Raw genomic sequence first — 66,752 nt, 5'->3', positions numbered from 1 at the left:
ATGGGGACCGGGAGCCATGGCAAATGGGCAGGAGGGGATTTTTGTGGGTGAGAATGGTCTAGAACTGGATTGTGCTGACGGTCGCAGAACTCTGTGAACTGGTTAAATCACTGAATGTGCTCGGGTGAATTTTATGGAATGTAAATTATACCTCAATAAACTGTAAAAAAGAGAGTGAGAGGGGACAGAAGGAAGAGGGAGAGAGAGAGGGAACAAGAAAGGTATCAGTCCTCGCTGAACCCCAGCCTGCCCCAACAACGCCCCCAGCCTTGGCCAGGCCCACAGGAAGTGCGGTCCCCCATCCCCCATCTTCCTCCCGCTCCTCACCTCTGCCGCCTCTCTCTCAGGCATAGCCAGCTCCTCACCCCGTGTGTTCCCCACAACCGACCCCCTTTTCCAGACCTTGGCCTCTACCCCAGGCACCCCCACCCTACCCACGCTGAGCTCAGTGGCCAGCCCTGCTGGCCCCACATCCCACTCACCTCCCACACCAGCAGGGGGCATTGCTGCCTGCTCCCCCCCACCTTCAGTCCCCTCCGGGGTCCACCTTCAGCTCTGGCTGGGACAAGGAGAGGGCTCCAGTCTGGCCCTGCCTTCTGTCTCCACAGCCCGAAGGCCTTTGTAGCCACCCTGTTAACTCCCTCATAGTGCCCTGCAGCTGCCACAGTCCATAGCTCCCCCACCCCCCACCCCCCGCAGCCGGCGGTGGTTCTGGAACCCAGTGAGCCCATTCCCTCTCTGGCCCTTCGCACCTGCTAGGCCTTTGGTCTGGGTCCTCTTCTTCCCACCTGAGGCCTAGCTGATCCGCTTCCTGCAGGTGTCAGCTCTCTAAGCTGCCCCCACCTGGACCAGAGCTACTCGGTCGGGAGGGGCCCGCAGCTCAGGGCAGATTTCCCTGTGCACCCACTCCCCACTCTGTGCCCGCTCTGGCCACAAGGCATTGCTGAGTCTCAAAGCCCCCAGTCCCCCGGCCCCCAAAGGACACCTCCACTCCAGCCCCCAGCCCCTCACTGTCCAGAGAAACCCGGCCTCACCTCAGCATCCTCTGTGGCCCCCCTCCCCGCTCCCATCCCATCTGTCACCAGAAGCACTCCAGCGCCCACCTCTTGGAATTCCATGAATCACGAAGTCACACACACACACATACCCGACCCTACACGATGCCCTTGAGCCCCCACAGCCTGTCCAGCTCAGGCCTGCCATACCCCCAGCAGAGCCCCAGGGCATTGCTGAGGCCACATGCCGGGTTGAGATGCCCCCTCTAAGCACTTAGGTCAGCAGAGTCCTGGGAAGGGGGGCCATCTGCCAGGGCCGGAGTGCGAGTGGCCAGCAAGGGGATTGGGGAGGGCTCTGAGGGTGGCCGGGTCTGCAGCTGCTGCCTGAACTGACACAGGAGTTTCCAGAAAGCCCCCAACCATCACTGCACAGCCAGTCCTCAAATTCCCCCTTCAGGCAGCTGGCCACTTGGTAGTCCCGGGGCACAGGCGAGGGACAGATGAGGGGCAGCATCGGGTAGGGGTGGGCGGGGAATGGGGACAGGGGTGGGGCAGCAGCAAGTTGGGAGGGTAGGCGAGGACTCCCGACCACAGCTCCCCCAAAGCTGCTCAAAAACGGAACCAGCGTGAGCTCAAGCTGATTCGCCCTGTGCTAAGGAGGGCTGGGGCATCTTCGGGTCTGAAGCTGGAGAGCTGAGCCTCCCTGGGGCCGGGGCTGGGCATGGGGTGTGGACAGCAAGACAGCAAGAAGAGCAAGAGCCCCCGCAGGGCCTGGCATCAGGACCCCGGCCGCAGCTCCCTGCCACCAGCCCCAACCCCGCCCCGTGACACACACACACACAGGTAGGTCTTCCAAGTGTTCAGGTTTATTGAGGGCCGGACGGTCTACAGGGGAGCCCCAGGAGCCTGGGGGTAAGGCCAGGGGCAGCGGCCCGGCAGGCAGCCAGGGATGGGGTCTCCACAGCCTGCACAGAGAGAGACAGGGACACAGGTGAGTGCAGGCCCGACGAGTGGTCAGACCTCACTCAGGAGTTAGGGACCCCATCCTGAGGGCCCGCTGGGCTGGGCAGGATGAGGGTGTACCTGGTTTACTTGAAAGTGTGACTCTCAGCTCCACCCCGCCCAAAGCCTGTAGAGAAAATGGGGGGCAGTGAGGGGCGGCCAGGGGCTGGGGGGGCTGGGTTGGGGCTATGGGGGACTGGGTAGGAGGTGTGGGGGGCTGGGTCGGGGCTATGGGGGGCTGGGTAGGGGGTGTGGGAGCTAGGTCGGGGCTGTGGGGGGCTGGGTCGGGGCTGTGGGGTGCGTACCTTTGGGCCCGAACATGGCCGCATAGCAGGGGTGGTTGCAATAGGGCTTGCCTTCATGCTGCAGAAAGAAGGGCCATGAGGAGCTGTCACAGCCTCACCCAGGGGGTGTCCCTGCGGCCCTCCAGACCCCACCTACCTCGGCGTGGCTCCCTGAGGTCAGCGTCTTTCCACATTTCTCACACTTCAGGCAAGGCCGGTGCCAGTCCTTCCCCAGGGAGGTCACCCGCTCAGCTGCAGAGAAGGAGACAGGCCCCTGTGAGACACTATTCTGGGGACATAGGGCACACCCACCCCCTCACACACCCGCCTTCTCCAGCCACCTCTCCCCAAGGCGTGGCCCACCCATGCCTGGTGGTCCACCCAAGGTCTCAGCCAGCCCCTGTGCCCCATGGGTGGGGAGGGGGACCTGGAGTCCCCTCCACCAACCTGGCCAGACAAACGGGAGGGGGCGCCGGCCCTTGAGGAAGAGGAGGGAGGGGGCCTCAGGGCCAGGAGGCTGCCGGGTTAAGCCCTCGGCCTCTGCAAGAGTGACGGGGTGGGGGGTCCTTCTCCTTGGCGGGAGCGAGGGGACTTCTCCCTTCCGCCTGCCCCTCCTGTGGATGGGCCCTGGGGCGCGGGGCAGGAAGGCGGCGCCCAGGATCTGAGGGCGCCTGGGATTGCGCCCAGGGCGCCAGTTTCCGCGTCTGTTTCTACTTAGCGCTGGGAGGGGCGGCCGGAGCCCGCGTTCCTTCCTGTCCCGCGGGGTCCCCGCCCAGGGCGCGCCTAAGAAAGGACGGGAGAACAGGACCCTGAGACGGGGAGACCCAGAGTCGGAGAGCCCCAGAAACGGAGAGATCAGAGAAGGGGGAGACCGAGAGACAGGAGATCCAGCGGGACCGAGGGCACAGAGACACCGAATCCGCGGAGCCCAAGGGCCATGCGACGCAGGGGTCCCGACCGCACACCCAGGCGGCCGCGGGCAGGGCTGAGGTGTCCACTCCCGGGGCGGAGCCCCAGGGTCGGCGCCCCCTGCCCACCTGAGCGGCCTGGCCAGGTCGCCCGTGGGCCGCGCTTCCACGTGGGGCCGCGCGGTGCGCCGCGGTTCGGGCCGGAGGGGCCCGGGGTAGGCGGGGGCGCGCTCACCGAAGTACACCTCCTTGGCGCACTTGGGGCACTTGGGCATGGCGGCGGCGGGTCCGGGGCGGGCGGCTGGGCGGGAGCAGACAGGAACGCCGGACTGGGTGGGTCCCGCCGGGTCCGAGCCTTTCAGGGACCCCGGGACCCCGCCCCTTTGAGACCCGCCCCTCGCGCCCCGCCTCCTGAGTCCAGAACTTGGACCCGGGGAGCTCGGTGCCAGGTCAATCGGCCCAGAAAGGTCATCTGGTCCACCCCCGCCTCTGGGCAGGACCCAGGCCTAGCCAACTGCCGAGCGGGGGCTCAGGGGGCGCAGGGGATCCGGGGACTCACGAAGGGGCGAGGCTCCTCCCGGGGCTCCAGCCCCGCCCCTCGCCCGGGGCTCTGGAGTCGCGGGGTCCGGGATCCGGTGCAGGGGGCTCCCCAGGAGCAGAAAAGCACGCCCCCAGCCCCATCCCACCGGCACCTGCTCAGGCCCCCAGATATGCTAGAGCCAGGGAGGGGACGGTCACCTCCAGATGCAAATAGATGCAACTAGCGTGCGAGAACCTCCCACACACACTCCGGATAGAGAGCCGGGGACACTTGCCAGGAGAGTCAGCCTGGTACCCCCCAAGGACTCTCATCCAGCCTTCATCACTCGCAGGACCAGGAGGCCCGCGCCACCCGCACCCCCGCGGGACGTCCCGGCCTCTGCGACCCCCCCACCCCCGCCGCTTCCCGGGAAGTCCATCAGGCCGCAGCGGGAACGTCCCCGGGGAATTCGGAAGGGGGGGACTCCGAGACGGGGCTCCCCCTCCTTCAGCGGGGCACGGCGGCTGCGGGGTCCGGGGACTGTGCGGGGGAAGGGGGTGCGGCCACCCCTAGCCGTCTCGGAGCTGCCGGGACGGCGGGGGAGGGGCCTTATCTCTGCGGGAAGGGCCCGAGCACGGCAGGGGCGGGGGCAGTCCAAGTCCGCGGCCCAGGAAAGCCCGGGCCCGCGCCTCTCCGTGCCGGGCGGAGACGGTCCCACCCGCTCATGGGGAGGGTCTGGGCGCTGGCGCTCATGGGCTGCGGGGTCCTGGCCATCGTATGCCCGCCGGGCGGGAGGCCTGCAGCCTCACGGGGAGGGGGTGGCGGGGCCTCCCATCCGCCCCTTAACCCAGGCCTAGGCCTCCGCCTTGGCCTGGGTGGGGGCCGGGCCTCCATGCCCCCTTGAGAAATCCCTGCCCTGCAGGGCGCTGCCTGGCCTAAGCCACCTCCCTCCTGGTCACTGTCAGCCAGGCCTCTCTCTGCTGAGGGGAGAGGCTGCCCCTCACTCTGTGGACCCTTCCAGGGCTGCTCCCTTGGCCACCCTGTGCCACACCCAGTTTCTTGGCTTCACCAGTGCCTAAGCTCCTGGCCTTCTCTTGGTCCACCACATCGGCCCTCCTGCCCTTCCTCCCCTCCATCCTGGTCCCTCCCTTCAACCACCCCTCTTACCAGCATCCTCATCTCCCCTGGACACACCCATTTTGCAAAACAAAACATCATCTCAGGCCCCATCCCCACGAAGGGTGCTGGAGACCATCCTCCAACAGCCCAGGAGCTGCTGGCCTACACAGGCACTCAGCCGGGACAGCACCCAGTGACCCTGACCTCATCCTCCCTGAAGCCCACCTGCCCACCATCAGACCCCCGTGAGGGCCGGGCACTGGGAGAGGAAAGAGAAACCATGGGTGCCTCCACCTCAACCCCCACACCAGACCTGCCCTCTGCCTCCACCACCAGGCCCAGCTTGTGGTGAGGGTGGGAGCTCCCAGGGTTCAAGGGCGACAGAGGCCACCTCCAGAGTCTCCTCTGGATAAAGACAGCACACGCGACCCCACACCCCCACACCTGCTCCCCATGCATCTCTCCAGTCTCTCCCTCCTCCCTGGGACCCCCTCTCTGAGGCCACAGTTCTGCCCCCTGCTGGGGTTCTGCAAGCCCTGGGGTCTGCAAGGCTCGCACCCCGTCCTGGAACTCCTCAGTGGTTGGCTGCCCACTGCCCTCGGGAGTGAGGGTGTGCGCCCCGTACTGGTGGAACCCCAGGTGTCCCTGCTCTGGCCCTGGAGCTTGGACACCCTCTCTGCCCAGCACAGGGCACCTTGCACCTCGGTGTAGTTTCTGGAGCTGAGGCACCAGCCCAACCTCCCCCACCGCCCCCACCCATCCCTTGGTGTCTCCTTGGCCTGAGCCTGATGCAGCTTCGGCCAGGCCAAGAACAGGAGGGCGGGTCCTGACTTCCCTCATCTCCTGGCTCCATGACCCAGAGAGGCGGGGGTGAGAGGGTGAGAGCGGGGAGACAGAGACACAGCCAGGGACAGAAATGCAGACAGGCAGAGAGAGGCAGAGGCAGGAGAGGGGCCAAGACCACTGGCGATGGAGAAGAGCCGGGGGCAGGGCCCAGCATCGTCTTGGGGAGGAGGGGGTCTGTCACGGCGGGTCTGGGGGCTCAGGGCACACACACTGCAAGCACCATTTTGCATTCGCTGAGAAGGCTGCCCTCGTGGGTGTGCTGGGCAGAGGCCACAGGTGCCAGGGTGGGGCTTCCTCCACCTCCCCGAGGATGATATGCTCCAGGGGTACAGGGTACAGGGACACGCACACGTGTGTCTGGTGCCTGCAGGTGTGGCCGTGAGGGGTGTGCCTGCAGGCATGCCTGTGTGTGGGTGCGTCCAGCTGGGTATCTCTGGAGGGATGTGCACAGCCCCTCTCAGATCAGCTGCCTTCCTCCCCATGTATCTGTCCAGCCCACACCCCCAGCCCACGAGGGGCTCCTGGGCAGGTGGGGCAGTGAGCTTGTCCTCTCCTCCACCCACCCCACCCCAGGGATGGCCCTGGCCCCACACTGTGAGTCCAACCCCGCCCTGCCCAGGGGAGCCCCCCCGAAAGCCACAGGGGTGATGAGTCCTTTCCTGGCCTTCCCTGCTGTTATTGCCCGTTGCCATGGTCACAGGGGGGGATGGGGCAAGAGCCATGGGCTGTGCCCTCTGGTTGGTATACAGCACAGTTTTTCCAGACACTCGACTCAGAAACACACACACTCTCCCTGGAGTCCTCCCAAAGCCTCAGCCACAGAAGCCCCCCAACTCCCCTCAGCTCCCCACCCATCCTGCCCGCCAGTGGGGATGGAGCCCCTCATGGGGTGCAGCCCCCCAGCTCCCAGGGGCTGTGGTGGGTGGACAGCTTCTGGCTCCCCTAGCTCTATGTCCAGGCACATCTCCATCTGAGGCTGGGCCCCAGTCAGGCCCCGGACAGTGTCCCTGAGACCCCGGCCCCAACCAGGAGCAAGGCCTCGAGCCTCCATCAGCTCACCTGGCCCAGGGTCAGCCTGACTCAGGACCACGGGGCCAGTTCAAGACCCAAATCTGCCCTGCCCGGCCCTTCACTCCTCACCCCCACTCTTTTGGGGCACTGTTGGCATTTGTTGCAGGAACAAATGGAGGACACAGTGAACCCCCTTTCACACCCCAAGGTGCACCCCCAACCTTACCCCCCAGTGCTGCCAGCACGAGGCCCTGTGCTCTTCTCCCTCCCAGCACTGACCGGCAGGCACAGGGGACGCGTCTGGAGGGTGAGGGACAGAGTGTTCAGGACAGGGACGCAAAGCAACCCCGCTGCTTGCCCCAGGCTGCTTCTGTGCCCAGAACATCCTGCCCTACCCCAGGACAGTGTGAGGGCACCCCAGGGCCCTGAGATCTCGGAGAGGCTGCTGCAGGGTTCTGGGGTCACCGGCCAGGGCCACCTCCATCTGCTCATCCTTCCCTCTGACACCTCCCACCCTCACCTGCTCACGCTCTGCCCAGGCTCGGCTGGGGACCCAGACAAGAACCAGGCAGGACCCTGCCCTGCAGAATTCCCGAGAGGGCCACCAGGCAGCCCATGTAGGGCTTGGGCTCCAGGCTTGGGGAGAACGGGTGAAGGCAGCGCTGGGCCCCAGTGACCGCTAAGGAATCCACCCCCAGGGGCTGGCCACCCGCCCCCACTGGGAAAGTTCTGTTCTCAGGGCTGGACAGCCCCCCCTGCACCCCCTCCCTCCACAGACTGTAACACTTGCCTCTGGCTCATCCCCACCATCCTTGAAGCCCCCACCCAGAGCCCAGGCCTCCAGGCCCCCTCCTCAGTGCGGTCGAGCCGAGGGGTGTGGACTGGTGTAAAATGTCCCCTCCTAAGGTTGGAGGCCAGCCGGGCTGTCCGTGTTCCTGCATGCACCCAGGTGCCCTGCTTGGCCTACACGTGCCCCAGGACGACTGACTGCTGAGCCCAGATCAGAGCTGCTCCCTCTGCAATGTCCACCCCCCGTCCCTCCCCAGGCTGCTGCGTCATGGACACTCAGACATTCCCAGGGACTATTTTCAGCAGCTTGTCTCCCGGGACCCCCTGTCTGCCCTGAGGTCGGGCCCCAGGGTGGGCCTCCCAGGCCCAATGGCCCCTAGGGGCCCTGAGGTAGGGGGAAGGGACCAGATGCCCAGACGGTGCTGTGGTTTCCCAGAGGGGCTCTGCTCCTGTCCACAGGCCTCACCCCCACCAGGTGGGAGGGCAGGGCGGCTCCTTCCCCTCCCCAATGCTGAGGGAGTGGGGTGGAGGGATGGGAGCACATACAACCTTCAGCTCCCTCAGCCAGACACAGTCTGGCCAGCTAGGGTGCCCCTATCCCCCCCTCCCCCCGACCGAGCCTGGTTCCAGGAATCTCTGTCCTGGAGCCAAAGCCCATGCAGAAGCCCGTCCAAGTCCAGCCTCACCAGTCCAGCTGCTGGGCCTGTTCATGGGCCCCGAGCCCACCAGCCACAGCCAGCCAGGCCCTGGGAAAATGTGCTGCCTGCACCTGGCCGCCCTGGTCCCCCACCAGTCCTCGCCTGGCCCAGCCCCCAGCAGCCCAGAGCCAGGGTCACTGGCACTTAAGTGGTTTCATGACACTCAGCCCTCGGGTCACAGCCAGTGGCCAGTGAACTGGGTGCATGGACCCAGGGACAGGAGGGAGTCATGCCCCTCCTAGTCCTAAAGAAGTTCAGGGAGGCTGGCCTGAGCTGGGGGAGGGGTCCACAAGGAGCCTCTGGTGGGTGTGGTGGGTGTGTGTGTCGGGGGAGTGCTGCCCAGGGCTGATGCTGGGCGTCACTGGCCCAGGGGAAGCTGGGCAGGACCTGGAGGGAGAGGTGCTGGGGGTCTGGGTCTTGGGCCAGAGGATCTGGGCCTCAGGGAAATGGGGGCAGAGGGAGCACAAACAGACAGGCCCCTCAGAGATGCCTGGCTGCGGGCACCAGCCAAGGCCCTACTGGCCCAGGTCAGAGGTGGGGGGCAGAGGAGGCTTGGGGGTTTGGAGGGGCCTGGCCAGGAAGCGTAGGAAGACTGGACCCGTGGGAGGTGGGGTGCGGCTGGGGAGCAGGATGGTGAAGGAGGCCGGGGCGTTGTGCTCAGCTCTGGGGTTCTGGAGGGGGAGCGAGATGGTCAGATGGCATTTCAGGGCCGTTTCACCGGCTGAGCATGGGTTGGAGGGGTGGGGGTGGCGGCCAGGGGGAGGGCAGAGAAGGCGACACACCCTGGGACACAGGCGCCCATTCCCCCTCCCCTGAATCTTGCGGGGCGTCCCGGGCTGCGGGCGCCCGAGGAAGCACCTGGCTTGGGGGGGGGGTGCTTCCTGGAACTGGTGCCACCGAGGGAGCCAGGCAACTCAGGGACGCCCTCGGCCCCACCCACGCGCCCGGCGACGCAGCGCTGAGACTGGCAGTAGCGGCACCGCCCGGTTTCCATGACAACCCCTTGGAAACAAACGCGGCGGCGGGTCGTCCTCCGCCTGCAGGAAATGGGACGCGCCCGCCCCACCACTCTGCGGGTGGGAGTGCTGCGGCCGGGCGGCCGGGCGATCATCGCTCGGAGCGACCCCCGCCGGGCCCGGCGGCCCCCACCCTCCAGTAGGCCCCGCCCCCCGGGTCCGGGCCAGGGCGCGCTGCCCACCGCGCCTCCTCCTCACATAGTTTCCACTGGAGGCTCCCGAGGGAGGGGCCCGGCTGTGCCCTCAGCAGCACCCCCCCACACCAGGGGGCAGGACTTTCCCTTCCGACACCGCGAGCCCGCAGCCAGGGCAGGCATGGGGGTGCTCAAAGAAATCTGAGTTCTCCCCCAAACGACCCTCCGACCGGGGAGCCTCATCCTGGCGGGAGGTGGAGACGAGGAGGGAAGTCGTCCGGCCCCTCCTCTGAGCGCGCGCCGGGGCCGGTACCTGCTCGAACCTTCCCTCTGCCTGGGGTGGGGGTCTGGGCGCCCCTGGGGTACCTGCCCCTGAGTCCCCCCACTGCAGGCCGGCTCGCCCTGCACATCCTGGCTTCATTCCCGGTGCCGGCCAGGTGGGAGGAGACGCCGCCGCCGACGCTGGGCGCCTGGCTCGACTGGCCAGGAGGAGGGCGTCCTGGCATTGCTGGACACCGGAGCCGACCGCTCCACCCCAAGGGACACGGATGGCTGCTCGCAGGACAATGGGCCCGGCATCCAGGCTCAGCTGTCTGAGCCCGCGGATTGGCGGGTGGACCAGGAAGGGGCCTCTGCCAAGGGCTGGGGCGCAGGGAGCTGGCCCTGGGGTGCAGGGCACACGGGGAGCCGGCCGCCTGTGGCTCTGGGGACATGGGCCCGAAGGTGACCAGGCCCGGAAGCCCCTACCTCCAGGGTGCGGCGCCGGGGGCGGGCAGGGCCGGGGCCGACAGGGGAGGAGCGGTCTGCGCATCGTGGAGGAAAAGGCGCGCCCTCTGGTGGGCTGTCCGGGAGCGGCGGGTAAAGGGAAGGCAGACAGTAAGGAGGGCTGCCTGGATATGCCAGGGGGTCCCGGTTGAAAGGGCAGAGCCTGGACCGCCTGGGGAGGCGGGGGCGACTCCATAATCACTGCACACCCAGACGCAGGGACGCTGGTCTGGCCGGAGCACCTGGCAGGGGGGCCTCAAGCCCCCACCCTCAGACTGCCTGCATTCTGCCCCAACCCCACTGTTCCCCATCCAAACCCTCTGTACTTCCAGGCTCAGTCCTGGACTGAAGACCCACCTCTCCCCTGCCCGCCCTTCACCAGCTCCCCCAACCCCCACAGAGGACCTCTCCTCTGGTCCCCCATCCCCTCTCCCTCCATGCCACACCCTCTGCTCACTTTCCCAAGGCTGACCCCTCCCTCCTCTCTAGGTCTCTGATGGATCCAGGCATCTCCCGCTCTAGAGCCCACTGTTGGCATTTCTGGGGACCAAGATCCTAGGGCATCCCTAGGATGCCTTCCACCCTCCACCTCCACCTAGTGTGGTCCCTCTCTCAGCCGCCCACCCCACCTCAGTGTGGGCACCACAGCCCAAACCAGAGCCTCACTGCCTCCCACCCACCGCCACCACCCTCGGGAACAGGACCGCATCCCCACCAGAAGCCCAGCCCAGGGTGTTGGCGTATTTGTGGATGGGACAAAGGGACACTGTCCTGGATTCATGTCCATCCCACAAACAGACACAGCGCTGGGTCCTGCAGTCCTCAAACCTTTTATTGGCAGCAAAAGTCTCAGCATTTGGGTGTGAACCACATGACGGTGGCGGGTGGGCGCTTGCAAGGCAGTGTGGGAGACGGCAGAGGGCTCCTGGAGGGATGCCCTCTGCCCTTGGAACACTGTGAGGGGCGTGGCCATGACCATCACCCATGAGAGGGGCATAAATAACACTGTGGGGCAGGCAGCAGGAGGGGGAGAGTGGGATGGCCACCTCAGAGACCCACGCAGGGCCACAGGACACACAGAGACACATGGGGGCACCAGACACACAGACATGGGGACACAGGGACACATGGGGACAACAGACATGGGGACACAGGGACATGTGGGGACACCAGACACAGACATGGGGATGCACAAGGACACATGGGGCCACATGGACATGGAGCCATGAGGATACAAAGAGGGTAACAGGTGGCTGGGACACAAAGACAGACATGGCCCAAGAAACAAGGATGGGTGGTGGGCCTCATCTCAATGGCCCAGGTTGGCTTCCTCCCCCAGCAGCAGGCCCTGGACTTGCAGGCAAGACGTGCTGAGGGGGGACTGGGCAGCTGTCACTCTCCCCGAAGAGCCAAGCAGTGGGCCCCTGGGCAGGGCCGGCAGGAGGCGGATGGGTGCATGCCCCTGGAGGGGGCTGCAGACCTAGGGCTGAACTTTGCCCTCAGGGTCCCTGTCATAGATGTAGCTGCCCACAGCTCCAGTGTTCACTCCTGCGGAGAGAGGTGGGAGGGTGGGAGGGAGGGCAGGGAGGGGACACCTGCATCCCAGACACTGCTGGTCACACTCACCCTTGGGTCCAAAGAGTATCCCATAGCATGGCTTGTGGCAGTAGGGCTGGCCATCGTGCTGGGTAGGGGCAGAAAGAGGGGGCAGGGTGAGGCGGAGTCCACAGACTCCTCTCTCCCCACTCCCCTTGGTGGCTTCCTCCTTGTCCAGGCGCCTCCCTCCCTCCCCAAGAGCCCTCAAGCTCCCAAAGCCATGACTAGGTCCACTCACCTGGTGGTGGTAGGGACGACAGCTCGGCGCCACCGAGCAGGCTCGAGCCTGCGAGCCTCCACTCCGGCCACCAGGAGGCAGCCCCCACCGCCGGCGCGGCCCTCCCGCCCCTCCAGTCCAGCCCAGCCCAGCGCGTCGACACCCGCGCGCCCCTCCCACCCAGCCTGCCCCCTGGGTGTCCACCTGCTCGCGCCCTCCCGGCCCTCCCGCCGCCCCCTCCCTCGTTGGCCCCGTGCGTCCCGCCCGCGCGCGCCTCACCTCTGCGTGCCCGCCCGGAGTCAGCGTTTTCCCGCAGCGCTCGCAGCGCAGGCACGGCCGGTGCCAGTCCTTGCCCAGAGACGTCACCTTCTCGGCTGGGAAGGGGGAGAGACGGTGATGCCGAGGCCCCTCGCATAGACCTCCCGGAGGTGGGGGCTGGGCGTGGTCACTCACCAAAGTAGACCCTTTTGTTGCAGCGAGGACACATGTTGGGTTCCCCGGTGAACGTGGTGACGCTGGAGGCTGCGGGGGAGGGGGAGTCAGGGCCGGGCAGAGCGGCTCCCACACCCCTCCCCCCAGACACCGAGCTCAGCCCACCTTTGCTGGGCCCCTTGGGGGGGCCGCTCGCCTTACGCTCCTCAGCGCGGGCCACGGGGACCTCGATGGGGCCAGTGACCTGAGGTCCCTCAGCAGAGGGCTTCTCATAGATGTACGAGCCGGCACCTCCAATATTCACACCTGCGGGGTGGCAGGCACCGTAGGTGGGTGGCCGGTGACCCACCACCCAGCCCTCACATCCCACCGACGTCTTAGAAGAGGGCTCTCCACAGCCCAGTCTATGGGTCAGGATCCCCACCCAGAGGGCGCCAGTGGGCTGGGGCAGATTTCTAGGAACCGGACGGGCTGTCAGGGAGGGGCCAGCATGCGCCAGGGGACCCTCGTTGCCGGCCCCAGGTCTTTGCTGGGCGGAGGATCCACACTGGCCACCCCTCCAGGGCCACAGCGGGTCCCAGGCCGGGCGGGGCGGCCCCAGGCTCACCTTTGGGTCCGAACAGCGTGGCATAGCAGGGCTTGTGGCAGAAGGGCTTCCCGTCGTGCTAGGAGGAGGGGCACAGGGTGAGGGCCGGCGCCCTGCCCGCAAGTCCCGCCCCCCGGCCACGCCCGCTGGGAGAGGGGCTTACCTCGGCGTGGCCCCCGGGCGTCAGCGTCTTCCCGCAGCGCTCGCACTTGAGGCAGAACTTGTGCCAGTCCTTCCCCAGGGAGCTCACCTTCTCAGCTGGGGGCGGGAGCGACGTCAGGGCAGCGCCGCGTGTCCCCGCGGTCGGCCCCGCCCCTGTCCTCCTCAACCCTGGGTGGCCTCCCACCCCATCCCCCCTCCCCACACGGGAGCCACGTAGCGCCCCCCACCCCCCAAGGCTGGAACTCCTTCCGTCCTCGGGGCCCTGCTCTCCTTTGGGTCTCGGTCACCCTCACCGCCCTGGGGTCGCGGGGTGGAGCCGGCATCTTGTGCGGGGTCCCAGCTCAAGCACCTGTTAATTCCCTCCACATCACACCTGCCCCTCCCTCCCATGCCTGCCTCCCACTCCTCTCCCTCACACATCTGTTAGTCTCTCACACACCTGCCTCCCTCACACACAACTATCCCTCCCTCACACATATCCCTGAACCCCCCAGTCGGCCCTCATGGAGTTGGCAGAGCCCCCTGCTGAGGGGGGGGGGCCCTGAGCCTCCAGACTCCCTGTGGGGAGGCCAGTCCCTGTCCCCCGTGGGACCCCGTGGGACATGACACCTGCCTGTCTATATTTGGCTTCCTCACCCTGAGCTCCGAGAGCCCCCACCCCACGGCCTCCAGCTGCTGCTTTGGCACCCAAGGTCTGAGACCAGCTGTTGAGGAGCGGGTCGGACCCCTTCCATGTCCAGGTCCAGTCTCTTCCTGTCCTGTTTCCTCCCATCTCCCCACCACGTGCTGTGGCAGCCGGCCACATCCCAATGGAGGCCACCTCCCAGTAGACGGAAGTGTGGGGGGCCTTCCCAATGGGCGGAAGCTGGGGCCTCCTCAGGGGAGCCCAGCAGGAAAAAGGCGGGGGAGCTGGGAGGTGGAAGCTGGAATTCGGAAGGGAAGGGGCCTGGCCAGAGGCGTCAGGGAGGAGAGGGGTCAGGCGGGATGGCCCCTTGAACCTGGCAGAATCTGGCCGAGTCACGAGAGGAGGCCAAGGACCAGTGGCTCTTCTGGTCCCGCTCACAGAGAGGTTGCTGTCTGGGCCAGGCCTCCCCTAGGGCACCGTCAGAGCAGGGAGTGAGGGCCTGGCCAGGGCACCCCCTAGAGAGGCCAGGGGGTACTGCTCAAGAGCAATGAATCCTCCTGGTAGCCTAGGTTCAGGGCCCTGAGTGGCCCAGCCAGGCCAAGACCAGCCTCCAGGACCCCCACCCCCGACTCCTTTCCCAGGGGGCAGCACAGGCTTAGAGCCCTCTGGTCACTCCACCCAAGGATGCTGGGACACAGACTGACTAGCCATCCCCCCACCCCCGGTGTCCACACCAGGGCAGGCAGGAGCTGGCTGAGCCCGAGGCGGACTCGGATCCCACGCCGGCTGTGGCAGCTGCAGCTCAGGGCTGTCAGAACCACGCTGCACTGGCCGGCCCTAGGATGTGGCCACGAGGGGGCAGGGGGATGACCCTCAGACCCACCGGGTGGGTCAATGGCCACACATTACCAGCCCAAGCTGGGAAGACAGAATTGATTGGGTCTAACGGCTTGGAAGGGAACTGACTCCCCACCCAGCTGAATGGTAGCTGGGGACACAAAGGCATGGCATCCTGAGGTCATTCTGGGGTGTCCTGGCCCAGATTCCATTCTGCTCACACTCAGGTGTATTGGCTGCTGGGGTAGGGGGGTGCTGGGGTGCAGCCTGGTTGGGGGATGGGCAGGACCCCAGCCCACTCCCTCCACCAGTGCTCCAGGCCAGGACAGAAGCCAGCCAGCCAGGCCAGGACAGAAGCCAGCCGGGTCTGAGCTGCCTTTGTTTTCTGCTGGGAGCCAGCGGCTGCCCATGCAGGCAGAAGTGCTGTTCCGGGTCGTCCACAGGACTGTCGGCCCTGGGCCCCGGAGAGCCCTGAGCTGGCCTGGCTGGGGGCAAGTCGTGGGCAGTGGGGCTGGCAGGAGGACCCGGAGACTGTCCCCACCCTGAGCTTTACAGGGATGAGCCCTCTCAGGGACGGGGACAGAGGGCTGGGCGGGCTCCTGGGGAGGCAGGCGGAAGCCCCTCGGCTCCCAGCCAGGCCAGAAGCAGTCCAGGCCAAATCCGGTCCCTCCCCTCAGGGAACAGCAAACAACTCTGGCCTCCTCCTTCTTCCCTCAGCAGGGAAACTCTGCTGTCCTTCTTCCCTCAGCAGTGGCTTCCTTCACCTCGGCCTGTCCCCATCCCAGACCATGGCCACTGTCCTCAGGATGACCAGGGAAGGGTCCCCTGTCTGTCCCTGCCCTCCTGGCCATCCTCACTTCTGGCACTAAGTCTGTCGGTCTCTGCGGGTATTGGTGGGAGGGTCATGGGCAGGGACTTTCCCCGCTCTGGAGAGTGGGGGAGAGAATCAGCCAGGAGGAGGGAGAGTGGGTAAGCCAGACAAAGGGTGTGAGCGCCAGAGAGTGAGGGAGCGCCAGGGGGTGCCGCCTACCCCGGGGGCATCCTGGCACAGACAATCCCCCTCCTACCCTGCCACCCCCTCTTGTCCTAGGCTGTTCTGACCTTGAAGAGGGAGGGGGACCTGGCCACCTGGGCTTCAGTGCTCTCTCATGTTTGTGGTGACCAGCTTGTCACCCCACCACACCCGCTGGAAAGTCCTGGTGGAACTTGCGCCAAGGAAGGGAGCGCGTTGGGACACGCGGGAGGTAGAAGCCAAAGTCGCCCCCGCGTGGACTGAGTCCAGACCAAGCCCAGATCTGGCCTGGCCCTGCGTGGGGCCACTGCTCGGGGCCACCCCGGCCTGGCGAGGTGTCCGTAGGGAGGTGGGACTGGGGTCCGCGGGGAAGGGCCAAGAAAGGCAGGAGCGCGCAAGAGGCGCTCCGAGTGCGCGGCCCTGGCCGACCCCGCCCGGCTCCGCCCAGCCTGGAGGACCGCCATGCGCCCGCGAACCCAGAGCGCTGCCCCAACCCCGGCTTCATCCTGGGGGGACCACGCACCCCCGCACGCCCGGCCCCGGGCCCCCGTCCCGCTCCCACTGGCCGCTTCAGGATTCCGGCGAGGCCACCCTCACCTCATCGCAGCTCCACCCTCCGGCCGCACCCGAGTGTGCAGCGCCGCGAGCCGGGACCGGGCCGCGCATCCCGGGGCGGCGGCCGGGCGGGCGCATGCCAGGTACCGTGGGGGGCGCGCGACTCTGCGGCGGGGGCCTAACCGCGAGGGGCGGCGGGGCGCTCGTCGGGCCCGGGCACTCACCGAAATACACGGTCTTGTCGCACTTGGGGCACTTGGAAGCCATGGTTGGTGCGCCCGGTGCTCCCGCGCCCTCCGCCAGAGCCGGTCTCCTCGCCGCCGCGCCCGCCCCGCCCGCCCGGCTGTCCGCGCGCCCATTGGCTCCGCGGCTGGGGCGGGGCGTCGGGAGCCCGCCCCCTGGGTCCGGCTGCAGGGGGCGCCGCGGGGCGGGGGCGCACCTGTCTGGGAGCGCGGGGGCGGCCGGACCCGCCCGACACCCCTCGGCCCCCCGCGCGCGAGGTGGTTCTGCAAGGGCCCGCTCGCGCCTCGCCCGTTTTCGTGGCAACGTCGGGGCTGCGGGTCCGGGCCGCGGGGCGGGGCGTCCGCGGCCCCCTCGGCTCGGGGACAACGCTGGCCATCGGGGCCTCGGCCCAGAAGGGCGGCCCCTGGACACGCAGACGGATGCCCCGACGGCGGACGGGTCTGCCACGCCCGGACCCGGCGCCTAGGTCCCCCAGGGGACCCCACCCCCACCCTGTCGCGCCGCCCGCCGGCTTCCCTTTGTTTCTCGGTTTCTGTAGCAACGGCCGCGCGGCGGGATCGGAGCCAGATTCCGGGCGCGCGCTGCCACCTGGCCCAGGCCCGGTCCCGGCCCCGCCGCCTCCGGCCCGCCCAACACTGTTGGTGGTGCTGACAGCTCAGCGGATGGAGGGCAGAGTGCCCGCCACTTCCAAGAACAGCGCGAGAAAAACTGCTGGAAGGGGCAGGAGCAGGCAACTCTCGGGAGAGGACCCTCAGGACTGTGCTGCAGGCGCCTCCCCAAGCTCTCCCGTCCTGGGCACCGTAGGGGTGGGAGGAGGGAAGGAGGAAGAGATGGAGCGCCCGGGAGTGCCCTCTGTGCCTCTGCTGTGCCCGAGGGCTGACAGGGCCATCCGCATTCTCCCCCCTCCTCAGGACCCCTGCCTCAGCATCCCTCCTCTGTACCCCCAGCTCAGGGTCCAGGGCCCCTGACCTCCAGCCTTCTGGCCCCAAAACATCCTCCTGGAGGACCTGGGAGGTAGAGATCTGGCAGCACTCAGGGGGCCCCCCGCAGAGCCCCAAACTTTTCCTCCCAACAGGGGCCTGCCTGACCACTCCCACCCCTCCCTGCCTCCACCCTGGAGCCATGCAGAACCTAGTCCTAATCCCCGGGGTGGGGGGACCTGGAGGACCCTTGGGCCTCCTCCCTGGGGCTCCATATCCCCCTAGGCCCTTCCCTGATCCTCCAGCCCCAGCTGAGCCTCAAGCCTGGCACATGGACAGATCTCCAAGTCCAGATGATCAGACCCAGTCTGAGCAGCCAGCTTCAGCCCCCAGCCCCCCCACCTTGTGTCTTTGAAGCTCTGTGCTGGACAACCCAGGTCTGCTCCGCACCCCCCTTTCCTCTGCCTGGCGGCCTCCATCACCCGCTCTCCTCGCTGCTGGTGCCAGGCGTGTTTGCAAAGTGCATGAGTGAGCGAGCCAGTGTCCCTGGCCCTCCAGAACCCAGGCTTCATGGCAGCATCCCCCCCACCTCCCCGCCCAGACAGCCACTGCCATTTCCATGAGGACAAGAGCTGAGAAGTATGTGGCCCCCCCAAGCCTGACTGACCAGCCTGACCAGCCCCCCTCCCCACTGGCACCCCGACTCTGGCCCTCTGCCAGCCGAGGCGGGAGACGGGGGTGGAGGCCTCAGCAGTCCCCTTCCTGGGCAGGAAGACCCCTGTGGCAGCTCCCCGCAGGTCAGTCATTCACAGCCTGCTCCTTACTCAGACTGGGCGTCGGCATCTCTGAACAGTTCATGGGCCCACGGCCCACCTCTTGGCATCAGCTCCCATGCCCTCTCCAGCTTGGGAGCAACCAGAAACCGGGGCATCACCCTCCCTGACTCCACCCACCTCTGAAATTTGCAGGACTGCTGTGGAGAGCAGGGCTGGTTGGGCACAGATGTCTTCTGGAAAGAGGCTACCTGTGGAAGGCCTGCCCCCCCAGGGCTCCAGCCCTGCCTGGCGAGTGGATGGGGTGGGGCAAAGGAATGGCATTCAGCACTGGCCAGATGGGGAGGGGGAGAGAGGGCTGGACAGTGCCCTGCTCCTCAGCTTCTGTCCCTGGGCTGAGACCAGAGGCTCCCTGATGTGTGGGGCTATTCTGGGCCTGGCAGGAAGGGGCCTGGATCGATGGACACAGAGCAGCAGCATCCACCTCTGAGGCCACTGAGGGCTGTGGGCTGGGGCAGGGACAGGGCAGGGCAGGCTCCCGGTGAGCAGGACTCAGGGCTGGATGAGGACAGCAGGGTGTGAGGGAAGAAGGCAGGGCCCTGAGGTGGCCAGGCCAGGTGGCCAGGTGTGGGGCAGGTGCCTCCCCTGGGGCCGCAACAGCATGGCGCCCTGCAGATCATGTGCCCTGTCATCCCAGCAACACTGGCAAATGGCACACAGGACACCGGTCTCGGCTCTGCTGGCGGACCCCAGGCCTGGACTCGATGGTGGGCGGTGGGAGGCCCAGGCAGGGTGAATGGCTTTGAGGTACAGCCTCGACAGGTCTCCAGGCAGGCGCCACGTCAAGAGGACTCTTGTCCACCTGAGCTGCGCCTGGCCCTTGGGGAGCTGCAGCCCGCTGCTGGGTCTATGAGGATAGGGCGAAGCTGCCAAACTCCCTCTTGGGCGCCCAGGGCCTTGCCCCCACACCGCCTGTGCCCCCTCCCATTCCTAAGCCCTGACTCAGACCCCCAAGCAGCCCAGGCCCTGCCCAGCACAGTGCTGGGGTGGGGGACTCCGATTCTCCTCAGGGCCCACCTGCCCTTGGGAGAGAGATCTCCGTCAGGATGGGGCCACCTCACTAGGGCATGGGTGGGGAAGGCTGGGTTGGGAGGAAGCCCCCCGGCCTGAGGGCCTGAGGAGAGCTCCTCCCCACCCCATCCTCAGACCCCCAGGATTGGAAAGGCCCCAGAGGGAGCTCGTGTCTTTCTCAAGGTCACCAGCCTGGTTTCCTAGCCCCTGGCTAAGATACTGCAACTATGTTCTGGGGCAGTGCGGGCCAGGGGTGGGGGCCAGGATTGCAGATTAGAGTTGGGTGGGGGTGGGGGACGTGCTGCAGCCACTTCTCCAACACCCTGTCTGGTCGCCCAGTTGGGTCCCACAGCAGGGTCACAGAGGGAGGCCAGGACGCCCCTTATCTGTCTCCAGTGAGGAGCAGAAGTGATTTCTATTTTAAGTCTCTGGCTGAGATGTCCACACATCCCGGTGCAGCTTGGGGAGCAGGAGGCAGACCTCAGGGAGGAGGGACGAGACAGCCCCCCAGAGAGGGCCGGCTGGGTTAGCACAGCCTGAGAGATGCCCCTCCTGGACCCTCCCTGCGGCGGCTGGCGGGCCTGCACCTGTCACGTGGGCCTGCAAGGGTGGGTGCAGGGGGAAACCCGAGGTAGGGTTTCTGAGAACAACGGACTTGCTGAAATCTGAGCAAATTCTCCCTGTGGAAACTCCACACCTGCTAGGGGTGGCCCACGGCTCTGGGCAGAAACCCTTAGACAGCTGGGGCCCGGCTCTGCCAGGAGCAGGAGGGCGGGCTGGGCTGACCCAGCTAAGCTGGCTGCCCGGGCAGGAGGGGAGCCACACGGCCATGGGGGCCTCGCACCTGCCAGTCTGGGTCCCAGGCCAGGTCCAGGCCACCCCTGCCTTGGACAGACACAGGGGTCTCAGCTCCACCATGTCGAGGCCCCAAGCTCTGGCTGGCTCTCTTCCCACCCCCATGGGAGGGTGTTGGACATCGTGCAGGAGGTAGGTGTGCGGGGCAGAGGCAGAACCCCAGCTCAGCCTGGAGGCCAGGACAGCGGTGGGCCACACTCTGCTCACTGGGGCTTCTCCCCCAGGGTCCTCCCACCCAAGGGCAGACCCTCCAGCCTGGAGCCGCCTGAGCACCGGCTGGCCGGGAGTCTGGGCTGGAGGCTGCCTCTGGACCCATGCTGGTGAGGCCAGCGCTGGTCCTGCCCCCGGGGCAGCTGCCGTCTATTCCAGGCCAGGCTCCTCCGAGGTGCTGGTGGGGGGTGGCAGGGCCCGAGGCCCAAGACAGAGAGGGACGGGGACAAAAGACACCACAAGGGCTAGCTGGTTTTTTCTTTTTATGAGTTTTTTTTCCTTTGTTTTTTTTAATATGAAAATTACTTGAAAAGACAAGGGGCCAACCCCACCAGGCAGCTCGGCCGGCCGCTGGCCGCACCGATCCTAACATTCCAGGTGTAAGTTACAGAGCTGAAGTTCATCTACAAAAAAAGTAATAAAAATAAAATTTAAAATGGCACCTTCAACAGAACACAACAAAACTCCGGCCGGCCCGCGAGGCCCGCCGAGCGGGGTGGGCACACGGGCGGCTCCTCAGCTCCGCTCCGGCCAAAAAGGAGACACAAAGCTAAGACAACCCCTGGGCGCTCGGGGCGAGTCCGACCGTGCTTGTCCCGAGTGTCGCCCGAGGGGCAGTTTCTCTGCAAGTGAGGGTGGGAGGGGGCACTACCAAAACCGGGCGGGCGGGGGGCGGCCTGTGGTCGGAGAGGCCTCTTGGGGGGTGGCACGCGCCTAGTCCTCGATGATGATGGGCTCATCGTTGACGGGCGCGGGTGGGGGCGGCCGCAGCGGCAGGGCCTGGCTCTGGCGCAGGGCGATGGGCTTATAGGGCCTGCGGGCAGCTCGCTTGGTCTCCGAGGACGAGAGCAGCTTGCGGATCTTCCTGCGAGGGGACAGTGATGCTCAGTAACGGGGAAGCAGGGCCACCTCATCGCCCGCCCGCCTGCCCCGGGGAGGCTCCCACCTGGTTTCCTCAGTGGCCATGTAAAACACGTCATCAGGGGCGTCGATCCAGTTCATCCGCCGCCGCTTGACGGGGGGCAGGGAGCCCCCCCGGATCAGGCGCACTTTGGTGGGGTACGACTTCCCGTTGAGCAGGAGGTTCCGACTTGGTCCCTGCAGCGAAAGGGAGCTGTGAGCAGACGTCCTGGGGTCTCTGCAGCCCAGGAGTACCCTGCACCCTGGGAGCACAGCCCTGCTGCCAGCCAGGCCCTGGCCAACGACACTGCACCCTGAAACCCCAAGGTGGTGGTCCCAGCAGGGAAGCGTGGGCACTCCGCTGCCTGCCTGCCCCTCCTGTGGTCCCGCTGGGCCTCCCAGATGCTTCCACACAGCGCTGGCAGGACCGCCCCGGCCTCCTCCCAAACGCCCGAGGGAGCCGTGTGAACACACACGTATGCACACAGATGCAGGGAGCGGGGGCCTCCGAGGCCCAGCCCTCTCTCTTACCATGTGCCTGGTCTGTCCGTGGTTCGCCAAACCTGACAAGAGGAAGGAGAAAAGAACATGAGGCTCCAGGGCTGGGCACGTCCTGCCCTGGGCCCCCACACCCCCTGAGGACCCGCAGCTGAGAGGCAGGAAACCTGGGGGCGTGGCCCTCCCAAAGCTGTAGCCCCCACCCAGGCGAGGCCTGGAGAACACAGGTGCCTCAGCTCCCCTCGGTCCTGCCCCAGCCCAAGCAGCCCCACTGCTCTCAAGGCCTCTGAGAGCCATCTCTGGCCCAGCTAGTAGAAGAGGCACCAACTTGGGCTCTAGGCATGAGGCCAGGAGTCTCGGATCTGACAGCTCGGGACTTGGCGCAGGCCGCCCGCCCACCCTTGACTGGGCTGAGACAAATGCAGCCTGGTTTAAACAGTAACCAGGCGACGCCCAGCAGAGCAGTAAATACAGCAGCACGATGGAGCCCCCTCTGCAGGGTGGCCACTCCTCAGGCAGCACCACTCCGACCCCAGGAGGCCGGGCCACACTGGCTTCTTCTCAAGGGGCTCCCAGCCACCCTCCCTGACCCTGGGGCTGGCTGCCCTCGCCACAGGCGCTTCTACCCACCGGGCTGGGGGTCTGAAGCCGCAGACTCTGCCGGTGACTCAGGAAAGGTGCTGTCCCAGGTCACCGTCCACACCCCCACCCCCGGTCCGACCACCCACACCCGGTGCCAAGGTCCCCTACTCCCAAATGCACACTGGGTGAGGACCTGTGCTGAGGGCCAGGGCCTACCCCAGGACCACATTGCCTCCCTGGCTGTGTGTGTGAGCGTGCACGGGAGTGTGTGAGCAGAAGCCTGGGTGTGTGCACGTGTGTGTGTGAGCAGGGCCTCATCTCCACCTCGAGCTGGCTGGCCTTGCTGGCCCGCAGGGACCTGCCCGAGGCCTCCCAGGACCAGCTCTTCCTCAAACTGCTTCTCGGCCAAGGTCTGTCTCTTGAGGGGCAGAAAAGAGCTATCCAGCCCTCCTCCACCTGCGGACCACCTCCTGACCTGGGGTGCCCGGGCAGGGTGGGGGAAGGGGCATGGCACCTGGCCTGCGGCCCCCAGGCCACACGCTACTTACCCAGGTAAGTGCCTATCAGAGCCAGGGATCGCGGAGGGAAGAAAACACATGTTTAAGTTAGAGAGGAAGCGTGTGCGCCGGCGCTGAGGAAGGTGGATGCAGAGCGGAGGCGCGGGGGGGCCGGGGTATGAGTTACCGGGGGCCGTGGCCCTGCCCAGACCTCAGCTCATGCCTGCCCACCCGTCTGTGCCAGTGCCCCCGGCCCGGGCCGCCCTGCAGCACCCCAGGGGGCCAGCTGTGGCCTCATTGAGGGCTCCTGTGCAGGCTGTTGCTCCCCAGGAGGGGCCCCACCGCCGATATTCCTAGGGACCCACACACTGGAACTGAAGTAGATACTCAAGCGCACAGATTTGGGGAAAACTGACAGGAGTAAATGGACTTGATCTACCTCATTACTGGCTCTTTACAAAACAAGCCAAAAAGCCCAAAGATGCCCGAGACGAGCACCCGCTTCCATTTCTGGAGGATTGGGCCAGACTGTTCTCGGGTTGCCCCGGGTGGGTAGACCCTCGCCAGGTGTTTATGTGGGGTGATCAGCGAGAGATGGGCAGAGTCAGGGGTGAGAGGGAGCCCCCACGGAGAGGCTCACAGATGGAGGCAGCAGGGGCATCGGGAGGCCTGGGGCAGATGAGAGAGCCTGTGTCCAGATGGAGAGAGCTGGCAGAACCTGGCATCAGAGCCACCGGCTGACCCACAGGGCGTGCCTGCTAGGGCTCCCAGATGCGGCTGAGAGAGGGAGTGCCCAGGGGACAAGGCTAGGCTGGGGATCACTGCCTGCTGTCACCTCCCGGGTCCCCATGCCCGGCCCACTCTCTACAGGTCCTGGGAGACAATGGAACCTGGCCCACCACCTTAGCCTGCCCTCAGGAAACCAGTCCTGAGCTTGGGGAGGGAGCTCTGGGCACATCCATGCTGGCTGGCCCATGGTGCTGGGGTGCCCATAGCAGGACCCTGACCCTCCCATCACAAGGGGCTGGCAGGAGGGAGCTCTGAGTGCATTTGCCACACCCTTCCCTTCAGTTCTCATCTACCTCCCTCCCATATGGATCCTGCCACAGGCTGACCCTGGGGGGGCACTGGGGCCTCCAGAGTTGACAAGCCCCTCGCTGCCACCACGACCACCCCTCTTCTAGCACCCCACACTGAAGCCCATGACGCCCCTCACCCAAACTAAGGAGCAAAAGCAGAGCCCTGGGTCAGTGGGGGAAGCGATGGCCGTGAGGACCCAATGATTAAGAGCCCCTCCCTAGGCCACTGCCAACTGGGCGCTTGATAGCAGGAGGGTCCCATGGCAGCCTGCCCCTGTGCCCCCTCTGCAGGCCTCAGTCCCCATCCCTAAGTGTCCCACCCACTTGGGAGAGGGTGCTGCTGCCTCAGCTCCGGGAACTCTTATCCCTGGGTGCACCTCCATGTGAGGCCCTGGCCTGGGCGTTCACCTGGGCCTCACACGCCTCTGCTGATCAGGCCCACGGCTCTGTCCTATCTGCCCCCCTGTAGGGGCTGGGGTCCCCCAGCCCCCCACCAGGCAGGGGCGCACACAAGGGTTGCAGGCACAGCACAGGCGGCCACACGAGCTGAGGCTGATGGCATGCGAGTGGTCACAGCGCAATGGCAGACAGTACAGGCAGGCGGCGGGGGCGCCAGGGCCACACAAGCGAGGACAGTCCACTGACCGGGTGCCAGGCCAGGAAGGAGGGGATAGCCTGTGAGCCGGAAGCCCCTGGCAGGAGATGGCACTGGGTGAGTCAGGGCCCACGGGGCAGAGCTTGGCTCTTTGCCAGGTGACCAGGGACTCGGGAGGAGTGCAGCCGGCCCATGTGGACTGCCCTGTGGACGTGGCCTGGGCCGCCCGCCACGCCCCAGGCACATGAGAGCACAGCACACAAGCACCGACAGAGGGCAGGCACCGCGCCCCGCCAACGGCCGCCCCAGGCCTTACCCCTACTGGGCATCAAGAGGCGCTTCTTCATGTTGCCTGGCAGCGCCCGACGGTGGGAGAGAGGGAGAAAGAGCACGGTCAGCGGGCGCAGGCGCTGCGTCGCTGAGCGCCCCGGCCCCGCCTGGCCCCGCCAGACTCACCGTCCACCCCGTTGTGCTGCTCGTAGCTCCTCTTGCCCAGGATGGTGGGGGAGCCATTGTTGATGACGGGGGCTGCCTTGGCGGGGGTCAGGCTGCTGAGCACGCTGGACACGCTCTTCACAGGGTCGGGCTTGGGGGGGCGGGGGTGGGTCTCTGTTGGAGCAATGCAAACATGGCAGCTTTGAGGGGAGCAAACGGCTACGGCAGCTCCCCTGGCCCCACCCTGACCGAGGGTGACCAGGGCCCACCGGGGGAGAGCACCACCAGTCCTGCACCCTGATCAGGGACTCCTGAGAGCAAGGGACAGCCTGGTGGGGCCAGAACCTCAGCCACAGCCAACCAGCTGGATCACTGGGCAACTGCCAGCAGCTTACAGGTTCCAGACGCAGGCCCATAAACAAGCAGGCCCATTACAGGCCTCCAGGTCCAGGCCACCGGAGCTGATGGCAGGCAGCTGGCTGCTGGCCAGATGATGAATTAACGGCCTGGCTGGGCTGGCCCTAGTGGTGCACGCCTGCACCTGTCGAGGCCCCCAGCCCTTGGTGGCTCTCAGGAGCCACAGGCCATCTCCTCCCACAGGACAGGGCAAGGCCAGCCCTGGGACCAAGACCCCAGACAGCGAGTGACGCCAAATCCACTTGTGTCTACACGGAACACACTTAGCTCAGGGTTCTGGAATGTCCTTCATGGAAGGAAAGTCACCTCCATGCCGGGAGGGACTGACTCATGAGCCCTCCCCTAGCCCAGCAAAGCAGCAAGCCCCACCCCTCCTGCCCAAGCCCCCTGTGGCTGGCCAAGTGGTAGGCAAAGCTGTGCTGAAGGGCGCCAGCCGAGGTGTTCAGGGTCCCGGGCCATGAAGGCCCTCACTGCGAGGCTGCTGGCTGGGTGTGCATGCCTCCCACCAGCCGTGGGCCTGCCCAGAAGGGACCTGCAGCGGATGCTGACCTGGCCAGAGGCATCAAGGAGCAGGTGTACCTGGGGACCCAGACCCCAGGGACTGCAGGGCGTGAGGGGAGCCTGGACCCTGAGGGGGCACAGGGACACAGCAGCTCAGGCCCCAAGGGCCACACCTGAGCCTGGCACAGTGCAAGGTACCCCGAAGGGGCAGCTCGGGGCCTGGCTGGCTGTCCGGGGCTGCGAGAATGCACACACTTGGCAGGGTCAGCATCGGGTGGCTCTCCTCCGTGCAGGCCGCCAAGCCCGCTGGCCACCCGTGCTGTGCTGGGGATGGGGCAGGCTTACCAAGATACCGAAGCACAGCTTCCAGGGGCTTCCGCACGGCCTGCTTCAGCACCAGTGGGCTCTGAGAAGCTTCAGGCAGCCGGGCTGTGCCTGTGGGGGGCCGTGTGGTGTGAGGGCCTAGGCACGCACGAGGGGAACCTGGGGGCCAGAACTCCCGTCGGGGCCTCGATGCCCCTCCCCACCCCCACATCTCCCTCCCGCAGGTAGGGCTAGGTACTCACACTCAGCCTTGATGGCCGCGCTGTTGATGGGCATGTAGGGGTGCCTGGCAGCATGCCATGGGCGCAGGATCTCTCGGCACAGGCGCCGGGCAATCCGTGTGAGCTTGGTGGTATGCAGGTAGAAGGCCTGTCTCGTCTTCATGGCAAACTTGGGGCTCCCGCTGCTCCGGGCTGGGATGCCGTGGGGGCTCTGTGGAAGGGGGCGCGCCGCCCCGACACAGCGCCATGACCGCGGGCCGGGCCACGTGGCCAGGCGTGGGGCGGGGAGGGGGGCCCACTTACCATGTTACTGCGGTTTGGTCCTGGCCTCTCTCCATCTAACCGGGTTGGCATTTTCAAGCCACCATATTTCTTCCAATATGTCCAACAAGATGCGCAGAGACGACACTGCATGTTAGGGGGACCCCAAGAATACCACTGGTAAGACTGGGTGGCTACGGACATAAAGTTGGAAATAGACGGATTCTTAAGCAGAACCAGTGACGGCAAAGAGCATTCCACAGCTGTCGCCCGCCCGCCGAACCGTCCCACCCGCGGGCCCGGGCACCCCGTGGACCCCAAGAGGAGGGCTTCCCTGGGCAGGGTGTGGCCCCCGCCCCCAAGGCCAGGACCCCCAGGAGGGTCAGGGGTGCCCAGCGCTGCAGGCTGGGTGTGCCCCGGGTGCCGGGCGGCGGGGCACTTACTGTAACAGCTCTCGCAGGCCCGGCCGGCCCCGGGGCTCTGGCCTGGCGCCCCTGCGCCATTCACCACGCCTGCCTTGACGTTATTGACGCTGATCTGGTTCGGATTTGGCTTGTTACTTTGGGTAAGGGAGAGAGGGAGGATGTCACGGGTGCGCCAGGCCGTTGGGGCATAGCTCCCGGGAAAGCGAGACTCCCGGGGTGCTGGCAGCCCCCATCCAGAGACCCCCGCCACAGGGGAGCCGGCCTTCCTCTCACCCAGGGCTGTGCGATCTTTTTCCTCTCAAGTTCTGGAAGTGGCTCCTACAGAGGTCTCAGCCCTTATCTACGCCCTAGCTCCCTCTGCCAGTGCTTGGCTCAGCCCAGAGCTGAATGCCAGACTACCTGGGAGGCTGAGGGGCAGCCAGGGCCAGGCTGCCGGGAACTAGCCCCTACCCAGGCCGCGAGGATGGGGCCCCACCCTGACTTTCCTAGGGAACATCTGACGCCGAAACTGCACCTGGGCCCACCCAGCCCCAGCCCCAGGGACGGCAAGTGGCGCTGTGAGGGCGTACTTACTAGTTGGGAATATAAACTTGCTTTAACTTGCTCTCCGCTTCAGCTGCTTTCAAGCGTTTCTAAAAACACAAAACCCAGAGGATCAGAGAGACCAGCAGGCTGGGCCTGGGGAGGGGGCTGGCCACCAGGAAAGGCTGGCCATGGGGAGGGGAGCACTTGTGTCCCCCCACTGCCTCCCTTGGGAAGACTTTTGTGAGAGGTTGTCCTGAAACGCAAACAGGACCTGACAGGAGAGGTGGTGGCTGGGGTCCCGGGCTGTGCTCTCCGGCCCCAGTGGCCCTGGCTCAGGAGTGTGTGGGGCCAGGGGAGGGGAGCAGGCAGCTCACCTGCTGGACGTATCTGTCAGTGGTCTTCCACATGTAGTAATACTCGATGATGCTGGTGAGCGACTTCCAGGGGAGCTGGGTGAGAGAAGGGTGCGTAAGGTGGGGTGGGAGAGCCCACTAACCCCCACCCAGGAGGAGGAGGGCCTCCCCGAAGCAAAGACACATGGGGCCCCTCCTGGGGACCTCGCCCCTATCAGGACACTTCTTCGAGCTGCACTTTATCTTGGGCAAACTCCATATTTCTCAAAATGCTCCTTGTCTGGGTCCAGCGATCTAACTCGAGGGCTACTCAGGTGCGCATCCTTTTCCTCCTGCCACAGTAGTGCACAAGGTCCTGGCGTTCCCTCCACATGCCTCCTTGCCGACAGCCCAAGGACTGTAAGTTTGCAATGTTTTCACCAACGTTACTTTAGGACATCCCGTGTGTGTTCTCAAGTTGTAGCTTGTGCGTTGCTTCGGCGCCATCTTCGAATTCCCGAGGGCCGAGTTCTGGTCCCGGTGGTGGTTAGCATGCCTCTCGCCGGAGTGCTTTCTGCTGCTCCGGGTTTACTGTGCTACCTACAGAACCAACTTCCCACGAGCACACGGAGGAAGCGGATCAGGGGCCATGGGTTTGTCCGAGACAGCAGCCTTGTTCAGTCCAGAGTCCAGGCACTGTCTGCATTGCATGCACTTGATCTGTCACAAAGGAGAAGGAGGTGCTGGTCTCCAAGAGTGGGGTCCATTGCCCTATGTCTCCAGCGGCTGTGCCACATCCCGGCCGTGTCCCCCGGCACGCATGGTGACATTGGTGAAGCGGGTGGTACTTCCCCCTGAAGTCTGCTCCAACCACAGCCTGCTGCCTCATGCCCAGTCTGACCTCCAGCCCTGTCTCCAGCTCTATTCATCTTTGTCTGAGACGATCTTACTCACCTCGTTCAGGTTTTAGCAAGTTAGATACACATCAGCCTCGCAGAGGCCGCCGGCTCTCTGGGCAGGTCAGGAGAGCACACACCCTCCCGAGACACCCTGCTCTCTGCTTCTCCAGGGACCTGGAGCCTTCTCAGCCTCAGTAGGTCCTCCGATGGCCTCTGTGGGGACTGACTTGGGGCAGGCCTGGCCGCCCCGACCAACGTCACTTCACCACCCTCGGTGGTTTCTTCTGCCTTCTGGAGGCTTCTCAATGCTTCACCTGGTACTGTTGCAGTCACCCTCCTAATCAGACGCTGGCAAGCCCGTGCGTCCTGGCCCCTCCTCGGGGCTGGGGGTCACTCGCTACTTTCTGCTTGGACACACTTCTCTCCGTGTGACCCATCGGGTCCACCGTGGGGCGAGGCTGCTCTCCCTTCAGACGAGTTTAAATGTGTTTTGGGGATGTCAGCGGGGAGGGGTCCTTGAGGGCACCAGCCCTGCCCGCACTGGGGATCCACGGGCTCACTGGGGGGACACCTCCAAGGGACACAAAACAAGGACACACAAGAAGAGGCTCAGCTAGTTAAAACCAACCAACAAAACCAAATCAACAAACTCCAACAAGCTCAGGGCTGTAAGTGCAGCGAGGACTTGGGGGCGCCAGCGCTGCCCCTTGACCTGACAGCTTGCACCGGGTGGCACACACACTCTCTCAGCCCAGGTATCCCCCTCATGTCTCCTCAGGAGCCTCGAATGGATGAGGGGAACGGACACACTCTGGCCTCGGAGGGAGGAGTGGGGTCCTGAGCCTACCCTGCAATACTCACAAAATCTTGCTGAATGTCTGTGAAGTCTTTCCCGTATTTCTCCAGGGCCTCCTCGAAAAGGCTGGCCTCCGAGGCTGACCACTCCTCCATCTCGTCCCTGCAGAGCACGGGCCCGCCCTGCGGCACCAGGGCCGAGATGGCCTTAGCAACATCGTACACGCTCTTGTGCAGCGTGTCCATGGCGTGGAACTGCGGCAGGAGACAAGGGGGTCACACAGGCTCCCCTGCAGCAACCATGTCCAGGCTGCCACAAGGACACCGGAGCCCCACGCGGGGCTTGCCACCTCGCCCCACCATGAGACAAGGACGGACCCGAGGGGCCCCGGGAGACGTGGGGAGAGCAGAGGAGATGGAGGCAGGCTTGCTCCCAGGCTGACCCCCACGGAAAGCCCCTCCACAGACGACCCAAGGGAGGCCCCGGTGCCTGGGGACTCCCCAGCCTGGCGGGCAGTCCTGGAGGTCATAGGGGCCCATCCCAGCCACCTGGAGCCAGCAGACAGTGGTCAATCCACCTGCTTTCTTGCTGCCATCCCCACCTCCCCCGGCTGGTGCAGTGACCCAAGGGGGAAAGAGGCCCTAGCAAGGCGGGCCCGTGTACGCAGAAGGGGTCAGCCCTGGCAGGTGAGCTATCTTCTGGAAGGTGTAGCTACCCACCTGAGACAGAGGACTGTGAAGGAGCAGTGCGGGGGGGACAGGACAGCCTGCAGAACAGCAGGTCCCAGCACGGCCTAAGAACGCGCAGGCCAGGGCTGGGGGCTGGTCCTGTGCAGACGCCCGGGGCTGTGGGCATCCTACTCACCAGGGTGATGTCCCGAGAGGCGGCCGCGGCACTCATGTGCAGGCTGGGCTGGCGGACGGAGCTGCTGCAGTCCAGGGCCCGAGCAAAGGTGCCCACGGAGCTGGGGAGGAGAAGAGACACTGACCACTGGAGCTGGATGAGCAGAAGGGGCGCCCTGACCAAACCCAGGGATTCAAAGACACAGAGACGTGGCTGGCCGGGGGTGCAGACGCGCTCACACAGCCAGGGCGGTGCCCAGGAGCCAGCTGACCAGAGTGGCCCCAGGCACCAGGAACAGAAACCTCGTGGGCATTGACTGAAAAACTCCCTAACCTGCACACGTCTGACGGAGCACGCTGCCAGCACCACCTCGGGAACGTGCAGCGCTGAGACCTCACATCCTGAGCGTTCTGCAGAGCTTGTCTTAAGAAAGAGGGCACGAGGCTCTGCCTCCACAGTGAAAGCTCAGGACCTGCTTCTAAGTTGTCCCCGATGGTGCTTGGCCCAGGCTGAACATGCAGGAGCCTTCTGGGCGCATGGCCCCCGAAGTGCTCGCAGGAGCTCCCCTCCCCCCTGCCCCAGCCCCGGCCCCGTCTGGGGGTCTGCCCAGGCAGGAGCTGCTCCTCAGAGTGCTGCCACTCTTGTGCTGTAAGGCCCTGGGTGTCCAAAGCCACCTCCTTCCCTCCTGGCTGCCTCCACCTATCTCCAGGGCCGGCCAGGAGCCGGACAAGCTCCTCTCTGTCCAGTCCTAGGCCCAAGCAGAGAGCCCCATCTGCACCCAGCCAGCTCAGCCTCTGTCAGTGGCAGCTCCTGAGGTACATGGGTGGGTGCACAGGCCCAGCCCCTCAAAGCCAGAGCTGCCCCCATGACCTGCGGGGACCCAGCAGCAGAGTCAGCAGCCAAGAGCATCTCCACATCCAGGGAAGGACTGGGTCTGACCCTCCCAGACCTCCTTGCGAATTGCAAGGGGGTCTCAACAGAGTGAGGGCCCCTCTGAGCTCCCATGCTCCTCGCTGGGGGATCCCCTGCAGGACAGACACCAAGGGCTTCATGTCCCCACACCCATGGCAGGGGGCGAGGAGGCAGCATTCCAGGCTAACTGCCTGTGCCGCCCCTGGCACCCCACACTCACCGGGCGACCACCAGGAACTGGTCGATCTGCTTGTCTATGAGCGGGTTGTGTGCCTCCCACACCTTGGTCTCCAGTTTGGACTGGTCTCGGCCGTCCTCCTCTCCTACAAGGAGGAAATGCAGGCAGTGAGACCAACAAAGGCCATGAGAAGACCCCCATGGCTTCGGCAAGGCCTTCCGGAGCCAGTGGTCTGCCTGCTTCCGAGGGGTGACAGGCGACTGCCCTTCTGGCTGCACGCCCTCCTGCCCGGATGCTGGGAGGTGCTGGGTGGAGGAGGGCCGAATGAGCCCAGGAGGCTGCAGTGTCAGTGCATGTGCACACACACGAGGTATCACATCTTGAAACAGTACACACCCAGGGCTGGAGCCATCACATGGCCTTGGGTGGATGAGCCTGAAGACAGGTGACATCGGGAGGGCCTGGGTGAATACCCCCAAGGTGGGACCCCAGCACTGCTCAGGGCACTGCCGTGGCTAAAACAGCCAGCTGTGACCAAAGGGAGCAGAGGCAGTTCAGTTTTTGTTTCATCAAGCATTTTATTCTGAGACACTGCAGGTTCATGGGCAGCTGTTCCCAGTCCCCCAGTGTAAGCACCCACAGTCCACTCATAACCAGGACACGGGACACTGACATCGACATGATCCAGATATGGACACGTCACCCAAGGACCCTCCTGGTGCCTAAAAGGGCTCTGTTTCAGTTCATCTTTTCTTCCCTGGTAAGTGTCCCCCGGGCCCCGGTGAGGCCACAGCCATTTGGGAGGTTTCTGTCCCGGGGAGCTGTCAACGCCGAGTGCTCCAGAACCAGGGAGGGTGGGACAGCCTCTGAGGAAGTAACCTTTACTCAGAGCACAGAAGAAGGGTGCCAGGAGGACCCTCAGGAGAATTCACAACCCAGCACAGCCAGGCCGGCACAGGCAGGATGCCCCGCAGCGGTCCTTGTCCCGCTCCCTGGCCGAGGCCACACCCCCCCCATTTAGCTCAGGCTCTCAGGCTGCGTGTGACATTCGCTCAGCCCCTTTGCTCTCAGCAGCAACGAAGCCCCAGACCAAGGACGGGGACCCCTCACAGTGCTCAGCGAGCCCATTGGGGAGCCTGGGGTGAGCAGGGCCCTGGAGCAGGGCTGGGCACAGCTCAGTCACCAAGAAAGCAAGCACTTCCCTGCTACAGGGAAGGTCAGGCCTGGCAAGGCCCCAGGGAGGCTGCTGGGCCGGGGGGCTCACAGGGGAGAAGCCCCGTGCTGCAGATGAACAGCACAGATGGGTAGGCGTGGGAATCTAGGGGCACAGCCCTCGAAGTTGTCCTGGAGGTCAGGGTCCTGGCGACTGCTCTGAGGCGAAACGTGAGACGTGGCATCTCCAGGATGAACGTGGGTGGGATTTTCCCAGTGTCGTGGGTGGACTCCTTCCTGGTGGGGACTCTGCCCTGAGACCCCTCACTCGGGGAAAGTGGGCACCGGGGAAGCCGGGGTCCAGCTCCTCCTGGCGTCGCAGGTCTGCAGGCCATGACCAGCTCCCACCGACCGCCGGGCAGCAGAGCTCAGAGCCATGAGCGTGGCCGGCCCACAGTGCCCGCCTGTCCTCCCACACCAAGCAGACTCGAGGCTGGCCGTCATGGCGCATTCACTTTAAAACTCCAAATGCATTAAAGGCAGGTGTGTGACTTTGGTCACCAGAAAAGATCCCAGGACCCAGGAGGGGGCAGGGCTGCAGGGATGCCAACCACGGGCGGCCCCTGGACCACCGGCAGGGGCTTCGTCAGGGCCTCCTGCTCTTCTCAACCCAAGCCCAGCACCCCTGGCAACCCGAAACAAGATCTCCTGGGACCTGCAGGTTGAGGATCTGAGGTGGCCGCTCAGAGGGGATGAGGTACCTCCTCCCACCAAGCACCAAGGCCACTACTCAGGATCACAAGGTCCTCTGACATTCCCAGTCCACACAACGTCCTCCTTTGGTCCTCTCGTGGCCTCTCCCATTTCTAACTGGACGTGGCCGTCACCAGGCCCTTCACTCTCAGCCAGGCTGGGAAGGTGGGACATGGCACCGCCAGAGACTTGGCATCGGGATGGCGCGGGCCCGGGAAGCCCTGTGAGTCCCTGGAGGATAGCCGGTCCTGGGGCACCACCCTGGCACCAATTGCGCCCACAGCAGGGGGACAGGGCCCCGCCCACTCAGGGAGAGGCTGCAGCAGGGAGACCCCTGTGTGGTCAGGTAGGAGTGGGGTGTGTGCGTTCAGGAAAGCCACCAGAAGTGACAGAAAAGGGCCAGAAGCTGGGACCACAGCGCAGAGTGCCAGAGCAGGCAGGGAGGGCAGCCTCGCTGCATGCAGGACAGACAGACACGCATGAACGGTGGGGGAACACCACACGCATCCTGGTGTGGCCCCCCACCACACGGCTTCCTGTCACCCTGACTTAGCGCCTCCTTCTCACATCATTTGACCAGATGGGCAGGAACCCCCGAGAGATGAAGAACAAAACAAACCAACAGGAGGAAGCAGGTGTGTGAACCTGTGTGTGTGTGTGTGCGTGTGGTGTATGTATGCGTGTGAGAGGTGTGCGTTACATCCTGTAACGTACACAAGCCAGGATCAGACATTTGAAACAACTAGACCAGCCTCAGAGAGACACACAACCACAGGAGAAGAATAGGAGGCCTCAGAAAAAGGCAAGTCCAGCACTTATAAAGGATCCTTAGAGAAACCCACGATGGAGGAAATGGAAAGGAGCAGAGGAAGGCAGGAGCTGGGGAACTAGTTCTGGTCCAACCCTGTCTAGCTGGCCCCACATGACAAACACCAGGAGACGCTCGCTTGGCTCACCAATCACATGGCCTATTCACAGCTAACAAATACCACTTTAGCAGGAAACGATGACACGGCCAGGGACAGCGGGAGGGAAGTGACCGGTAACCGTGAGAAGGGGCCAGGCCAGCTGATGAGAAGCAGAGGGGACTGCGGGAGCTGAAAGTGGCTGTGGGAGGCCCAGCCGCCGAGCAAGCTCCCACAGCTGCACGGCCTGTTCAGACAACGCAGGAGCCCAGTCTGCCAGGCAAGGAGGCTCGGCGCCTGCCAACCCCAACCCAGGCCTCCGGGGAGGATGGGACACAGGCTGCCCGAGTGCAGCCGCCGCTGTTCAGGGGCCTGAGTGCTTACAGCGTGAGAGGCAGTGTCATCTCATGTGCCACCAAAAGGAAGCCCACAAACGCCACTGGTCACAACTGTCAGATGAAACACAGAGTTTCTCTGCCAGAACCGTGCCCCCCGGCAGGTCACCATGGGTCCCAAACTCCTGCCTACATTGCTTCGTTAGGGTACAAGACAGGCTGAGAAGAAAGGGGTCGAGCCCACCCACGACCCCCAGGCTGCTGAAGGCCCGAGGGAGGGTCAGGGAGCCAGGCACCGCATCCCCTTGGTGCATGGCAGGCCTCACGGAGGCCACACCCACTAGCAGAAATCAGCAAAACGGGCAAATTCATCCAAAGTTTTCTGAACAAAAAAAGAGCTTTAAAGAAGTTATGAAAACAAAAGCCGAAGAAAACAAAATCTCCACGTGGCAGGGATGGCTTGATGACAGGCCCTGCTGGGGCACAGGGCTGGCTGCTGCCACCAACTTTCAAAGCAACCCCCTCACACACTCAGAGTCGGTGCATACCCCAGCCTCCCTGTGCGCGGAGCTGAGGCCCTGCCCCGTCCTACCTTCTTTTAACAGGTCAGTGATGTCCGCCTGGTACCGGTTCCCTACTCGAATCTCTCCTTTATCAGCCAGGAGGGTCTTCTGCTGTGGGTCGTAGACTAGAGAATAGAAGAAGAAATCCTGAAAAACACCACACGAGACAGGCGTCAGCACGGGGCGCCGGACAGGCCTCGCCCAGAGCCCACGGTGGGGTCACACTGCCCGTCTGAGCTTGTGGTGGAGGTTAGAGCAATGGGAGAAAATACACAAAAGCCGAGAAGCAGGAAGGATGCCGACATGACCACTGCACAGGACGATGATCTGCTTAGAACCCACAAAGAGCTGACAGACTACCAGACTTGAGACAGCTCACCGAGGCTGCTGGGTACGACCAATACCCCCACATCACTGCATTTCTATCAGCAGCAACAGCTTGAAAATTTAGTTTATAAAAAGTGTTTAACAGCAACCAAAATCCTAAGCATCTAGGGATGAATCCGACAGATTCTGGGCACATCCTTCAAGAAGATGGTGCGGTTTTGGGGTGGGTTGTCACAGGAGACATACACAAATGAGGAGTTACAGAATGTTCTGGACTCGATGCCCGGAGCTGTCAGCAGAGCTGCAGGCTGTACACAGCTCTTCGCTGATTCAGCTTCTGCCTCTAAGCCCATCTTCCCCTAACTCGCCAGCGCCCAGGCTGCTTTGGTTGGAGTTCACACAGTCCGGCGTTCCCGACCCTTCGCTGTCCGGCACCCTGCGTCCCAACATTTACTGGTGTTTCTTGGAAATGCGTCAAGCTGGTTTGGACTGTTTTTGAACAGCAAGTCTGCTGACCCAGGCCTTCCACCGGAGGACTCGCCGGGGGGAACTCGGGGTCTCAGCACTCATGTGCCTGGGGCTCCGCTCTCCCTGACTCCCATTCTACCTCCCTGGGCTCCTCTTTGGTTGTTTGTCCCGCTCTCGGTCCATTCCCCCTGCTGTTCTAAACCCACCTGCAGCTGCCTTGGCCTGCCCACCTCCTCTCTTTCTTTAAATTGATTGGGCAGAGCCGACTGGCTCCTCCCAATGTCATCCTGGGGCGTGAGTCCGCAGAGGCTACAGCCGTGCCTGTGAGGACTGCCTGAGCGGGGCTGTTCGGATCTCAGGGAGGGAAGGCTGTGTCGAGTGTCAGGGGTTTCGGGGCACCCAGCCCCCAAATCTGCAGCCCGTTTTCTCATCATGTAAGAACGATGTGCTTCCTAAGCTGGTAAGTGGAAACAGGCAAGCACCCCCCAGCCCCTGCCACCTGGAGACACGCACAGGGCCTCAAGCGTCGGTCCAAGGCCACTGCTGCGCACACGCAACACAGCACACACGTGCTTGCCGCACAGGTAAACTGTTTACAGCCAGCCTTGTCGCTCATGAACATCTCTCCGCATCACTTCCTCTGTGTGGCTGTCACTAAGGGGTCTTTCCGGTCACGCATAGGCCTTCCTCTCCCTTCCCGGAGCACCAGGCTCCAGGTGGCCTTCTCCCAACGTGCCGGCGTGTGGTGGGGTGCCTGGCTGCCCTGGCCGAGCCCGGCCTGCACTTCAGGACTGATTTCAGGCGTTGTCTCCTGGCGGCTTCCCTGAGTCAGGCCCCAGATGCAGCCACAGCACCAGGATGCCCTCACCAGACTGCCATCTTTGGTTCTCATCCGTAGTCTGTTCCCCACCCACTGTGTCCCCCGGAGCTCCGCGATGAGCCGGGCTCTGCATGGTGGGAGGGGACTGTGGCCGAGAACAAGTGGTGCCAGATGCAGATGATGACAGTCGTGCGACGAGTGTCGAGACGGGGGCACGGAGCTGTGGGGCAGCCACGGGCAGAGTGGACTGAGCTGACTCAAGGTCGCCTCAGAGCCCCAAGTGCCACATGGGGACACGCAGGGAGGGGACAGGCCCCGCAGCCAGGACAAGAACACACCCACTCCTCAGCTGACCCCGGGAGTCTCCTTACACCGTGACCCCATCCCTCTAAGTAACTAACGTGCCCCAGCTCCTCCAGACCTCAGCTGGCTGTCTCTGAACATCCTCAGAGCAGCAGCTCTCACTGGGGTGCCGCTGCTCCCTGGGGGCATGTCCACTGCCTGGAGATATTTTTGGTTGTTACAACTCAGGGGGTGGGTAGCATGGGTTGGGTAGCATCCTACAGTGTGTGGGGTCCCCGGTTCTTGTCCCCGGATAAGGAGGTTGGTCCCAAGGCCCTGGCCCCAACAGTGCAACCCTGGCAGCACTGACGTTTCTGATTTTATAAACTTAGAAACCCTTCTCGTCACCCAGACAACATAGTTCTGGGTCAACACAGTGAGGGCTCAAGGCAGTGGCCTGCATTGCTGTACGGCCACACGTCTGTAGTGAGAGCACGAGCTGCAACCATTATCCCCCCGAGACAAGCCGTTCTGGAGAGAGAACACACCAGCTGTGCCCCTCCTGTATCCTCCCGGGCTGGAGGGAGTGGAGGCTGCACAGGATACTGGGAACGGAGGTGACCAGAGCCTGGTCTCAAGATGCTGCGGGCAGGGAAGGGTCTGGGCCCACAGTGAGGTGGGAGAAGTGTCCCCCAACCCAGGCCAGTAGAGGCCAGCAGTGGGGGGATGGTGCCCAGCCTCCGCCTCCAGCCACCAGGACGCCCTGAACCCACAGCGCCAGGGGACCCCAGTGACCAGCCTCACCTCTCGCTCCAGGTAGGACTTGAGCGACTCGGTCTCGTTGAGCAGGGTGACGCTGCACTTCCCTCTGCAAGAGGAGGACACGCTGTCAGAGGAGGAGGGGCAGACCCTTGCGCCCGCCCGACCCGGGTACCTGATATGGGTGGCAGGCAGCGACTCCAGCTGTCGCGAGAGGAACAGCTCCCGATGCCGCAACTGGTGCTTGAGCTTCTCGGGCAGGTCCACCATTTCTGGGTTCTCCATTTCCTCCTCTATTTCTCCTGCAGGACGAAAAGCCCCCATCAGCCGGCCCCACAGAGGAAGGCCCATGAGCCGGCTGTGCATGCCCTTCCCCCTGCCCGACCTGGAGTGGCCGTGGAGGTCCCTGCAAGCCCCCAGCAGATGCTCTAACACCAAATTACCTGTTCACGCCCAGGCACCCGGAAAGCACCAGGGACCCCCGAGCGCCAGGACGGGAAGAGGGAAGATAGCATCTTGTACTGGCCTCGGAAGCAGCAGGCAAGAGGGCAAGAAGGGAAAACGAGGCAGAAGCCACTACCGGTCGGGACGGGAAGGCAGACGCCCACCGCCAAGCGCAAGGCCAGCAGAGACCCTGCCCCATAGCCCTCCTGGCACCAGCAGGACCCTCGGGTGAGCTGCAGCGCACGGTGCAGACGGCCATGCAGGCGGCCCGCGCCCCCCCAGCAGCACACAGGCACGAGGACCCGCCCGCAGAGGTGGTCTTACCTTCCTCACCGTTGTCGGCCCCCGGTCCGGTTTTATAGCAGACTGACAGGGCTACAGAACAGACAGACAGCACCCAGAAAGTGGGTTAGCGACAAGGCTTCCAGGTTGGGAGGCAGGGCAGACATGAGCTGCCGGCCTCCTGGAGTGGGCTGAAGACCACTGGCCAAACCCAGAACACACCTGGGCCTCTGGACATCCCACCCAGCCGACCTTGGCCACCCGCCCACCCCAGCGCCCACGCTGCCCACCCGCCCCGGTGCTGGGGGACCCTGGCCACACCCCCAGGACTGGGACAGCGATGCCCACAGGGAGAGCCCAAAACTCATGTGTGTCGAGGAGTGGGTGTAGGGAGCCCTCCACGAGGTGGCCCCCCGGCACACTCAGGCCTGGGGGATGTGATGCCCCCAAAGGCATAGTGGAGGTTTGGGACAATGCAAAGGGCCTGCGGGGACGACACCAGGGCAGGGGCACGTGCAGCTCGGCCACCCCATGGGCTGCTTTCCCCCTGCTCTGGGCAGCACCTTGGGAGCCTCCAGACCTGCAGCTAAACCCCGTCCTCTACCCCAGGCCCCAAAGGGGAGGGGCATGGAGCGATGCTCCCAGCTGTCCCCATGTGCCCTCCTCCGGGCACTCCCCACGCAGGCAACCCCTTCCCTCTGATCCTGCACGACCCTCTGCTGCCCCCCTGTGGTGGATGCGGGGAGTCCCCCCAACTGTCACAGCCCCCGGAACCCCGGGATGCCAGCAGCTCAGAGGCCAGGGTTTGGGGCTGAGGGAGGAGGCAGCTCTGGGTCTGCTCTAGGCAGTGGGCCACAGGAGCCACAACATCCACACTGCTGGCCTCATCACCTCCCGGCCCAGTTCCGGGGACCCCACGAGGCATACTGCACCCCCAGCATGGGGACGTGACCAGTGTCCAGAAGCTTGACCTGCATCAGCACCACTGGTCCAGATAGCACAGCTAGGAACCGGGACCAGAAGCTGTCATCCTGGGCCTTGCCGGCCAGGGTCCACATGGACAGCACCCACTTGGGTCAGAGACACAGCCCCTCCTCAGCCTGACACAAACCTACAGTGGCTCCGAGACCCCCACCCCACCACGGCCTCGATCAGCAGTGGTGAGGAGGGGGCCCTGGAGCAGCCAGGGCTTGGGTCAAGCTGGCCTCCAGCCCCTACAGGAGATGGGGAGAGCATGCCTCCCCAGAGCCTGTGTCCCTCCCCAGCATTCCAAGCCTTCCCTCAGGCCTGCGTGGTGCTGGGGTGCTCGGCCTCTAGGAATCCAGGGGGTTAACCCAGGGGCAGGGGGCCATGGCACAGTGCCCCTTTCTCTGGGACCCGGTGTGCCCTGGCCCCAGGCTCACCCCCCAAGCCATAGGCAAGCTCTTCACTCCCACCCCATCCCAGCTCAGCGCACATACCCCACTGGCAACCCTGAGCCCCTGCAGCTCATCCACAGGGTTTCCAGGAGAGCCTGCCACCTGTCCCTGCCACTTGTCCCTGCCACTCTGCCCGGGAAGGTCTTGCTCTCAGAAGGACAGCTTTGCGTGTGTGCGCGCGAGTGCACGTGCACACTCACCTCAGGGCAGTGGGCCATGGCCTGTCTGCTGTGGCCTGAGGCAGCTGTTCTGGTTCCCACGAGGGGCCAGGGCTGAGTTCATGGTAGCTGGGAGACCCCAGAACAAGCATAAAGAGAGGGGCTTCACTGCCACGGGGTGGCCTGTGTGGTCCGGGGGCGTCTCCCTACACTGGGGGCTAGACGCCCTGGCAGGAGTGGGGCGGGGGCTTCTGTTCTTCAGGCCCAGAAGAAACCCTAGCAGCTGATCTGATCGTGTGCTCCAGGGGCCTCCCTGTCCAAGCAGAGGGTTCCCGTGGTCTCTGTCCCTCCTACCAGAAGGGCCCCCAGAGTGTCCTCACACCTGTCCCCCAATGCTGGGGAGGGCCTGGGACAGCAGGATGGACCAGCCTCACCCTGGCCACGGCTCACATGAACACAGCAGGAGAGACGGCCCCCAGAACGTGGCTCCTGCAAGAATCACTGCAAGACAGAGCAGCTGGTACAGAGGACAGACTCCTGAGAAAACGGATGGGGTCCCGCACCAAGGCGGGTGAGCCGGTGGCCTCGGCAGAGCAGCAGACCTGTCTCACACGACACGTGCTGCCTGCAGCTCAGCTTTTAGTCCACAGCGCGGAACTTCACATGCGCACAGGAGCCCGGCCGCAGACAGGCCTCCCACAGCAGCTTTCTGGGTAGCATGGTGCCAGGGGTTCCACCAGCACCTCAGGGCCACTGCCTCGGCTGGGACGCTGCCCTCTGCCAGTTCCACCAGCTCCAACGTGGCCCTCCTGGAAAACCTGCCCCTCCAACAGCTCCCATCACATAACGCCCAGCCAAGCTCCCTCCTAGAGCCTTCTTGGCCATTGGCTGATCTCCAGGATGGGGCCCATGGACATAGCGTGCCACCATGTGCCAAGGGGGTGAGGACCACAATCGCTCTGGGCTGGGCAATGGACACAGGTGAGGAGCAGATCTTTGGTCACTGACACCCAAGTCCATGGTGACACATGCCACCCTGGGCCATACGAACCAGCAGGTCCACAGCCTGGCAGCCCACTCCTTGAGGCCCTCATCAGCGTCCCAACAGCAGGGAACAGGAACCAGCCTCGCTGACACCAGCAAGGCCAGTGACCACAGGGACCACTCCCCTGGAACATGCAGCTTATAGACCCCCCCGGAACCTCCAGCTCTGTTCCTTGACACCTGGAGGCCACAGAGTGTGGGGGTGGTGGTAGTATAGGCTTCAGGGTCGGAGTCAATGGGCCACTGTGTCCTATCACTAATGCCTTCCCCTCTAGGCACAGCTTCATCATTTACCACCGGACACGGAGCCACCGTGCATCATGGGGACATCACTGATTAAATGAGACACAAACTGCACAACAGCCAGAAAAACTCCAGGGTAGTGTAAAATGCACCAAGGCCCAGACCCACAGCTGCTCCTGCAACCACGGCCCTTGGGCGAATACCACCCAGGATCCCACGCTCCTGAGAAGCCAGACCAGGCTGGCAAAGAACCAGCTGTTCCCCTGGGGCTGGCTGCACATCCTGCAGCCCACGCGGCTCCCCTAAGAGCTCGTCCACCCCTGTGCGGTGTAGGGGCCTGCCCTGGGGGCCCAGCCCAGCAGTGCTGGCCCTGAAGATAGCTCAAGGCTTCATCCTACCCAGGATGCTGGGAACAGGGTTCCAGCTGTAAGGCAGGGACAGGGGGTCCTAAATGCATCTTCCTTCACCCCATACCTTGCTGCTTCTCGCCTTCATCCCCGAGGCCTAGGAAGACCTAGTCCCAGGCCACCGGGCCTGGGTGTCTTGCCTCTCACACAGAAGGACTCCTCCTGCCTGAGTCCTCGCATTGACCTAGAGCCTGGCTAAGGCCCAGCAGGCTGCCCACCGCTGGGAAGTCCTGGCTCCCCCATGCCTGACCTCCACCCAGAGGAGCTGGGGTCAGCGAGGGGTGACTCACAAGTGGAGGGGCTCACAAGTGGAGCCTCTGCCCACCCCAGTGACAAGAAGAGAGTCAAGGCAACACCTGATGAACTCACGACAAGAAATGCAACTGTCCGCAGGCTGATGGCGTGGCAACAAGGCTGGCCCAGGGCCGCCCGTGACCAAGCGTCCAGGGGACCAGGGACAGTCACATTCTTGTGGGAGACCCTGGAACCTCCCACCGTGTCAGCAGAAGGAGGGCCACGTGGAACTGGCATAACACTGTGGGACACGGGCCACTCCAGGCTCCTCTGGCCCCAGACGTGTGGAGGACACAGGGCAGCCCAGCCTCTGAAGTAACACCCCCACGTGGAAGCAGACCCAGACCAGTCCACCAGTCTGTGGACGCCGTTTAGAGTAAGAACAGCAGCCCCTGACACAGAGACGAGGCCATGTGCCTCCTGGGCCAGGAGCTTCCGATCCTCATGCTGAGCTGGTTAAGAGTCCCTCTGAGTCAGTGTCTCCTAGACTTAGGTTTGAATTGTAAATAGAGACGGACTTGGTTTCTGAAAACACTATTTGAAACATCAATGGAAACCTCTGGACCCGCAGCAACCCTGTGCCACGCCACCCTGTAACATCCAAGGAATGGTCCAACCAGATTTGAAAAGTCTCCAAAATTAATCATATTAGGAAATAACCCCGGCTAAGTGACAGCCAGCCACACACCAGACAAGTGCGCGCCAGGACCTGCTTCTCAGAGAAGCCCCGAGGGACTCGCATAGGGACTTCCTTAACCCCAGCCAGGGCCCAGAGCCCAAGGCCGTGGCTGCAGAGGAAGAGGAGGGGAGGCCAGGAGAGCACAGAGGGAGGGTCAGGACCACGAGAGCCACAGGCCGGGCCAGGCAGACCACCCCCCAGGGGTCACCCCCACGTGAAAGCCCAAGACTCACTCGCATGCTTGTCGGCCAGGGCGATGAGGGTGCTGGAGATGTCCCGCCTCCTGTAGAAGCACACCACCTTGGCCTCCACGTTCCCGTTGGCCGTCTGCAACAGCAAGGCAGGGTATGAGGAATGCACAGGCCCCTGGCCCGAGGTGGACACACCACCAGAGGGGGCTTGCAGCTCCCAGGAAGGACATCCCCTGTCCAGGACCTCAAGTGCAACCAGCAATGGGCACACTTTGAGAGAAGCCAACCGCAGAGCATGCCGACGCCCTTGGAGTGGGCCCAGGGTCCCCGTGGGCTAAGAGGCAGTGGCACCTCTGACCCAGTAAGAGACACACACGAGACCTAAACCCAGTCTCTACCCTCCCACCCTCCAGGTCTGCCCTCCCTCCGGTGCCACCCGAGAATACCAGGCAGACCCCGGCCCCTCCTAACCTGGAGCTCAGCCCTGAGGAGGCAGGGCCACAGCCTGAGACCAGACCGCTAGAGGCGCCACCTACCAGGCTGCTTCCACCCCTTCCACCCGCTTGCTGTCCATGGGAGAACTGGACCTCCGAGTCCCTCCCCCAGGCCTTGCTTGCTTGGAGCCAGAACCTGGTTGACACCTGGCCACCGGAATGGAAAGCTGTGACCAGTGTTCAGCCGAACCTTGCTCTGCCTTCAGCCTCGAAGGCGACCCCTCCTTTCCACCATGCAGAGGGGCACGATCAAGGACAGCCGACCGCTGGCCTCCATCACGCCTCGTGAGCAAACCCCAGCAGCCAGGTAAGAGAGACAGCCCTGGGGCCTGGATCCACGCCAGAAACAGAGAAGCCACCCAGCTGGGGCTTGGAGCTGGCTGTCTGCATATCAGCACGAGGGGAGGATGCTTCCGTGATTACAACGGTTGTGGAAGCTGCTAACCTGACGTTCAGAAGCAAGTTTAAGGACTTGCAAACAGTCCACCGAGTATGGAAAGAGAACAGAGGGAGGAGCAAGGACGCTGAAGAAGCCTGTTGGGTAAATAACCTCATAGGAAAAACGTATCTTTTTTGAACTAACAGGAGTTTATAAAATTTTTAATAATGATGCAAGGATTACATCACAGTTCTAACCGTTCTAGAATTTAGTATACTAGCATTTATAACATTTTTTTTTTTTAAAGATTTTATTTATTTATTTTTTTCCCCCCAAAGCAAGCCCCAGTAGATAGTTGTATGTCACAGCTGCACATCCTTCTAGTTGCTGTATGTGGGACGCGGCCTCAGCACAGCCGGAGAAGTGGTGTGTCAGTGCGCGCCCGGGATCTGAACCCGGGCCGCCAGCAGCGGAGCGCGAGCACTTAACCGCTAAGCCACGGGGCCGGCCCAGCATTTATAACATTAAACAAAATCATCTTTAAGAAAAGTATTTAGCTTTTCCTTATCTGATTCCATTAGACCAGTAATTTTTCAAGAAAAAGTCTCAAGAACTTTTCACATCTGAGAGCACTAAGTAAAAGCATTATCAACTTTGCTGCTTTACAAGTTCACCACAAATACTGCAAAGTGGTGTACACTGATACTATCATCCTGTCTAGACTATGAAAGAACACAAAAAGAATGAAGAATTCTTCAAGAAAAATTCAATAACTACAGCTAACTTTGTTCTCTAGTCAGTATCAAAACAAGCGGCTGCAGGAAAGCCTGGCGGTGGTGCCTGGGTTTCCTGTAGGAAGACTACCCTTTTTAAAACACAATGTGTCAAAATTGCTGTTAAAGACTTGTAAACATTTCCAGTTTTCAGAGGCATTTAAGATTTTGCCCAAGCCGTGAATCCCAGATCAAAAAGCACCTCCTAGAAACGGTTCCAGAAACCCTCTGCTGTGCTTGAAATGACGAGGGACATTCAACGCAACACATATACCCAGCACTGCGACAGAACCACAGAAGCAACCTAGGATAAAGTCTACAACAATGACCACTAACACTTTAAATTAAGCAGCAGTCATAATTCAGTCCTTTGATAGCCTATGTCTTCAGGACGTTTGTCCATATCCTCTGAGTGTGCTGACACGCTGCTCACCTGGCGGGGTCTGTGGGGTCTGCAGCCACGCACCCTCTTCCTCCCACACACTGTGTCCCTTGTGTCTCCTCCCTCCAAAGCTGGCTTACAATAGCCCCACTCTAGGCTGCAACCCTCCTGGGGTCCTGGCTGAATGGCCCGGGGCTTCAACAGGTCTTACCCCTCTGGCTGCTGGGACCTGCCCCCGCCCCCGTGAGAACGTGCATTTCTCGGTTTGTTGTCCGCTCTGCTCTGTGCAGCTTCACCTATGTGAGCCCGGCTTGGGCCAGACCTGGGACCCCGGGGCTTCCAGAACCCTCTCTGGTGCTCCACCCAGATCCCGGCGGCCTCAGCCCCTCACAACTGCAACCTGTCCCCTCAATCTGCTCGGTCCCCTGCCTGGTGCTGGGGTCCCAAAGGGCCTACGGGCAGAGGGCTGTGCAGCTGCGAGGCACTTCGTCTGTTTCCTGTCTGCACGGGGCAGCTGGACACCCACGGCCCCCATGGCAGGTCTGGGGTGCCACCCCAAGGTGGGGCGGCTGTCGCTCCAGAGCAGGCTGCGTGTGTCTGTGTAAGTGTGTGTGTGTACCCCCAGGCCCGTCCCCTCCATCACTCAGCCCTTGGGGTTGGCAGCACCGTCTCTTCTGCCTTTTGGCTGTGCTCTCCTGAGATCCCCACACTCCACGCTCCAAACCTAAACCTCACACCCACATCCTCAAACTTGGCTTCTAATTCCACACCATCCTTACTGCTGCTCCTGTCGGCAGCAGGGGCCTTGTGGCACCGAGGCTTCTCGGGGGATTCCCGCCTGCTCCCCAGCCTCCTCGCCTCAGTCACCCGGATCACCACGGCCCCAGGACAACAGCCCCAGCGCAATGGTGCTGCGCTCCTCAAGCTCACGCCCCACCCTGGTTCCTAGCACCCCCTTTCCATTCCAAACAGCAGTTTTCTTCAGTATTGTAAAGATTTAGTTTTCCACGGAAATAAAGTAAACGCAATAATATCCGGGCAAGTTCTAGGAGAAAACAACACTGACTCTGGAGGTTCATAAAGGCCCAGGTCCTGGGGGGCGGAGGGGCGTCACTCTGCGCACCCACGGAAAGGGCAGGGCCGAGTGTCCCCGCGGGGCCCAGGACCCCACAGCAGGCAGCCCTGGGGAGGAGGACAGGGGAGCAGCACTTTCTCAGGTCACTCTGTCCGCAGGGTCTTTGGTTCCCACATTCCTACTAACTGGATGTGGGACCGCTGGGTGAGGTTCCACGTTCTCTCCCAGTCTCTGTGCTTCTGTGCCGGTTTCTGGGAGGTGTCCCCACCTTTATCTCTGCATTCTTTATCTCTGCTAATGACTGGAAAGCTTCATTCTAACTTTCAGGAGCTTTTCCTCACCCCTGGGTCTTCCCATTTCACAGCACCCCCTCCCGCTTCTCTGAGGATAGGAGAGCTTTCCTGTGCTTTTGGTTTTCTTCTGCTCCCTGAATCAGCTCCTCTTCCGGGTTCGTTTTGATCGGTTTTCATGTTAAAAGCCTTCCTTGAACACCTCCGGCCTCTGGTTCACCCTTTCCGCTCCCGTGAGATCTGTGAAGGCTGGGAGGCTGAGAGCAGGCCGGGCTGGCAAGTGAGGTCGTCACCACCGGGCAAGGTTGGGAAACGGTGCTTTGCTGGGACCACAATGTCACCAGCTGAGGTCTGGCTATCCAGCAAGAAGCACCTCATTGCCCTCCTGCACAGCAGACACTGCCCTGGGTCCCAGGGACAAGGGGGCAGGGGGCAGGGTCAGCCAATGAGGGGGACCCCACAAACTGACCCCGTTTTCAGCCCCTGCCTGAACCACACTCACCTGGGCTGCACCCCGAGTGGATCCCGAGTCCACTTCTCCAGCTGGAGACAGAGGCTGGCAGGGGCAGGGGGTCCCCAGGGATCCACCTGACTACCACAACAGACATCCACTGTCTTCCGTGTTCTCAACCCACGCCAGCCGCCTCAGTGGTACCCGGGACGAGCCCTGCAGGTCACCACTGTTCCTACCACCACAACTAGGGGACAGGAGCTTTCCTCTGTCCAAATCTGCATCCACACCTCACAGGGCAACACCTCCTCTCCTATTCTCTCCATCTTTGGGGTGCAGAGCCCTGGCATTGCTTTCCTGCTATTTTAGGGGGTGTCAAGGGCAAGAGAACAGAGTATGTGTTCAGTCAACTGTGCCTGCCTGGAAGCCCCCCCAGCTGTGTTCCCGCCTTGAGAATCCTGGAATTTCCCACCGCTGACGGCATCTCCCGCCCTGCTGGGGGCAGGACCTCGGGCAAGTCCCTCAGCTGCCCTACCCTCTGACCTGGTCTGTCAGGGAGACCACAGTGCACACAAATGCAGAGGTGCCATGGCCTTGGCCCTGAGCAGGAGCTCAGACACCAGCACCAGCCATTGCCACCACTGTGGTGGGTCAGTGCTCTGTCCGTACCTTACTGTCACACACGTGGCTGTCACAGGCAGACGCCACAGCCCCGACTGTGTGATCTGCCCTCTGCATGTCATGGCCAGAGTGAGGGGCAAGAGCTGTGCAGGCCCTGTCACCAAGGGCACCTATGGCCCCTGCCCTGGGGTGCCGCCTGCCCTGTGCCCCAGGAAGACCAGCTGCCACAGCCCCACCTGCCAGCACCACCTGTCACTGCAGAGACCTGGAGGACGTGTGGACACCCAGCCCCTCCAACCGTGCTCCACTGCCATCTGAGGAGTCTCTGTGCCTGTTTCCTCATGTCCCCACGTCAGTGTGTGCCGGCACGTGCAGATGGGCGACCATTTGCTCCTGTTCCAGCTGAGGAGGCCAGCTGCCCATTCTCCCGCAGGCCCTGTGGCTTGGGCAAGCTGGGAGCAGGGCCCCGCCAACGAGGCGCCTGCAGAGGCATAAGCTCCGGCAGTGCAGTGGCCTCACAGGATGTCCCAGTCGCTTCCCCTGCCCCTGCCACCTCCAGATCTGGCCCCAGAACTTCCAGGAGCTGCCAGATCACTCCAACCAGCCTGACATGCTCAGGCTGGGACACAGGCACCCCTCCGACTCTCCTTGTCCTGGTGGTGGTGGTAGATGCCACAGGGAGAGGCCCTTGGCAAGCATGGCCAAGGGGTCAGGTTCAGCTGCAGCTAAGTCTGACCCTTGTGGGTCAGCACTTGACCTTCCCACCCCATCCTGCCTGGTCCCAAGAATCCCAAGCCACACTGTCACAAAGCCTGAGGTCTAAGAAAGCAGCTTCTTGAGGGCTGGCTTCACAGAGGCACAGCAAGGGCCCCCTCGCCAGCACAAGTAACAACGGGTGCTTCCGGGAGAGGGGCTGCTCCAGAGAGGAGCTCAGTAGCTGCTCTGCAGGAATCAAGGGAAGAGGCCCAGGGAGGAAGGAGCTGCAGGTCCAGGGGCTCCGCTGACCCTGCATCGTTGTGGCCATGTCCACGGACGAGGAAGGGACACGCCTGCCCTCTCCCCCAGCGCCACCCACGAACACCTCCAACCACGAGGCCAGCAGGAGAGGAGGGGAGGCAGCTCACACCTCTGGGTCGGAGGGAGACTGCTCATTCCCACTGGCCAGGAGGATGCGACAGGCTCTGACCAAAGACGGAGGCCATTCTGAATCCGAGAGATGGGGGAGTAGCGGGGCTCGCAACCCGTCAGCCCACTCCCACTGCATCCCAGGCCCCAGGTGGGCTCTGGGCTCACCCAGCCTCCAGTACAGCACAACCCCCTTCCCTGACCAACTTGCAAGTGCCTGACGAGTGACGGGGAGGAGGGCGGCCCAAGTAAGCAGGGAGGGAGACAGGAGACAAGCAGGGAACCCCTAGGCACATGGATCCCACAGGCACCCTCGGGCTATGGTTGCCCAGGCCGCTTCCTTGGCTCTTTGGCTGGTCTCCAGAATCGTCCAATCCAGACGCTTTCTGAGCACTTCTGTTCTGCTCAGGCACCCCCTGAGCATGTCCCTCAAGTGAGGCCACCAGGGACCTCACTAATGGGCTCTCCAAGGAGGAGCACCCAGTCTAGGCAGGTGATCCTGGGGACGAAGCCACCCAAAGGTCTGAGCAGACAGTGGCCAGTCTGGGGCCAACCCAAGAAGTCCCCTGCAAACACGGCACAGAGGCTGGGGGCGTGTTTTGTCTCATCTGTGACGATGGCCCCAGGCAGAGCCGCAGGAAGGGCAGGGGCACGCTGCCCCCCCCCGCCCCCGCAACCGGCAGGGACGGGACCACCAGGCACACCGCACACACACACGCTACCTTGTTGAGCTCCTCGATTCTCCGGATCAGGTAAGGGTTGCTGGAGGAGTTCTCGAAGTACACATAGTCTGCAAACAGGTACAGAGAGAGCGTCATCCCACAGCAGAGCCTGCCACACTCAGAATTTCCCACCGCCCCAGGGACCCAGGGGAGCCCAAATACCCCCCTCCACTCCCTCGTACCCTCGGTTCTGGGGGCTAGGGATCAGGAGGGAATGAAGGAGGTGAAGGCCCCACTGTCTCAGGGGAGAGATGACATAACCAGAACCACATCAGTGGGTGCTGGGCAAGGGCCCGAGACGAGGCAGGAGGGGGCCGCTCCAGGCAGGAGCCAGCAGCCCTCCCCATCCCGTGGGTCCCAACACCAGGAGCTCTGTCCCTCCCAAGAGAGGCCATGGGGGCCAGGCTGCAGCCTCCCCCTGAGGACACTGTCCCCTAGGACACCTTCCCCCTGGGGACACTTTCCCAGGAGGCTGCTGCTGGCCTGGAGGGTAGCCCAAGAGTGCTGCAGCCAGAGACCATGCCAGCACACTGGGGGCTGCTGGATCCCTGTGTCTCCTCCCCCAACTCCATGCACATCCCCCCATGCCCCTCGACCTTTCCCTCCAAAAACAAAAGCAGTGAACGGAGGCTGGGCCTCCGGGGCAGAGGGAGGACAGAAACCAGGCAGAGCTTGCTAGCACAGGGACATTGTCAGTCTCCCAGAGGAGCGAGATCAAAGGGTGCCGACAGCACCCTGATGGGTCCCCTAGACCATCAGGTCAGTACAAACTTTCCTCACAGACAAACCACATGTGCTCTCTGGCTTCCCACAGGCTCCATAGGGGGAGAGTCAGGGTCTGGCTTAGGGATGCTGGCAGTCTCCCGAGATTTCTGAGAGGTCCACAGTGGGAGGTCAGGAGGCTCACCCTGGAAACCCCAGGACAGCCACGAGGCCACCCACCTGCCAGCCTGGCTTGCCCAGCCGACGCCTTTATGCTCCAGGCATACTGGAGCAGCTCAGGGGAGGCTCAGCTCCAGGAGCAGGCCAAGCCATTGTCCCTGCCAACCTGCACCAGGAATGCGAAGGCCTTCTTCACCACGTCCCTCCCCACCCATGGAGGAGGCCTGCAGTCGCAGGCTGGGCCAGCCCTGCAGGAGACGGCCAACCAGGAGGCTCCTCTTAGCTGGAATTCAGTTAAAGCCTGGATATGGCCCAAATGCCCACAACTGGGCACAGATTTGGCAAACTGCAGTAAGACCAGCAAATGCCGAAGGAGCCAGCTCAGCCCTGTCCACATGGGAGGTCCCACCTGTGCTGCCTGGACCCTGTGGAGGGGTCTGAAAAAGCATCTGCCTCCTGCTGTCGACACGCACCTGCAGGTACACACCTATGAGGACACACCTGCAGGCTCATATCTGTGGGTGCACGCACCTGTGAGGATACACCTGTGGGGACACATCCATGGGGCACACACCTGTGAGGACACACCTGTGAGGACACACCTGTGAGGATGCACCTGCAGGTTCACACCTGTGGGTGCACAAGGTTGTGAGGATACACCTGTAGGGACACACTTACGGGTGCACACCTGTGAGGATGCACCTGCAGGCACGCACCTAGGGGGCACACATCTGTGAACGTTACTCCCCGGGCTCACCTGTGCTGCCCTGAGGACACGGGTAGATCAGACATGCTGCGCCCTCAGGGAGCTCCACGGAACAAAAGAGCAACGAGACTAAACACCCAGAGTGAGCCTAGCCGCAGCCCTCAGCGGGCCATGTTCAGAGGTCAGCTGAAAACAAAGGCGTCTACAGAAGATGACTGTCGATGGGCACGAGGTTTGTTTTAGGGTGATGGGAATGTTCTGAATTTAGATTGTGGTGATGCTGTACAACTCATGAAAATACTAAAACTCATTGAACTGTACAAGCAAAATGGGTGAATTTTATCAAATGAAAATTATCTCAATAAAGTGGTTTTTATAAAAAGATCTCAAATCAATCATCTAAGCTTTCATTCTAAGAAACTACATAAAGAGCAAATTAAACCTCAAATAATTATTCATATGTGCCAAAAACTGCAAACAACCCAAATGTTCCCCTCAAGTGGGGAGCAGACAGACCAGCAGCGGGTCCGTCCGTCCAATGGCTGCCTCCTTGGCAGTGCCAGCTGAAGTCCTGCTGGTCACACTGTGCTCGGATGACACTCGAGGGTGCTCTCCTGGGCTGCGGGTGGCGCAGTGCCTGCCCAGGAAAGCCAGAGGGCAGAGAAGAGGCCAGCGGCTGCAGGTGGCAGGAGGGGTGACCACTCGGGCCTGCAGGGCTTGGAGACAGGAACTGGGCTGTCTCATGACTGTAGACATTTCCCAAAACTCACAGAACTGCACACTTACAAGGAGAGGGCTTTACTGTATGCCAATTGCGTTTCTGTAAATGGGAAAACAAACAAGCCAGAAGGAAATCATAACCAGCAAAAACCAAGGCCAGGGCCAGCCCCGTGGCCTAGTGGTTAAGATCGGCTTGCTCCGCTTTGGCGGCCCGGGTTTGATTTCCAGGCATGGACCTACACCACTTGAACCTTCCTCAGCAAAAAAAGAAAAAACGAAGGTGAGTAAAACGCAGTGGTGACAAATTAATGGGACCAAAGCTGCTCACTGAAACAATCAATCGACGAATTTCAGGTCAGGCTGATAAGGAAAAGAGAGAAGCCACACATAACCAACACCAGGAATGCGAGAGGGGACATCACTGCACATCCTGCTGCCGTGAGAAGGGCAGGAAGGGACGTACAGACAGCTTTACCAGTCAATCTGACAACGTGGATGAAATGGACCAAGTGCTTGCAAGACATGAAGGACCAAAGCTCACCCAGGAAGAAACAGGCCACCCCACACCGAGCAGGGAAGCTGATTCATACACTAAAACCTCCCAACAACAACCAAAAAGAAAAAGAAAGACACAAAAAAACCTCCGGGCCCAGATGGCTTCACTGGGCAATCCTACCAAGCATTTAAGAAAGATTTAACACCAAGTCTACACCAACCCTCCCAAAGGCAGAAGGGGAGGGAACACTCCCCGACTGGCTCACGAGGCCAGCATCACACCGACACCGCAACCAAAGATGTCACCAGAAACCCACAGACCAACGCCCCTCATGAACACAGATGCAAAACTTCTCAACAAAACATTAGCAAATCGAAGCTAGTAACATATAAAAAAGGATAATAAATCTCCACCCCTGGATTCATCCAGGAATACAAGGTTGGTTCAACACTGAAAATCACGTCAACAGACTAAAGAACCATGACCGTCTCAATAGACACTGGAGAAGATCTGACAAAATCCAACACATATTCCTGATACAAACTCTTCCCCCCCCCCGCAAAGCCCCAGTAGATAGTTGTACGTCATAGGTGCACATCCTTCTAGTTGCTGTATGTGGGACTCAGCCTCAGCATGGCCAGAGAAGCAGCATGTTGGTGCGCACCCGGGATCTGAACCCCGGGCTGCCAGTAGTGGAGCGCGCGCACTTAACCGCTACGCCACGGGGCTGGCCCCCTGATACAAACTCTTAAGCAAACCAGGAATTAAAGGGAACTTCCTCAACCTGATAGAAGGCATTTACAAAAAACCTACAGCTAACGTCACACTTAATGATGAAACACTTCCCCCTAAAATCAGGAGAAGGCAAATATGTCGACTGTCTCCACTGCTGTTCACCTAGAAGTCCCAGTCAGTGCAAGGAGGAGAAATAAACAAGGAAATGAACAGCATGCAGATTGGAAAGGAACAGGCAAAACTTTCTACAAGCAGATAACATGGCTGTCTACACAGAACTTCTCAGTCTACAAAAAAAGCTATTAAAACTAAAGAGTAAGGATTCAGCAAGCTCATAGGATACTAAAATAGTATATAAAAAGTACCATTTACAATAGCTCCAAGACACATCCCACACTTAAGCATCAGTTTACAAATGGTCCACAGATCTTTAAAGATCAAAAGTTCTGTGCAAAGACCTATATGCTGGAAATTACAAAACACTGGTCAGAAAAATCAATGAAGATCTCAATAAACAGTAACATAAGGTACCATGGATTAGAACACAGGTTGTCAAACCTTTTCGGTAAAGGGCCAGATGGTAAATACTTTACCAAGGATACCATGTAGGTACTAATACAACACATTGCCACAAACTTTTTACTGATGAAATTAAATTAAAACAATAATAATCAAGTAAAGGTGTCTAATAATATGGGTCTACTAATAAGAACTGAATCCTGTTCTGGGGGGAGGACATTTTGCTTCCTTGGAGTTCAAAGTTAGCATTGGCTGTCATCAAAATCAATGGGAAATGCTCCCCTGTGCATGCTGATCTGTGATGCGATCTCATGTGTTTCATCCGTGAACGTCTTTCCACGCAGATGGGTGCTGCCAAATACTGGTATCTAACTACAGGTATACAGTTTTAATGGAGCATACTCATCACTTGGAAGGTATTTACTGAACTCCATTAGATTTTTCTCTGGACATTTTCCTTTTAGCCTATGTGCAGTAAAGGGTTAATTCAACTGGCCTGGGTTGTCCACACTCTGCACCTTCCAAAGTAAGGTTTGGCCCTTGACCTGCTCCTGGGAGGTAACCTCAAAGCCCTTGGAGTGTCCTGCCTGATAAGAGTCTCTGCTGACCAGGGGACATAACCTCTGGAGGGCTAGAGACTGGGCAACTAAGGCCAGCCACAGATGGTCAGCCACGACTATGTGACCAACCTGAGATAAACAACCTGGACCCTGAGGCTCAGGTAAGCAAACTTCGTGTATACTGTCACTCATGGTGGCTGAGAGAATTATGCACCGTCCACAACTCCACCGGGCGAGGCCAACTGGAAGCTTGCAACTGGTCTCTCCTGGACACTGACCTCCGTGCTTCTTACTTTTGCTGATTTGGGTCTGTACCCTTTTGTTGTAATAAACTGTAACCATGAGTATAATTGCTTTGCTGAGTTCTGTGAGTCCTTCCAGCAAATTATTGAACTTGAGGATGGTCCTGGGGACCATGAACTGTAGCATGCAATTGCATTACAGATCAATCACTCTCAAATGAAGGTTGGGTGGGAGCTCCTCAACACTGTTAAATGCATTTTGAAATACAGAAATTTCCTTTGCACTTGCACTGAGGTCCAGGAAGCACTGCTGGAACTGTAGTTTGAGCTCAGGAAATACGCCTGCTGCAAATCTGGCCGGAATGGAGGTCGCATTTCTCGTTTTGACTTTTGACAGTAAGGAAACTGTATAAAGCAAGTTTGTGACTCAGACATTTGTTGTCACCAAAATGACTTTACCACAGTATAAGTTTTGCATTAACTGCTATTTTATGCAATTTTCAGATGAATTCATGAAGGATCGTTATCAAGTATGCAGCAAAAACTAATTTCCAAAGGCATTCCGTGTTTGATAATGGTGGTTGAGAGTGGTTCTTCTCATTCCGAAAAATTTCTATTTCCACCGAGTTTAAGAAATTACAGTAAAATTTAACTATTGCTACACCATCAAGCTGCTGTATGGTAGGGCAAGTCAAGATATTCAGCTTGTATATCTGATAAAAATTCACAGAACTAATGATAGTTAAGTCCACGAGGTCAAAAGAAGTTCACTGTTGACCCAACTGGTTCCATAAGACATGACAGATTCAAATATTGTCCACAAAGTACCCGCTGACAAGGAATACGAGTAACTGTAGGCTTTAAGCACCTTACATTTTAACAAGCTTTGTAAATTTGTCCAACCAAGCCCGTTTCTGCTCCATACATTTTATCACCATCATTTATAACACATCTGTATTAGCCAGGGTTCTCCAGAGAAACAGAACCAACTGGAGAGATGTATGCATATGTGTGTGTGTGTGTGTGTGTGTGTGTGTGTACACACACATATGTTTATTATAAGGACTGGCTCGTGTGGTTATGGAGGCTGAGAAGTCCCACAATCTGCTGTCTGCAAGCTGGAGACCCAAGGGCTGCAGGTGTAAGTCCCAGAGTCCGAAGGCTCGAGAACCAGGAGCTCCAATGTCTGAGGACAGGAGAAGATGGACATCCCAGCTCAAAAAGAGAGAGCAAGAATTCACCCCTCCTCAGCCTTTTTGTTCTATTCCAGCCCTCAATGGATTGGATGATGTCCGCCCACAATGGGGAGGGCAGATCCTCTTTACTTAGTCTACTGATTAAAATGCTAATCTCTTCCAGAAACACCCTCTTGGACACACCCAGAAATAATGTCTTACCAGCTATCTGGGCCTCCCTTAGCCTAGTCAAGTTGACACATAAAATTAACCATCGCAGCATCTTGGCAGATTCCACTTCAGTTTGCACTAAATTAGTGTTTTCCCCAATTGTTCGAAAATATTCTCGGCATACCTGGTCCACCAGACTCTTCACAGAGGCTCATCTTCACTAACTTCAAACTGACCACTGATGCCTTGAATAAACAACTGAACAGCTATCAGTAACATCTGTTGACTCATTGAGAGCGGAGGAAACCAGTCAAGATGTCTGCCTTGTCTTTGTTAGTGTTGATGGTGCTCCCTGATTGTCTTAAAAAAGTTTATTTCCCCTGGACACATTTCTGTGGTCGCTGCAATCAAACATGATTTAATTACGTCACCATCGTAAGTGGTTGTCCTTGCTTGGCTGATAAATGAGGTCCTTGGAAACTTTGATTATAGTCTCATTTTCATTTATTTTTGAGAAAAAGTTCAGCTGTGATGAGATACTCATTTTAAATTTTCTAACTTTTCTGACCATTTTCTTCTCGTGGGTTGGGAATACTAGGCTAGTGCCAACATACACCATATTCCTTTAGCACAGCTACAGTGTCATCAGATAATAAACGATGCTTTGTCATTTTAGTCAATGACAAAATGATGCCCATGCCACCAGGCCTTGAAACTACTACATTCAAAGTCCACTCTCTCTTGATGTTTCCACGCAAGGGGGATGTGAAGGCAAGGCGATACATGTGGCCCTTGAAGTGCTGATGAGTCACGACCGTGACAACGGGACCGCAGTGAGCAGAGCGCCACAGATGAGCTCTACCACAACCATTCAACTCCACCACTGTGGCTCAAAAGCAGCCAGAGAATGCGTGTACATGCATTAGCAAGGCTGTGTTCCAATGAAACTTTATTTAGGGGCACTGAGATTTGAATTTCATAAAATTTTCATGTGTGGTAAAGTATTCTTTTGATTTTTTTCTCAACCATTTAAAAATGTGAAAACCATTCTTAGCTCATGAGTCATTCAAAACCACGCAGTGGGCCGCAGCGTGCCAATCTCTGTCTGGGAGGACTCAGTATTGGTTAAGATGTCAATTCTCCCCCAAACGGATGTATAGGATGGTTTTGACACAATACCAATCAAAATTCCACTATTTTTTTTTCTGCAGAAACCAACAAGCCAATTCTAAGCTTTATACAGGAAATCTCAGATACCAGCCTAGGCTAAACAATTTGGAAACAGGACACAGTCAGAGGCTTCTCATCACCTCATTTCAAGATTTACTGTCAAGTTACAGTAATCACAACAGCGTGTATGGGCAGAAGTATAGACACGTATCAATGGAAAAGAGTTGAGCCAACAAATACAACCACAGATACATGGCAAGTTGATCTGACAAAGATGCCACTCAGTGGAGAGAGGATAGTCAAAATTTTAACAAATGGTAACGGAACAAATGGACATTCATATGAAAAAGAAAGAGAGAGAGAGAAGCTTGACCTTTACTTCACACAAAAATTAACTTGAAATGGATCATAAACTTAAAAGTAAAACCCAAAACTATAAAAATTCTACAAGAAAACAGGATAAAATGTTAGTGACCTTGAGTTAGACAGATTTTGTAAATACACAAAATGTACAAATTATAAAAGACAAAAATTTGCAAAACATATCTGATAAAGGACTGAAATCTAGAATACAAAACAAACTCTCACAACTAAACAATAAGAAAAGAACCCAATTCTAAACCCTGGGCAAAAGATTTATGCAGACACTTAACCCAAGACACATGGATCGCAAATAGACGAAAAGATGCTCAGCATCACTTTATCATCAGGGAAACGCAAATTACAACTCTACAAGATGGGCTGCTCACCTATCAGACTGCTGTGCAAGAGCAAAACCCGGTAAGATCAAGTGCTGGTGAGGATACGGAGGAAGTGGAACACAGGCACACAAAACGGTACCGCCGCTACAGAAAATAATTTGTCAGCTTCTCATGAAGTCAAATATATGCTTACAATTCAGCCAAGCAACCCCACTCCTGGGGATTTTTATCCATGAGAACTAAGAACATATGTCCACACAAAAATTCGAGCACAGGTGTTTATAGCGGCTTTACTCACAATCCCCAAACACTGGAAATCATCCCGCTATGATGTGAATGTCTGTGTCCCTCCAACATTCATGCTGAAATCCTCACCCCCAGGTGATGGCATGAGGAGATGGGGCTTTGGCGAGGTGCTCAGGTCATAAGGGTGGAGCCCCGGAAAATGGGATTAGTGCCCTTACAAAAGGGACCCCAGAGAGATCCCCAGCCCAGGAAGCAGGCTTCACCAGACACCGAATCTGCTAGAGCCTTGATCTTGGACTTACAGCCTCCAGAACTGTGAGAAATAAGTTTCCCTTGTTTAGAAGCCACCCTGTCTATGGTATTCCATTACAGCAGCCCGAAGGGACTAAGAGAAATCCCAATATCCACCACTGCTGGATAAACTGTGGTACATCCATACAATGAGTCCATTCAAGCAAAAGGAACCAAGTACTGACACAGGGACGAACCTCAAATACACCCCACTCGGTGAAAGAAGCCAGACTAAAAGGTTGCGTATCCTGCGATTCCATTTACACGGCATCTGTAAAAGGGAAAACTGTAGGAACAGAAACAGACGGTGGCTGCAGGTGAGGGAGGGGCTGACTACAAAAGGGCAAAAAGGAAATTTGTGGGGTTGTGGGAATGTTCTGAAGATTGTGGTGGTTACACAACTGTGCCCATCTCTCAAAGTCAAAGAATCAGGGAAGGGTACTATGTGAAGAGTGTGCTTCAATACACCTGACTTTAAATTTAACACACACACAGAGTCCGTCCTCGTTAGTCACAGTAATTATATTCTGTAGAGTCACCGCTAACCCTGGATTAGCAAGCACTGAACCATCGCTCCTGGGGAAACAGGGTCAGGTCCTGCCATCCTCTGGGCACAACACTTCCATCAGCCGATCAAGACATCACCTCGTTTGACGAGTGCTCCTGTTCGCAGACACCTTAGCACACAGGGTCGACGCATCAACATCGAGTTCATGGCCAGCAGCCTCCGGCTCACGCCTGAAGGAGGCTCACCTGACACAGGTGTTTTCTCCGTGAGGCCCAGCCCCGCCTTCCTGCGCTCGGGAACCCTGGCCGGCACTGCAGCACCAGGCTTGGGGCCACTTTAAACAGCGAAATCTCCAGCAAAAAGTATAAAAGTGCCAAAACACAGTACTAAATTGACTGGGAGAAGGACACGATTATAGTGTCAGATGAAACGAGAAGGCAGTGTTCCCTCGTTCACCTCAGCTGGGGACGTGCGTGTCAGGGGTCTAGCTTCTCAGCTCTGTGCACGCCTGCAAATGACCATGAAGGTGGCACACGTACTGATTTGGGGTTACAAATCAATGCTGGCGGATTTGCAAATACAGAATCCGTAATGAGTAACAAGGATGGACTGTATGAGTATGAGCAGCGAGCAACTGAGGCAGGGCGGTCACAGTGATGAGCGTCGGCTCACAGGGACGGGGGCCACAAGGAACCAGGTGGGGACAAAAGGAGGCCCCACAAGAACACGATACATGCCAGAGGGCCAAGCTGCACGGCAGCGACGCCCCCACCAGACTGAGAGTGGCTCAGCTCCCTGGCCTGCTGCCTGCCAAGCCCCATTTCTCAGAATCCCTCCAGAACCGACTCCCACCGGCTCCCTACTTGCTCATCCAAGGCAGGACAGAGGAGCACAGAGGCGCAGACACGTGCAAGCTGAGCATTTTTCTTTTTCCAGATTTGAGGATGGAATCAAGAGAAACACAAGCAGTACCTAGTTCCCTCGCCCGCTCCCTCGAGCTGGCTCCAGGGGGCCCACACCCCGCAAGGGCAGAGCCGGCCCGGACACACAGCCTCTAGCGCAGGATGCCCAGAGAAACGACGCGTGTCCCAAACACTGCTCGGGGGTCCAGTACCTTCACCTGCCAAACCTGGGCACCTCTGCAAGCCCGGAGCCTAGCCCACCCTCATGGCGGCACCCTCTCCCTCTGTCCTTGCCCTCAGCTCCATCCCCTGCCAGGCCTACCACCCACACACCCCACTGGGCTGGGGTGCAAAGGGACAGGATGGAGATCAGACTCTTCCAGGGGGGAAGCGGCCAATGACCCAGGGGCCTGCCTCCCTGAGGGGCTGGAGCGAAGGGCGCAGGCTGACGTCCTGTCGTGCAGATGGCTGGAGGGCCGGGACCCCCACTGGGCACCAGGCCTGAGTGCCGTGGATGTCCCCATGGTCCTCTGGACATGTCTGCTGGATGAAGGAAAAACATGCCCCTCCTCCAAAACTTTCCCCGCCAGCCCCAGAGAAGGCCCACCACTGACTCTGACACTGACCATATGGACAGGCTTTTAGACTCACGCTGTTTCCACAGGAGCACGTCCACCCAAGACTGACCCACGTGGGATGTGGCTGCCCTCTCACACGGCCACAGGAGAGGTGACCCCCTGGATCCTCCACACCGGCCCCGCGGCAGCCCGAGGAGCCCACTCTGCCTGGCACCCACAAACAGACCCTGGAGAGCCCGAGTGGCCCCTGGACCCATGCTGCAGAGGGGGCAGGGAAGTAGGGACCCTGCTCCAGGGGTATCCTGAGGGTGGGGATCCCTGCGGGGGGGGTGCCGTCCTGAGCTACTCACACCTGAGGCGCACAGCCCTGCACCTAGGTCATCACGATCACCCACGCAGAGAGCCCCTCGTCACCCAGGGGAACCTGGGCCTTGACCTGGGGCCCTGGGCCCACAGGGCCCCCTTCGCAGCTACAACAGAGGGCCAGGACCCACTTGTGGGGGTGACGCTGGGGGGCTGTGAAGGGCACTCTGAGTTCCTTGGGCCGCGCAGCAGAGAACACAGCAGAGCCCAAAGGCACCAGGCGGCAAGGCCGGATTATATGACCTCTAAGGCGCTCGGACCCAACTCTGCACACTGTGGAAGCCAATAAGCAGTTTTAAGCAGATCCGTTCCTTAGAAGGATCATCTCCTAAGGCAGGCCATGGACCACACAGCCGGGGGACAGCCCGGAAGACGATCAGGGAGGGGCTGTGAGGGCCCAGGAAGGCAGGCGGACAGCAAGGGCCAGGCTCTCGCACAGCGTCCCCACAAAAAGGCGCAGTGCCGACCCACGTCCCACTGATGAGGAGGAACGAGGCCCCAGCGGCCCCAAGAAACCTGGAACTCTAGGGGGGCCCCAGTGAGCGTGGGGAGGGCAGGCGGCATCCCATGGGTGCCCGAGGCCGCACTGCAGCAGGGACTCGAGGGACCAGGGGCACGGAGCAGAGCCCAGCCCACGGCCCACCCTCCCAGCAGCCCTGCCCACCAGGCCCTCCCCAAGGGCCACACCTTGACACTGGCAGCTGCACCTGGCAGAGCCCCCTCAGAGCCCAGACCCCCCGCAGCTTTGAGCAAAGCACCAGCACCCCTCATCTGTCTGTCCATGCATGGGGCCCTCGGGAGCCCCCAGAAGCCTGCGCCCTGTGACCACAGTTATGGGCCCACCCACTGCCCTGAAGACAGACGGGGCAGATGGGGACAGAGAGACACATGAGGGCTCTGGGCAGAATAACAAGAGACATTTTCGAACATCAAATTCTTGAGAGAAGGCACGTTAGCACATCACAGGGCGGGGGGGGCCTCCCAGGGAGCAACAGACTGCAAGGGGACCCAGCCCAAATCCAGGCAGGTGCACCCCAACTTCAGCTGGAGGCAACCTGGGAGGAGCGAGGCCCTGCGGCGGTCCTCACCCAAGCCGCCCTACCTCCTGAGCGCAGAGCGCCCGCCTCCATCCCTGAGTGTCCAGCACCCATGTCCACACGCCCACACGCCCAGACGCCCTGCTCTGAACCAGCTGCTGAGCAGGACCCCGGGGAAGGCCAGGCAGACATGCAGGGGTGCCCGGACCCCCCTGCCCTGCGGGGCTCCGAGAGTCAGGGATTTGCTTCTTTGGACCATTGACTCCAACATCCCTGACCAACAGCTGCTTTTTTTATTAATCCAAAAATTTAATGGCCAAATTTTTCTCTCAAAGCAACATGGAATGCCAGAAGCAGGCACTGGCCCGCCCCCACCCCAGCAGGCCTCCTCTGGCGGGGCAGCCGAGGGTGGGTGAAAGCAGCGCCCCCTGGCAGCCCAGGAAGCCCATCGTGGCGCCCCCGCTCGCGGTGGGTCCCAGGGCACTTCCCTGCTGGCCCTTCACGAGTTTGGAGTTTTCATGCATGTGAACGTCTTACCCACCAAAGTTTAAATTAAACAAAAGGAAGAAAGAAGCATTTCTGCCAAGAGGACAGGATCCCAATGATGTAAATGCAAACAGCAGGGCACGAAATCACAGCGTGCAAGATGCTGCCCCAAAAGAGAAGGGACAGCAGCAGGGAACACATCTTAACACCACCAGCTGCCTGGAGGGTCAGGGGTATTCCTGTCACCTTTTTAAAGTACATTTTCAAAAAAGCAAACTATCCAAAATAATAGATGTTAACTTCTAGAGATGAAAGAAAAGAAAAAGAAAAAACCTGAGGGGAGATGGTTACAGCCTGTCAATTATGAAGCCCAACGACCCGAACAGTCACCGTGCTGCAGGGTGGCTCACGGGCTGACTTCTGCTTTTCTGTTCTGAAACCTTATCCATCATCTTTGCACTAAAAGCACAGAGAGAAAAAGAATCGCCCTATGGTGCCCTCAGCCCACGGCTGGTTCTGGAAACCTGCCTGGCCCCTCGGGAGAACAGACCCTAGAGGAGCAGAGGTCTCGGATCCTGACCCTGCCAACCAAGTCCGGGCTCTGCCTGCCTGCCACACTGCTGACAGAAGGCCTCTGTCCACAGCCAGGTCACTTCCCTGGGGAGAACCAGGCCCTGTCCCCTCCCAGGCTGACCCACTCCACCCAGCTGGTCAGCTGGCACAAAGCCACTGCCACGCCTTTGCCCTGCCCAGACATCCTGGCAGGGCCTTGGAACAACCTGCCAGGTAAAATGCAGGATGCCCAAATAACTCTGGATTTCTGCTAAGAACTTTCTAGTGTAAGTATATCCCATACAGTATTTGGGACATACTTATGGGAAGACATCGTTTATCTAAAATTCAGATTCAGCTGGTGACCTGTACTTGTCCTTGCTGAATGTGGCACCTGTGGAAAAGGCTCTGTTTGAGGGGTCACTTCCCAGACTGTCCCTGCAGCGCTCCCCCAGGCCAGGGCAGGCTGCCCAGACAAAGTCAAGCCCCAGGCAGCAAGTGGCTCAGGGAGAGAGGGGCACGCTTCCTGTCTGGGCCTGAGAAATCCAGATGCCCCCCAACCCCAAGCAGGCAGCACCTCGGGACAGCATGCCAACCTGCCAATACCACCCACTATGACCACCAGCCCTGCCAGGACCCATTGGACGGCACCTCAGGATTCTGTCCAGAAACCAGGGTAAATGCAGTTTCTTCTACAGGCACCAACAGGCAGCTGAGTGGAAACCCGCAGTCATGCCTGTAGCCCTGGCCCACTTGCACTCAACCCAGGGCCCTGGAAGGGGGACTCCAGGACACCCTTAGAGGAGGGACATGCAGACTTGGGGTGGGCCAGGCCTCCCCTGCAGGAGCCGCCCCAGGACACAGAGATCCTTTTCCACACCACAGGGACACTAAGACATGGCAAGGTCTAGGGGTGGCCAGGCCCCCAGTGAGTTCACAGCCAGACGGGGGGCCTGGAGGCCAAGCGAGGCAGCTCACATGCTGGGAGGACACAACTCAGGGTCCAGGGGGTCCACGGCCAGGGTGGCGGGTCAGGGAGGGCTCCCTCTGGGACCAGTCTCAACAAGCAGGCACAGCGGGGGCCCTGCTGGAGCCCCCACCCCACGTGGCAGGGGCTGGCAGAAGCGCCTGGGGGCAGGGGTGAAGGCACAGCAGCTGCCGGCTTAGGGCCTCCAGCCCCCTGCAGGGCGGACGATGCCCAGGGGTCCACAGCCCACCATCCTGTCTCTGCCTCTCCCTCGGTCTCGGCGTGTCCATCCAGGAGCTGCGTTCCTCCATTCTGGTGATAGTTCCTTCATTTATTCAACATGCTACACCGACTTACATCAGGGCCAGAAACCACAACCCTGGGGATGGGAGGGTAAGATCCTGCCTGCGAAGAGGAGCTTCTGGCTGGGTGAGTTCAGTGGGGCACCAGGCAAGCTGGAACGGCCCAGCGCAGATGGGAGCCCTCTACCAGGTGAGGGAGAACCTTTCGGTGCAGCCAGCCCATGGGGGATTGGGTTCATGCCAGGCAGGAGAGGGGTCTGCACTGCAGAAAGGTGGTCCACGGGGGCGCGTGCAGAGAGGATAGCACTGGGAGAAGCGGCTGCAGCTGGTGGGGGCAGGGGGCTGTGGGGACAGAGGAAGGTGAGTCAGCCCTCAGCGGTCCAGGGCAGTGGGGGCGACAGGCAGCTACAAGGGCACTCTCTCTGGCGGTGTGTTGAGGAAGGACCTTGGAGGCTGACACTCCTGCCTCCCCTCACGGACCACTGGCTCTAAGGCTGGGAGATGAAGGGGTCCCTCCCTCACAGAGCCCCTGCACCATGCCTGCTCCCCACAGGTGCCCAACAGGGGCCTGCTGCTAAATGGGGGGCAGGCCACGTTCCCGTGACTGCCTCTGAGTCCAAGAAGGCAAAGAAGGGTTCAACGGCCAGGCAGGTGCACACTGACCCATTGCACAGATGGGGATGTGCCCAAGGTCACAAGGCTGGCCTGGCTGGCTGGAGACATGTGTCCCAGGCACTCGGGGGTCAGCCAGCCAGGGAGGGGGGTAGATTGGGGACAGAGATGACTTAAGAACAAGGCTGACACCATTCTCAGCCCTGACATACTCCACCAAAGGTGGGCAAGTGAGCGTCTGGAAGTGTCAGAGAGAGTGGGCCCTGATGGAATGGGGGGGCAACAAGGGTATCCCACCTCCTGTGGAGGAGCCAACTGAGGACCAGCTCAGAACCCAGTGGAAAACCAGGGGTGCAGCCTTCCAGAGCCCCCTCCTCACAAAGTGGGGCATGGCCCAAACCCGGGGGCTTCCTGGGGTCCAAGCAGGAGGAACAGCCCGGGAAGGAAGCCCCTCAGGGCCCCGGTCAGTCAGCTCAGCACACCCCCACCTAGGCTGTGGAGGGGTACGGGGCTGCCTGCCTCTCCCAAACCCTTGCAAAGCACCTCTCTGCTGGGGTGGGGTGACGGGAGGCAGTAAAAAGTTCAGGGGTGCCTCAGAAGCATGCTCAGAGTGACTGCAGGCTGCTGAGAACCCTGCGAGGGAATCCTGCTGGGGGAAGCCCCCAAGCACACACACAACCCAACCCAAGCGGCCGCTCTCAGGCACCCCTGGGCTCCCAGGGAGGAATGTGGCCCACACACAAGGCTCTTCATCCCTAGAAGGGACTCCCCGTTCATGGCCTGGTGGGGACTCCATACCTCAATGGCCCCAAACCCCCTGCTCCCTGGAAGGCAGCCACCACTTCCCAATGCCATGTGCTCCTGCTTGGGGAATGGGGGATCAGGCCAGGCCCCAGGCCCAGGCCCTCCCACCGGCCAGGCCCAAAAGGATGCTCCAGCCTCCCAGCGCCTTCCACAGCTCCTCTGCTGGGGCCCAACAGGCCACACACTCAGCCCCCAACAAGCGGGCAGAGCCCCCACCTCCCTGGTGCCCAGCTTGGCCACCACCATCCACTGGCCCCAATTGGGGCTGGCCCAAGGGGCCATTTCGGGTTGGGGTAAGGCACAGGCGGTGGTGGAGGAGCAGGCTGCTCAGCAAAGATGCAGTGGGAAGGGTAGGAGGTGGGGATAGGGGTGCAGAAGAGACGGGTGGGGGCTCCGGGGTAGGAAGAAGGATGGCCTAGCAGGCGAGCCTACAGTGGGGGAGGGGTGCAGAGGTGGAGGGAGGGAACCAGAAGTGGGCCGATGGGGGGGGGGGGGCGTGCGGAGGGGGAGGGGGAAGGGGGATGAGAAGAAAATTGGGGAGGGGAGGGAGAAGATAGAGGGGGCTCTGGACGTGGGGGGTGGGGCAGAGGGGACCAGGTAGGGGGATGGCGAGGCCGCGGGGAGGTGGTTTGGGGACCAAGGCCTGGCGGGGAGGTGAGATGGCGGGGGGCCGGCGGATGACGGAGATGGGGGGCCCGGTGGGGACGGAGGTTGGTGGGGAGGGCCCGGCAGGGACGGCGGGGGGACGGGGCACGGTGGGGACGGGGATGGCGGGGAGGATCCGGCGAGGATGGCAGGGGAACGGGTCTGGCGGGGACGGGGATGGCCGGGCTGGGGCCGCGCGGGGACGGGACCGGGGCCGCGGCGCAGGCAGCGCATAAAGGCGGCAGCGAGCGGACGGGCGGGCGGCCTTACCTCCGACCCTGTACATGTTGGCGGCCATGTCCGGAGGCCGGCGGCGGCGGGGGCCGCGGGCTGGGCCGGGCGGGGCGCGGGGCTCGGCGCGGCGGCCTGGAAAATGGAGGCGCGGGGACAGGGACGGGGACCGGGGCGCGGGGCGGGCGGGGGCGCGGGCGGGCGGGCGGGCGGTTTAAAGGGGCCGCGCTGCTGCCGCCGCCGCCGCCGCCGCCGCCGCCGCCGAGGCCGCCGAGGCCGCGCAGGGACCGAGGGCCGCGGCGCGGGCGGGAGAGGAAGAGGAGGAGCGGCCGTGGAGAGGGAGGGGCCTCGGGCGCCACCGCCCACCGAGCGGGCCGTTACCCGACCGGCCGCCGCGCGCGCCCCGCGCCCCGAGGCCGGGTTCTCCCCGCGCCCCCCAGGTGGTCTTCCCTGCGCGCCACTTCCAGGTTGCGCCCTCCCCATGCCTCCTAGGCAGGTCCTGCCGGGAGCACCCCGGTAGATCCTCCCCGAGCCCCTTCCCGGATGAGTCCTCCGGTCGCTCCTTCCCAGGTGGGTCCTCCCCGCTTTCCCCCTACGCCTGCGTCCTGCCGGCATCCCCAGCGCCCCTTCCCGCGGTAGTCCTCACTACACCCTCCACCCCTTTCCGAGTCCTTTCCGGGGCCTCCTGTCCCCTCTTTCCTACACACCCTTCTCCTGGGTGGATCCTCTAATTCCCCCACTGTCGTGAAGCTCAGTGGCACAGCCCTGGCCTCATGACCCTGCCCCACACCTCTCTCCCAGGCCTGGCCCTCTCCACTCACCCCAGGTCTTTGTCCCTGCCTCTCACTGCCTAGCCCCCACTGCCGTGCTTGGACAGTGATGGTGCCCGCATCCCACCTGGATGTGGGTGAGTT

The 66,752-nt window shown here is 61.3% G+C and overlaps 3 protein-coding genes across 8 annotated transcripts; all 3 read right to left on the bottom strand.

The window, feature by feature from the left end:
- Nucleotides 1–1,841: 1,841 nt before the first annotated feature.
- On the bottom strand, nucleotides 1,842–3,534 carry CRIP1 (cysteine rich protein 1). Its single transcript, XM_058567897.1, has 5 exons — nucleotides 3,425–3,534; nucleotides 2,439–2,533; nucleotides 2,303–2,360; nucleotides 2,079–2,124; nucleotides 1,842–1,960 (listed from the first exon to the last, which is right to left on the bottom strand). Exons 1-4 carry the CDS (start codon nucleotides 3,462–3,464, stop codon nucleotides 2,084–2,086), a joined length of 234 nt encoding a protein of 77 aa, XP_058423880.1. The 5' UTR covers nucleotides 3,465–3,534; the 3' UTR covers nucleotides 1,842–1,960; nucleotides 2,079–2,083.
- Nucleotides 3,535–10,901: 7,367 nt separating this feature from the next.
- On the bottom strand, nucleotides 10,902–16,438 carry CRIP2 (cysteine rich protein 2). Its single transcript, XM_058567896.1, has 8 exons — nucleotides 16,334–16,438; nucleotides 13,082–13,176; nucleotides 12,940–12,997; nucleotides 12,498–12,638; nucleotides 12,354–12,422; nucleotides 12,180–12,274; nucleotides 11,714–11,771; nucleotides 10,902–11,635 (listed from the first exon to the last, which is right to left on the bottom strand). Exons 1-8 carry the CDS (start codon nucleotides 16,374–16,376, stop codon nucleotides 11,568–11,570), a joined length of 627 nt encoding a protein of 208 aa, XP_058423879.1. The 5' UTR covers nucleotides 16,377–16,438; the 3' UTR covers nucleotides 10,902–11,567.
- A 3,993-nt stretch (nucleotides 16,439–20,431) lies between these two features.
- On the bottom strand, nucleotides 20,432–66,058 carry MTA1 (metastasis associated 1). 6 transcript variants are annotated; one of them, XM_058567890.1, is made up of 21 exons: nucleotides 65,878–66,058; nucleotides 49,238–49,305; nucleotides 42,968–43,061; nucleotides 38,534–38,584; nucleotides 37,941–38,067; nucleotides 37,811–37,874; nucleotides 35,139–35,256; nucleotides 31,444–31,546; nucleotides 30,333–30,432; nucleotides 29,534–29,722; nucleotides 27,816–27,890; nucleotides 27,490–27,548; nucleotides 26,935–27,050; nucleotides 26,534–26,685; nucleotides 26,252–26,441; nucleotides 26,031–26,120; nucleotides 24,789–24,941; nucleotides 24,649–24,684; nucleotides 21,613–21,644; nucleotides 21,128–21,279; nucleotides 20,432–21,046 (listed from the first exon to the last, which is right to left on the bottom strand). In XM_058567890.1, the coding sequence occupies exons 1-21, from the start codon at nucleotides 65,903–65,905 to the stop codon at nucleotides 20,896–20,898; spliced, it is 2,148 nt and encodes a 715-aa protein (XP_058423873.1). In that variant the 5' UTR covers nucleotides 65,906–66,058; the 3' UTR covers nucleotides 20,432–20,895. The 6 variants fall into 6 exon arrangements, with proteins under 6 accessions (XP_058423873.1, XP_058423874.1, XP_058423872.1 ...); XM_058567891.1 differs by lacking the exon at nucleotides 65,878–66,058 and adding an exon at nucleotides 50,651–50,693; XM_058567889.1 differs by lacking the exon at nucleotides 65,878–66,058 and adding an exon at nucleotides 50,593–50,660.
- Nucleotides 66,059–66,752: the final 694 nt, after the last annotated feature.

The sequence above is a fragment of the Diceros bicornis genome, chromosome 24 (genome assembly GCF_020826845.1).
Source record: "Diceros bicornis minor isolate mBicDic1 chromosome 24, mDicBic1.mat.cur, whole genome shotgun sequence".
Lineage (NCBI taxonomy): Eukaryota > Metazoa > Chordata > Mammalia > Perissodactyla > Rhinocerotidae > Diceros > Diceros bicornis.
This window is presented reverse-complemented; position numbering and strand designations above follow the sequence as displayed.

What these genes read in the sequence shown, in the direction of transcription:
- CRIP1 (XM_058567897.1), bottom strand. Translation starts at nt 3,464, where the DNA reads ATGCCCAAGTGCCCCAAGTGCGCCAAGGAGGTGTACTTCG. An exon ending in CGCCAAGGAGGTGTACTTCG is followed by an intron (nt 2,534 to 3,424) that starts GTGAGCGCGCCC and finishes CCTTCTCTGCAG; the next exon opens with CTGAGCGGGTGACCTCCCTG. An exon ending in GGCCATGTTCGGGCCCAAAG is followed by an intron (nt 2,125 to 2,302) that starts GTACGCACCCCA and finishes TTTTCTCTACAG; the next exon opens with GCTTTGGGCGGGGTGGAGCT.
- CRIP2 (XM_058567896.1), bottom strand. Translation starts at nt 16,376, where the DNA reads ATGGCTTCCAAGTGCCCCAAGTGCGACAAGACCGTGTATTTCG. An exon ending in CACGCTGTTCGGACCCAAAG is followed by an intron (nt 12,639 to 12,939) that starts GTGAGCCTGGGG and finishes GCCACCCCGCAG; the next exon opens with GTGTGAATATTGGAGGTGCC. An exon ending in CAACAAAAGGGTCTACTTTG is followed by an intron (nt 12,275 to 12,353) that starts GTGAGTGACCAC and finishes CCCCCTTCCCAG; the next exon opens with CCGAGAAGGTGACGTCTCTG.
- MTA1 (XM_058567889.1), bottom strand. Translation starts at nt 50,632, where the DNA reads ATGAGCCTGCAGGTGTGTCCTCATAGGTGTGTACCTGCAG. An exon ending in GAATCGAGGAGCTCAACAAG is followed by an intron (nt 43,062 to 49,237) that starts GTAGCGTGTGTG and finishes TTGCTGTTGCAG; the next exon opens with ACGGCCAACGGGAACGTGGA. An exon ending in CAGTTCCTGGTGGTCGCCCG is followed by an intron (nt 30,433 to 31,443) that starts GTGAGTGTGGGG and finishes TCTCCTCCCCAG; the next exon opens with CTCCGTGGGCACCTTTGCTC.